Source organism: Archocentrus centrarchus, chromosome 4 (assembly GCF_007364275.1).
Source record: "Archocentrus centrarchus isolate MPI-CPG fArcCen1 chromosome 4, fArcCen1, whole genome shotgun sequence".
In the NCBI taxonomy this organism is placed as follows: Eukaryota; Metazoa; Chordata; class Actinopteri; order Cichliformes; family Cichlidae; genus Archocentrus; species Archocentrus centrarchus.
Genome location: NC_044349.1, coordinates 30,875,988 through 30,948,076, shown reverse-complemented (window position 1 = coordinate 30,948,076; position 72,089 = coordinate 30,875,988). Strand labels below are relative to the sequence as shown.

At 39.4% G+C, this 72,089-nt stretch overlaps 2 protein-coding genes across 4 annotated transcripts; one reads left to right on the top strand and one right to left on the bottom strand.

Moving 5' to 3' along the window:
• Window positions 1-14,858: 14,858 nt before the first annotated feature.
• On the bottom strand, window positions 14,859-41,593 carry tut4 (terminal uridylyl transferase 4). 3 transcript variants are annotated; one of them, XM_030728341.1, is made up of 31 exons: window positions 41,465-41,593; window positions 41,208-41,353; window positions 38,682-39,244; window positions 38,441-38,592; window positions 36,274-36,390; window positions 35,993-36,170; window positions 35,779-35,867; window positions 35,638-35,689; window positions 35,305-35,374; window positions 32,275-32,401; window positions 31,850-31,969; window positions 30,021-30,209; window positions 29,769-29,943; window positions 29,158-29,681; window positions 28,300-28,450; window positions 27,769-27,855; window positions 27,363-27,466; window positions 27,202-27,259; window positions 27,000-27,103; window positions 26,801-26,890; window positions 26,319-26,432; window positions 26,128-26,205; window positions 25,727-25,904; window positions 25,606-25,653; window positions 24,482-24,564; window positions 24,258-24,373; window positions 21,364-21,512; window positions 21,063-21,160; window positions 18,168-18,735; window positions 15,442-15,612; window positions 14,859-15,352 (listed from the first exon to the last, which is right to left on the bottom strand). In XM_030728341.1, the coding sequence occupies exons 3-31, from the start codon at window positions 39,163-39,165 to the stop codon at window positions 15,264-15,266; spliced, it is 4,563 nt and encodes a 1,520-aa protein (XP_030584201.1). In that variant the 5' UTR covers window positions 39,166-39,244; window positions 41,208-41,353; window positions 41,465-41,593; the 3' UTR covers window positions 14,859-15,263. The 3 variants fall into 3 exon arrangements, with proteins under 3 accessions (XP_030584201.1, XP_030584202.1, XP_030584203.1); XM_030728342.1 differs by having other exon boundaries at window positions 41,230-41,353; XM_030728343.1 differs by lacking the exon at window positions 41,208-41,353 and having other exon boundaries at window positions 41,465-41,571.
• Window positions 41,594-47,979: 6,386 nt separating this feature from the next.
• gpx7 (glutathione peroxidase 7) lies at window positions 47,980-57,568 on the top strand. The gene is made up of 3 exons (XM_030728360.1): window positions 47,980-48,140; window positions 55,862-56,123; window positions 57,146-57,568. Exons 1-3 carry the CDS (start codon window positions 48,009-48,011, stop codon window positions 57,307-57,309), a joined length of 558 nt encoding a protein of 185 aa, XP_030584220.1. The 5' UTR covers window positions 47,980-48,008; the 3' UTR covers window positions 57,310-57,568.
• Window positions 57,569-72,089: the final 14,521 nt, after the last annotated feature.

The following is a 72,089-nucleotide window of genomic DNA, read 5'->3' as shown; positions in this document are numbered from 1 at the left end:
TTATTTGTCTGTGCACAGAGTGACCTAGAGACAGGCCAGAATGTATAGTTTCAGACATTAAAAAAGTGATTAATTTAAACTTAAATTTGGCCAAATTAAATCATCTTATATTAAATATTTAATTGGACCTCTGGTGACATTCAGACGTACACCTCTCAGTTTCTTCTGTATCAGACTATTTGTACATGTCATGACTGAGATTTTAAATGGACAACAGCTACCACTGAACATAAAAGTTTCTCAGAATAATCTTACTGTAATAGGGCTCCTCAGTGCTGGGCAGTGAGTATAGGGCCCACTAGAGTATGTCGGGCTCACAGGCCACCCTCATGAAACCTGTTTCTTATTGTTTGGTCAGAGACATTCACACAGTGGTCTGCTGGAGGTCATTTTGTAGGGTTCTGGCAGTGCTCATCCTGTTCCTCCTTGCACAGAGGAACAGATATTGGTCCTACTGATGGGTTAAAGTCCTTCTACGGCCATGTCCAGCTCCCCATAGATGTCCAGTCTCTTGGAATCTCCTCCATACTCTTTTTTTTTTTTGGCAATATGCAAAATGTATATTGACAAGCCACAAAGTTTCTGGAGCTGGAGCTCTATGCTCACACATGCAAAAATGGAGAACAAAAAAAGAACACTGTACCTACTGTGAAACATGGAGGAGGCTCAGTAATTGGTGCTGCTTTGCTGCATCTGGCACAGGGTGCCTTGAATCTGTGCAGAGTACAATGAAATCTGAAGACTATCAAGGCATTCTGGAGTGAAATGTGCTGCCCAGTGTCAGAAAGCTTTGTCTCAGTCGCAGGTCATGGGTCCTCCAACAGGATAATGATTCAAAACACACAAGTAAAAACACCCAGGAATGGCTAAGAACAAAACATTGAGCGATTCTGAAGTTGCCTTCAAGGAGCCCTGATCTAAATCCATTGAAAATTTGTGGAAGGAGTCTGGAGAAGACACCCTTCAGAGGTGAGACAGCTGGAGCGGTTTGCTCACTGAGAGTCAGCCAAATTACCATTAGATTGTTTTTTAAATAATTCTGTTTAAACATAATTCGAAAGCAATGACTGATTTTGTTACATGTTTCACATTGTCCACAGCCCAAGATTTGTGCTCCTTGCACCATTGAAACCAACGTTTGGCATTGGCATGAGTGACCAAAGGTTTGGCTATAGCAGCCCGGCCGTGTATATTGACCCTGTGGAGCTCCCGACGGACAGTTTTGGTGGAAACAGGAGAGTTGAGATGTTCTGCTGTGATTTGGGCAGCCGTGGTTTTATGTTTTTTGGATACAATCCGGGTTAGCACCTGAACATCCCTTTCAGACAGCTTCCTCTTGCGTCCACAGTTAATCCTGTTGAATGTGGTTCGTCCTTCTTGGTGGTATGCTGACATTACCCTGGATACCGTGGCTCTTGATACATCACAAAGACTTGCTGTCTTGGTCACAGACAAGACGTGCACCAACAATTTGTCCTCTTTTGAACTCTGGTATGTCACCCATAATGTTGTGTGCATTACAATATTTTGAGCAAAACTGTGCTCTTACCCTGCTAATTGGACCTTCACACTCTGCTCTTACTGGTGCAATGTGCAATTAATGAAGATTGGCCACCAGGCTGGTCCAATTTAGCCATGAAACCTCCCACACTAAAATGACAGGTGTTTCAGTTTCATTGTCCAACGCCTGTATCTCTCCAAACTATGCCTGAAAATGTAGTTTATTGAATATTTCCAATGTATAAACTATGAACTATTTTGCCCCAAATCCTTGTTCATCAAAAAAAAAAAAAAACCTGCTCAGCACAGCCAAAATTGTCAGACCTGGACACTGAGTCAATGAAATTTGCCCTCAGTGATGCCGCTCGCCTGCAGTGATAAAGTCTGTGTGGATTGTGACTGATTGACCATTTTTTGTAAACTTAGTGGACTGTTTATCTGAAGCTTAATCATTTATGAATGTGCAACAAGTATTTATTTATTTGCATCATTATGAAACCACAATAATTCAAAGAATGGACAGTTTGACATCTTCAAGTTCAAAATATATTTAAAAAACACACACACATATAGATAAATCTGTTTTCTGTATGTTAATCTAGAAATTTTGAAATTTTAGTAAACCAAAAAGTAAAAACAGGAAAATCTTGGACTTTAGCCTAATTTTCGCATGCAGAGTCACAATTGATACACAGAGCTGGCTGCAAGGTCATTTACAGCTTAAACTGTCAAGCTAGCATAGTTGGAGCCAAATGTTAGAAAAGCATAAACTTCAACATGGCTACATGTTGAAATGTGGCTTTGTTGTTGGCTTCATTGTACAAAGTCAAAACCTATGTAGGTTGCTCCTAGCATAATTTAACTGCAATCAACATGCTAGTATCTGTGCACTAGCTGCCATTTGTAATTAAAAAAATCTAATTGTATAGACAGTATAAAAGATAGAAGCAGCTACCGTGACATCACCCGATGAGCTCTGAAGTCCTGTTCGGAAGCCTCGAGATGAGCGTTTTCTACCATCTTAGTTGCAAAAACTCGGATGTGACACGGAAAGGTGGATAACCACATGCTCATTGGCTAATGACTTAAAAGTGCGAAGTTATATGAAAATAAAAATAAAGACTGTCTAAATCTCAAAAAGCAACAAAAGAAGCATAGTAAAGTTTAGTATGTGTTTAGTATGTGTTTTATTAACACATAGTGTTATGTAAATAAATTACTTAAAATAAGTTTATTACCTATTATTAACTAAGCCTTATGACAATAACCTGACTATAAAGCATTACTTAGTTTTCATCTATCCAACTAATATGTTTTCTGTAACATTCTAACCTTACATGTTTGTGAGCATCGCTACACAATCCGTGTTTTTTTTGTCCTTTAGTGAGTTGTGACTCGTGAAGGACATCATAATGTAACATATTTCCTGAGCAGGTATGCCAAGCAGAAGGCATTTATAAAAATGTTAAATGACACTGCCATCTGAACTGAAGTAGGCAGTGGTGATGGATGACTCAGAGCACTGCAGGAGTGCTGGGGATCCTGTACGTGATGCTTTGATCAATGTGTCTCTCCACACAGCCGGTCAGGAGATGTAGTGCCTGCCATGTTCAGACCCCATTGTTTAGTCCAACACATCATTAGCATGCAGGCAAAGGTTAACGAGACAGAGATAACCCATTAAATAATCTATTTATCTAAAATTTACCACAAATTTCGTCCTTTTCTCACCAAAAAAAATTACATAATCCTACATGAAGAGAAACACAGATATCTGGAAGCACTTAAAAACTTCTGATAAAACCCTTCAGGTCGTGTTCTTCCTTGTTTATTTCTTGTATTTTCCTCCTTGTGCGACTTGTCCTCTTTATCTCAGCTCAGAAATTGAGCTCTCTTTTGGGTGCATTTTTAGTTAGCCTGGACATCCATTATCAGTCTGAGGCAAAACTGATTTAGAACCTCAGTAAAAGAATTATTCAGGGGAGAAGAGGACGTTGTGATTCTGTCACCTTCTCCTCTGCTCTCAGCCCCCATCACTGCTCTTTAACAAGGCTGTGAATCAATTAAGGCATGTGTGCAAAAAGATTGTCTCAGTCAAATATCAGCATGAGGCTGACAGATCAGTGAGACACTGCGGGGTTACCGAACAGAACACTTTTTACCCGTGTTTCACACCGTCCTGCTCAACATAAACTGTATGCTAAAATGCACCAGAAACGTGCATTTTTTTAAATCTTTGCAGAAAGTTTTTGTTTATCTTGAACTTATTTAAGGATCTCATGATCAGTTACAACTTCTTTTTTATGATCACTGCTAGTTTAAAATGCTCAAGGTAATGATTTATGTCAGCTTTTCAAGAGCACACACCTACAGCCAATTTAGAATCACTGGTTAACCTAATGTGCACTTCAGATTCATTTAAACACAACATAATAGCTGATGTGAGGCAGCTTCGCTCTCAGTGATCACACACTTTGCTCAGTTCTGAAAGAATGACTGACTGCCTGAGGTTCTCAAATTAAAGCGATGTCATCACTATGTTATTTAAAACTTTATCTGCCTAAAATCAGTTTCTGCATTAGAAACAGTATACTCAAACTCAAATATAAACTGAATAGTACATCAAGGAATTAAACATTTACATTAAACTAAACACAACCTATATGGCATGTAACGCCTGCTGTGAGGCATCTTCCAAAGTCAGCCTCTTATTTGTTCTTAACTTTGCCATCTACACCCAAAATATTTCCAGTGCTTCTTGGATTGTGTCTCTTCCATTTTGATGTACACATCACTTTTAGGTCAATAGGTCAAAGAGCCTCTGGACAAATGTCTGCAGGGCAGTAACATAACATAATGGATTATAACATAACTCTTGGTCGCCTCTAACAGGCTGTGCACTTACTTATGTATAAAGGTCTGCTGTTAATATTTGTGAGCAGTATGCAAGCTCAGAATCACAGGACACAATTTCATAGAACCACCAGATGGGCCTCTGAGGGTTCTTCAGTCAGTAAGCAGGCTCTCGGTTTGGTGTGGATGCCTCTCTAACTACGGCAGCAAGCCTTTTACAGCTGCTTTGTTGCTGCTTGCTTGATCATACAGATCCGGACTTTGTATTTGACTTTCACACTTCAGTTGCAGCAGGACATTTAAAAGGGTCTGTGATATGTAGTGGCTGACAATGCCATGGAGAATGAGCAGCCATTTCCACGCTTATTAAGACCGTTTAATAACTTAATTCCTGCAAATCAAACGAAGAGACGCAGATCTCTGGTGGCTGTACCTGGCAGTGCGCCTGACTCAGACTGAGTCTGTGCTGTGGTCCACCTACTGCTTTATTCTATGAAAAGATTAGAGGGCTGCAGAACTTATTGACTCAGATTTCTCCTCCAGGTATAGGAGTAATTAATGTAATTAGGTGCTCTATCTCTGTTCAGGCCTCTTATCAAAGCTGTTTCCTTATCACTACTGGAAATTTAATTAGAAAAATCTTTCTAATTAGAGATTTTGTAAAAAAATAAAGTTAACTTCAACGAGGTGATTCTCTTGTTAGTGTTGGCCAGAAGTATTTCAAAGAATAGTCGGGAGTTTTTATATTAACCACTTAAGCCTTGGGCTATTTTTTTCAAATTTCCATCTGAGAAAATATAATAATATTCAGGTGGCCAAAAGGAAAAGCGGGCTGCATGAATAAAAGACACTTAGAATTTCTTTTGAAATACAGAATTCCCCTCATTAACACACAAGGCCAATGTGAATATTTTTAATACTGCCTAATCAAAGCTGTAAATAGAAGAACAAATAACAGCTTTACAAAAAAAAAAAAAGTCATTTTCCCACATGCGCCACAGTTCAGAATTTTCTAAATGGGAGATGTACATTAGAACGCAAGATGGAATCAGCCTGATCAGGCATTAAACTGCCTTTTTCCTGCCAGTTCACTCATAGTTCGTCAGTGTAAGTGGAGTCCATGTGAGCACAGAGCACGTCACTGTGCGAGCTCACAGCTTGTGAGATGATCCCCTATGGTGACAGTGGAAACAAAGAACTCCCTTTCAACAGGAAGAGACCTTCAGCAGAACCACATTCAGGGAGGGGCAGCCATCTGCCATGGCTGGTTTTGTGTGTGTGTGTGGGGGGGGGGGGGGGGGGGGGGGGTCCGGAGAAATAAAAAAGTCAATTTAATGACTTGCAGTAGTGATGTATAAACACATGGGGTCACCCAATTCACCCCTGATTTTTAGCTTTATTGAAAAGGAAAGTTTGAAGCCTGATCTTAAAAGTGGAGTTTTTTTTTTTTTTTTCTGAATCCAACCTGAGAACTGGTTCCAGAGGAGAGGAGCTGAAGGTGCTCCTTCCCATTCTACTTTTAGAAACTCTACAAAACACAAGTAAGCCTGCAGTCTGAGAATGAAACACGCTGTTGGAATAATATGATACTAGGTCTTTGTGATGGATCTGGGTTAAAGACCTTGTGAGGAGAAGGATTTTAGATTTGATTCTGTATTTAACAGAGAAGCTAATATGGGTGAAATGTGCTTTCTCTTTCTAGTCCATCAGTACTCTCGCTGAAGTATTAATTAATTAACATTAATTGGAGGCTTTTCAGGGAGCTTTTAGAACAGCCTGATAATAAGGAATTTTCAGTAGTCTTCCATTAATCCAAATGTCTGTTTTGAAACCAGAGGAGTCGCTTCATGCCTGTCATTAGATGGAGTGTGTGTTTTATATGCAGTCTAGAAATTTTTTTTTTTTAAGTAATATTATAATAACAAGGCTGGATAAAGTTATTCTCTCTAAAATTTACTGAAGATATAGAACACATGAAATGATTCCAGTTTATAGTAGCCTACTTGATTTATAATTTTGATTTTGTGCTTTGTAATCCAGCATATGTTTTTATGATTATTAAATCTTATATACTAAAATGCTCATCTGCATTTTTGCTCTGTGACTTACTTGTTTTCAGAATGATCAACACAAAATAAAACAGGAGATGAAACTGAAGAATTAAGGGAGGAGGGTGCTACTAAAAGATGAAAAGCAGCAGAACCCTACCTGAGCTAATCCCATCCAAAGAAAAGAACAAAATCTGCTCTGTGCGGATTGAAGGTGTCCACTCTGATTATTCAAGGTTTCATTTGGTATCCCACACAGAGCAGACCACAGGGACATGATAATGTGTACATCACTTGAGTTTACTTACAGTTAACAAATCATCTGAAAGGATGTTTTTTTAGGAGAATGGGGAACAATGGGGACTGTTTTGTGTTGAATATTGCAGAACGCATAGGTACACTCCTCCACGAATTGCCTCCTCATCGTGGTGGAGGGGTTTGTGTGTCCCCGTGATCCCAGGAACTATGCTATCCGGGGACTTTCCCCCCTGGTAGGGTCTTCCATGGCAATTGGTCCTGGGTGAGGGGCTAGACCAGGGCTCTTCAACTCCAGGCCTCGAGAGACCCTGTCCTGCGGGTTTTTTGTGTCTCTGCTTCAACGCACCTAAGTCAAATATAGAAGTCATTAGCAGGACTCTGGAGAACTTGACTGCATCCTGAGGAGGTAATTCAGCCATTTGATTCAGGTGTGTTGGATCAGGGACACATCTAAAACCTGCAGGACAGGGGGCTCTCAAGGCCTGGAATTGGTTCAGCAAGATATACGCAGCAGTTTGGACAAACAGGTCTCATTGGTGTTGGAGACAGAGGTACCAGGACAGAAACTAGGACTTCCCCTGTTAGGGAGGTCCCACATGCCTGCATCTCCACTAAGTGTAGGGTCAAGAGGTCAAACACCATAAAGCATGAGACAGGAATTAGCTGAACCCTCGGACATAGCAAAACAATCCTCCACATAGGGGTCGGGTGCAGTGTTTGTTGAGCGGGGTGGAGGCCCTAGCAGACCAATCCCCGGCTATCGAGACTGGCTACTGGGACATGGAATGTCACCTCTCTGGTGGGGAAGGAGCCTGAGCTAGTGCATGAGGTTGAAAGATACCAGCTAGATATAGTGGGGCTCATCTCAACACACGGCCTGGGCTCTGGAACCAGTCTCCTGGAGAGGGGCTGGATTCTGTTCTAGTCTAGAGTTGCCCTCAGTGAGAGGCGGCGAGCTGGGGTGGGTATTCTTGTATCCCCTCGGCTTGCTGCCTGTACATTGGAGTTTTCACCAGTAGACAAGAGGGTTGCTTCCCTGCACCTTCGGGCCAAGCTGTGGCTGCAAAGTGGTTGGTGCCTGTCATGGTGGTAATCCCCAAACCAGATGGTGGTCACTGGAGGTGAAGGGAGCTATCAAGCTGAAGAAGGAGTCCTATCAGACTTGGTTAGCCTGTGGGGCTCCGGAGGCAGCTGACGGGTACTGTCAAGTGGAACGCGGCTTGGGCTATTGCCGAAGCAAAGACTCGGGTGTGGGAGGAGTTCAGTGAGGCCATGGAAAAAGACTTTCGGACAGCCTTGAAGCAATTCTGGAAATCGTCAGGCAACTCATAGGGGAAAGCGGTGCTCTACTCACACAGTCTATAGGCTGTGGAAGGAATACTTTGAAGACCTTCTTAATCTCACTGACACGCCTTCTGTAGCAGAAGCAGAGTCTGGGGATGAAGGGATGACTCACTCATTACTAGGGGTGAGGTCAATTAGGTCATTAACATGTTAAACAACTCCTTCGTGATAGGGCCCCTGGGGTGGATTAGATTCACCCTGAGTTCCTGAAGGCTCTGTATGTTGTTGGGCTGTCTTGGTTGACAAGCCTCTGCAACATCACATGGAGATCTGGGGGTGGTGGTCCCCATCTTTAAGAAGGGAGCCCAGAAGGTGTGCTCCAACTATCGGGGGGATCACCCTCCTCAGCCTCCCCAGCAAGGTCTATACCAGGGTGCTGGAAAGGAGGGTCCGTCTCTTAGTCCGACCTCAGATTAAAGAGGAACAATGTAGTTTTCTTCCTGGTCGCAGGAATGCAGGACCAGCTTTTCGTCCTGTCAAGGATATTCGAGTGTGCGTGGGTGTTTGCCCATCCATTCTACATGTGTTTTGTGGACTTGGAGAACGCATTCGATCGTGTCCCTCGGGGTATCCTGTGGGAGGTGCCGCAGGAGTATGGGGTGTCTGACCCGTTGTTGCAGGCCATTCTGTCCTTGTACAACCACAGTGAGAGCTTGGTCCATATTGCTGGCAATAAGTTGGACTCATTTCCTGTGGGTGTTGGACTTCACCAGGGCTGCCCTTTGTCACTGATTCTGTTCATAATTTTTATCGACAGAATAGGCGTAGCCAAGTGGCAGAAGGCTTCTGCCTTGGTGGCCTCAGATTCTCATCTCTACTCTTTGCCTGTTGGCTTCATCAGGTAGTGGACTCTAGCTCGCAGTGGAACGGTTTGCAGCCGAGAGTGAAGCGGCTGGCATGAGAATTAGCACCTCTAAGTCTGAGGCTATGATCCTCAGCCAGAAAAGGGTGGAGTGCCCACTCCGGCTCAAGCACGAGTTGCTGTCCCAGGTGGAGGAGTTACAAGTATCTCGGGGTCTGAAATGAGCTTCCTCCGAAGGGTGGCTGGCCTCTCCCTTAGAGATAGGGTGAGGAGCGCAGCCATTTGGGAGGGGCTCAAAGTAGAGCTGCTGCTCCTCCACATCGAAAGGAGCCAGTTGAGATTGTTTGGGCATCTGACTAGGATGCCTCCTGGATCAGGTGTTCTGGGCATGTCCTACCATGGGGAGGCCCCAGGGCAGACCCAGGACAAGCTGGAGAGATTATATCACTCGGCGGACCTGGGAATACCTTGGGGTCCCCGGATGATCTGGTGTTAGGTGGCTGGGAGAGGGAGGCCTGGGCTTCTCTCCCTAGGCTGCTGCCCTCGCGACCTGGCCCCAGATAAGTGGAAGAAGATGGATGGATGGATGGAAGGAAGGAATAGGTATCTATTGGCCCTGTTTCTGTAATCAGGGCCAAGTGTGTATACACACTTGGCCCTGATTACAGAAACACAATATTTCAAAAAGTGAAAGCAACACCAACAATGCTGTCCTAGCAGCCACATATTAAAAAGTCTCAACTTCACCAGATGGAATGCAACAGTTACAAAGCTCCATCCATTTTTGTTTTATATATATATATATATATATATATATATATATATATATATATATATATATATACATATATATATTTATATATTTATATATATACATATTTATATTTATATATTTATATATTTATATATATATATATATATATATATATATATATATATATATATATATATATATATAGAGAGAGAGAGAGAGAGAGAGAGAGAGAGAGAGAGAGAGAGAGAGAGAGAGAGAGAGAGGTGAGATCAAAATGAAGGTGAAGCACAAATACAGCGTAGTCACAGCTGGTGTGATTCCATTACAATTTACTCTTAAATGCTCAATTTTACTTTAGAACAAAAATTTAAGCCATTTATATTTAGGCGTTTCTCCAAATGTCTTTGATTGTCTTCTGATTACAACCCCTGGTCTGCAACTAAAATGAGCATTCTGCTTCTAAATTCAGATAAAACTGAAATTCTTGTTCTCGGCCCCACAAATCTTAGAAACATGGTGTCTAACCAGATACTTACTCTGGATGGCATTACTTTGGCCTCCAGTAACACTGTGAGAAATCTTGGAGTCATTTTTGACCAGGATATGTCCTTCAAAGCACATATTAAACAAATATGTAGGACCGCTTTTTTGCATTTGCGCAATATTTCTAAAATTAGAAACATCCTTTCTCAGAGTGATGCTGAAAAGCTCATTCATGCATTTATTACTTCTAGGCTGGACTATTGTAATTCATTATTATCAGGCTGTCCTAAAAGCTCCCTGAAAAGCCTTCAGCTGATTCAAAATGCTGCAGCTAGAGTACTGACAGGGACTAGAAAGAGAGAGCAGATTTCTCCCATATTGGCTTCTCTTCATTGGCTCCCTGTTAAATCTAGAATAGAATTTAAAATTCTTCTCCTCACATACAAGGTCTTGAATAATCAGGCACCATCTTATCTCAAAGACCTCATAGTACCATATCACCCCAACAGAGCACTTCGCTCTCAGACTGCTGGCTTACTTGTGGTTCCTAGGATACTTAAGAGTAGAATGGGAGGCAGAGCCTTCAGCTTTCAGGCGCCTCTTCTGTGGAACCAGCTCCCAGCTTGGATTCGGGAGACAGACACCCTCTCTATTTTTAAGATTAGGCTTAAAACTTTCCTTTATGATAAAGCTTATAGTTAGGGCTGGATCAGGTGACCCTGAACCCTCCCTTAGTTATGCTGCTATAGGCCTAGTCTGCTGGGGGGTTCACATAATGCACTGTTTCTCATTCACCTTATTTACTTTGTTTATACTCCACTCTGCATTTAATCATTAATTGATATTAATCTCTGGCTCTCTTCCACAGCATGTCTCTCTCTCCCCTCAGCCCAACCGGTCGCGGCAGATGACTGCCCCTCCCTGAGCCTGGTTCTGCTGGAGGTTTCTTCCTGTTAAAAGGGAGTTTTTCCTTTCCACTGTCACCAAGTGCTGCTCATAGGGGGTCGTTTTGACTGTTGGGTTTTCTCTGTATTATTGTAGGGTCTTTACCCACAATACAAAGCGCCTTGAGGCGACAGTTTGTTGTGATTTGGCGCTATATAAATAAATAAAATTGAAAATTGAATTGAATTGTTCAAGGTCACAGGGAATCATATTAATCTGTCACTTTTTCTTTTCATCCCACCCACCCCCTTCTTCTCCCTGAGAAAAGACAATTGTGTTTTACACATCTGACTCTGCAAACCATTACCTTTACTGGCACATAAAACTAAATGTGTAAAAAGTACAATATTTCTCTATGAATTGCAGAGGAACAAAAGCCGCCAACCAAGGTGGAAATAAGAAGACAAAACTTCTAAACTGAAACAGAAGTCCTGAATTTACTGACTCCCTTTCAGCTGTCCTGGTATTTTACAGTTACGCGTAGGAGCGCTCATAAAGCAGACACACTGGATGCACAAATGCTTGACTTCACTGACAGTGACTGTTTATCTTCAGGTTCCCAACAGACTGTGTGACAGCGCCCTCTGGTGATCAAGTCCTACAGTGCCCCAAAGGCTCCCCAAGTAACTGAACCCAGAACAGTTGAAGTGGAAACAACAGAGCAGGTTCTGCTGTAAAACACAGAATTTTTTAATTCAATTCAGTTCATTTTTATTTATATAGCGCCAAATCATAACAACAGTTGCCTCAAGGAGTTCTATATTGTAAAGACCCTACAATAACACTCATTGCACATAAAATCATTGGTGAAAATCTGTTACAAATGCTCATTTTGACCTTCAAAAGGACAACTGCAAGAATGAGCAGGAAAAAAATTAATTTTTTCATAGTAAACAAAGGCCATGACTGCCTTTGATCTCTAGATTGAACCCATCAAATAAACCTTACAAAGAAAACTCAATTAAAGAGTCTTCTATGAGATCAAAGATAGCATGACTTTGGTGCTTTAAAGAATTAATTAAGAAAGATTAAAAAGGGGCTTTATCCTCTGGTGAATATTGGATAAAGCCAAATTGCAAAAGTTTAATTTCATTGCTGCATTGTCCAGATCTGTGATCCACATCACAGATTCATAGAGTCAAACTGGACTGTTGCTACATGACTAGAGATAAACTCACCTATTTTTTTTTTCTTGTCTCTTTCCCAGAAAGGTGTGTCAGAGGACAGAGATAAGACCAAGCTCTCCTCAGCTGTCAGAGAGAAGCTGTTCAATAAGAAGCTCTGTGGTCAACAGAGTGACTGCTCTTGATCCCTCCTTCAGTGGGACACTGAATCAATCTGAGATCACTCACCTTTTTCTGAAAATGACATTCCACTGAAATTACCAACATTTTCCCAGCTTCTGCAAATGTTTGATGATAAAAATGTTCCAACCCAGGTGAGCTTAAAAGCAATATATGCAAATTTGCCAGAGTCAGAGCCAGAAGCATTGAGTTTTCAGGATTTCCTGTTTGTCCTTTCATGTCCCATTCTCATAATCTCTCTTTAATCTGACTGTCATGATCAAAACTCAAGGTAAATGAGACTTGGAAAAAATGCCTTTTCTCACAAACTCTTAAGACTAAATATAACAAGATCTGAGGCAAATGTCTAATATATTAAAATAATCATATTTTAGATATCTGGGCAGCACGGTGGTGTTGCGGTTAGCACTGCTGCCTCACAGCTAGAATGTCTGGGTTTGATTCCACCTTGGCCCGGGCCAGTCTGTGTGGAGTTTTCATGTCTCCCCGTGTGTGCATGGGATTCCTCCGGGTACTCTGGTTTCCTCCCACAGTCCAAAGACATGCAGTTACTGACCCTTCTGTAGGTGGTGTGTGTTCATGTAGCGCTTGTGGACTGCTGGACAGATAAAATTTGGGACCTAGATGAGCCACATGAAAAGATACCACTGAAAGGACCTTAAATCGTAGCAAGCCCAATTCTACCTGTTCTTTATGTTTAAACAGCCTTCAACAACTGTAGGCAAAATTTTAGATCTACAACCTTTGTTTTTTCTAATAAATCCATCGCAACAAATCATGTCATTTAATTTCATCACCGTGTGAAGGAATGCATTAGAAACAATAAAATTACAATAAATCTATGGACAATAGCTGCAATATTTAAAAGTGAAAACACTATCACTGTTTTCAAATTTTCTATAGCAGGGAGTCACAATAAAAAAAAAAATGCATAGAAAAAAAAATGTAAATATTTGAATTTTAAAAAGCAGCAGAGCCAATGACACAAAATTGTGGGATTTTAACATTTTCATTTTCTTATCTTTCTTATCTACTTGTGGTCTTGAAGTTGTGTTGTGTCTAATTAAAAAAATAATCTCAACAAGAAAATAAATGGAAATGAATCAGTGAACACACAAAGAAGGAATTACCTAAGATCAGAGTTTTTAAACCATCAAACGAGCCTCAAGTTTTGATGGGTTGCAAAAATATTTTCAGGTTTCAAAAAAGGCTTCGCTAGTCTTAAGTTTAGAAGTGGTTTCCCATAGATACTGTGATATCATTCATTTGTTCTCCCATTAAGCCAGTCAGTGTTTTACTACATTTAGTGTCTAACTTGAGAAAAAGGAAGAGATGAATTTAAGTGTAAAGTCTTGTTACAGATTCATTACAGAAACCTCCTACAGTCCACAAGAAGCTCTGCATTTGACACAGATCTCCACGGTGACAGTGGGATAAATCCAGTTTTCAGGTGAAAGATAAACTTGCAACATGCAACACAGCCTGTTCTTCAACCTACAGCTTTAAACATGCTGCCAGTCAACAAGGCAACACCACACTTCTCTCAATCTGTAAGGACTATTGACATGCTACACTTCTTTTGGCTGCTCCCTTTAGGGGGTTGCCAAGCAGATCATCTGCCTCCATCTCACCCTGTCCCTAGCATCCTCTTCTGTCACTCCTGACTTCCTCATGCAGTCCCAGTTCCTCTCTTAGTACCCCACCATATGCATTCTCTAGATCCATGAAGGGACAGTACAGCTCCTTCTGACCTTCTGATCTGATGCAAACCATTAATTAGTGAAGTGCTATTGTGAAATTGCCACCTTGGTGTTTTAGAATCAATGTGATGAGCAAGAGGTCTCTGACTGTGAAACTGAGGGACACTGCATTTCTTTCAACTCTAATGGGGGCCAGAATTAACAAAATGAACATGTATTCAATAAGCTTCAAAACAGAGGCCTTTAACTCACCAGGAAAGTGTTTGCTGAGGTCACTGAATGGAGGCGAGGACCTTTTCTCCATTGATGCCTATAAAGTATTCTTTAAATCAGAAGTCATTTTTTTCTTGCCATTAGAAAGAATGCAGGCTTAAGTCCCATCTGCACTGGCTTCACTTTTATAATCGCAGAATCTACAGCGAGCTCTTTAGTAGACATCTTTTATATAAATCTATGGCTCACTGCTTCCAGTCACTATAGAAATTTCCTACAAAACCTCAGTGCAGGAAAGCAGAAAGATTAGAGAACTCTCAATCTAACTTTACAATGTGGACTAGTCTGCAGACTTAGCATCTGGGGCAATGTAATTTTTTGGGGTGCTTTCAGTGTAGCCAGCAGGAAACAGCTGATGTTTTACATATTTAACTTCAGCAACTCTTTTGCTCTCCACAGATGCAGCCACTGCCTGCTTTAACATGATTGGTCAACAGAACTCAGACTACAAATAAACTACAAATGAAAACTAGAACATTTCTAGCAATAAAATCCTCTTCATTGGATACATGACATGCTGGAGTTTAGATAAGACAAACACACACGACACAATGAAGCTGTTTCTTTTTATTTTTTATTTTTTTTATAGTTTTTTTAATTTAAGACTTTTCCCCTTTTTTCTTGCTATCCCTGCTTTTGGCACTACATACTTGGGGTGACATGTTAGATTGTTTTTAAAACAAACATCTATTCAAAGCCTTCATCTTGTGGCAAGCAAAGTATGAATAAAGCTAATAAAAATAAAGGTTTACATTTGTCCTCCTTACTTTACACATAAAATAAAAACACTTTTTTGGACCCCCTCAAAAATGGGGGTATTAAAATATTTGACATTTGTATCACAAATCAATGTAATGAGACAAAAAATAAAACTTAAAAACTGTACAAAAATGATAAAATTCATTTTAAAAATTTCCTTGTGATCAAATGATGCAAAGAGTACATAATTTTGCTTTGTTATTTTACTGACCGTAAACCTAATTAAAAAGAGATGCAAGTTTACTTCTTCTGTTGGATAAAATTCAGATTTACTGGATGCCGGACATGAGGGACCAGAGGAAAGTTGGGATTCGGATGTATCACAGAACCTAAAACAGAGAGGAAAGAAAGACATTACAAAAGAAAAACTAGTGTCTTTTTCCATAAAGTATTAAAAACCATGATCATCATGTCTAACCTTGGGCCATGAAGGGTTTACCAGGCTGGTAGCCTCCGTTGCCCTGCTGGATGAAGTTCTGGGGCATCCTGTAGGGCCAGGATGGAGACAGAGTGTACTGGGGCGTTTTATTGTGCTCCCATATCCGAGAGCCTTGGCTCACACCTACAAACGAAGCCGGGTGGCCAGACTCTGTGGACACAGGAGGGGGAGAATTGCAGTAACTGTCACGAAGAGGCACCTGGTGATCTTAGATCATAGTCAGAATTTTATGTATCTGCTACTTCAAAAACATCTGGTTAATCTTATTCAGTCTGTAATCAAAATAATAAAAAAGCAACTTAAACAAACGTCTCAGTTCCAGGTTTTGTTGCTGCAAAGTCAAACTTGAGTATTTTATCTCTAATCCATCTGAATTCAAAACTGTGTGTAGGTGAAATATGCTGTGGCTTGTACTTGCACTGTCTGTTCACCAAAATACAAATACAACTACCTGTGGGACATTGCTCCACCACATTTAGGGAAATTTTGCAAGACGTGTGTTTATGTGCTTAATATGCAAGAAAGCAGCGGTGGCTGAGGCTCTAATATATATAATGCTCAACCTTAAGGTCAGTGTTCAACTTTTTTTTCTCCTCTAAATCTGTCAGAACAGCATTATTTGGGTTTTTTGTGCCCACAGCCATATCCAAAATCAGTAAAGTGAGCTTGCTCATGAAATTAGCTCAAAACTGTGTACAGTTATGACTGAAGCTTTTAGCAGTGGCACAAACTGTGTGCCACTGTTTTTATTTTATATATTTTTGTATGTTTCTATGATATGGTAAATGGTAAACTGAAGTGGAACCAACAACCGTCTGATTAGTGGATGACCTGCTCTAACTCCTGAGCTGCAGCTATGGTGAAGAAAACTACAGTCGTCCCTCGCTGTATCGCGGATTAAAAAAAAAAAAAAAAACTAATTCTGTATTTCAGAGTTTTTGCTATATTGCGGGATTTTGCGGTATATATGTATTTATATAACTCCCCATAACTATGTTCACCACTCGGACGAAGTTACGCCTATGCCTTTAGCAGAAATAGAAGTTACGGCCGAGGGCGAAGATACTGCACCACCTGATGAAGTGGTGCCTTCAGAAGAGCTGTAATACTACATAACTCATCTTCATCATGCAAGTTGCAGTAAGAGAGTGTGAAAGCTTTACAGGAGTGTGGGAAGGGTTTATAACGCCTTAAAATATAGATATATAAATAATAAAATAAATATAACGCGCAGGGGTCTCTGGAACATAACCCCCACGATAGGTGAGGGATCACTGTACAAGAAATTTAAGCAAAGACTTGGCATTTAAAGTACTGAATCTTCTTCACAACTTGTGTATTTCTTTGTGTTATTCTGGATATCAGCTTCTGGATCAAATCCTGATAAATGGCAATCAATTTTTGCCTTATCTGTGCACCAAGTTGAGTTTTAGGGCTTCTGCTTCTCCATCTGCTTTTCTAAGGATTGACTATAGATTCTCCATCTGATTAAGATCTTTGGAGTTTCTTGACCATGGAACCTAAATGTTCATTTGATGAGCACCTTAGTTATTGTTGCATGAAAATGCAGAGATTGTCACTAAATTGCTCCTGGGTCACTGGAAGAAGTCAGTCTTTGAGGATGCTTTTTAATATGGTGAATCCTTAAAAACAAACAAACAAAAAAAAAGTAGAAACCCAGAGACTGATCAACTCGGAGCACTGGCGAGGCAACAATTGATGACCAGTAATCCAGATTTGGAGCTGATATCCAGCATAACACAGAACGCAGAAGTTATGAAGAAGGGTAAACACTGAAAATACTCTCTGCACAAATTAAGATTTCCCAATAAAATCTTTGAAACTTGTAAAATGCTTATGATTGTTTTTTTACTATATCCTAAAACCATGTAACAACTAATCTAAACACAAACCAAAACAGCAAAATGTATGAAACACAAAATCTGTGCTGCCATCAAAAGTTTTGGCCATGACTGTAGGGAAAACTGAACGGGAGATAAAGTCTGACTTGATTTCACAGGACAGCAATATGTAAATGTTGGGAAGCTAAATCAGCTGCATAGGCAGCAACATGATACTGAATAAGTATTAGTAAAAAAAAAGTCTAATATCAGGTCAAATTGTATTGAAGCCCAATTTTTAGAAAAGCACAGCTCAGCTTAAATCAGCAGTTAAACTCAGGAGAAGCTTCTACCCACAGTTACTGACACTCAAACCCTCAGAGCTCTGACAGACCGTCGCCCCAGCGTACCCTTTTCAGTTGCTACAATGACTACAATTCATTCTCAGTTTTAAGTTGTTAGGTTCAATAAACAAGCCTCACTCACACACACCCTAACGACTGCAAATTTGTGAGGATTATCCTCTAGAATTTCACCGCTTTCTTTAGCCTCGCTGAACTGTGATGGAGTTTGTAGATTGCACAATTTGAGGTTTCCTAATTAATACAAGACTTAAAAACAAAATGTAAACTTGAACTTTAGAACAAACACTGCAGATTTCTTTATGAATTGATTTTTTCTGTAAAAGTACAGACTCTACAACAACTATGCATTAGCACTAAACTCATCTGATGGTGTAATAAAATAAGTGCACATACAATTTACAAACATAGAAAAGTAGAATAGGTGTGAAGCTCCAATTTAAAGACAGAGATAGAATCCCACACAGAGAGATGGTGCTCCCAGAGTTCACCCAGTGAATACCTGACTTGACTACAGTGCCATTGCCCATGAGTGACCCAGGCTGTGTCAAGTGGTTGTGCCAGTGTCCTTCCAGTCCTGGCCCGCTGATGCCCAGCTGTCTCCCCGCCGGCTGTGCGAAGATTATGCTGGGGTCATTCAGGTTCATGGGGTTGGGGTTGGCCACTGAGCCTGTGGGACTCCCATTCCCGGTCGCTGAACGCAGAGTGAATTTCATGCCAGGCGGGGAGGGGGCAGTGGGAGAGGACGAAGTAAGGACTGGTCCGTGGATGGGCCAGGAGGTGGAGGGGAGGTGGACTGGGTGATTAGGCTGCCCCTGGGACTGGTGTGACTGGTGCTGGTGGGTGGACAGAAGCCCCAGTGCAGTGAGTGCACTCGGATGATATTGACCTGGGTGGGAGGCAGGAAAGCTAAGGAGAGACAGCGGGACCTGGGGATGTGCAGGCTGCTTCTGGGGACCAGCAGAATTGGTCTTACTGTGGGAGGGCTGAGGAGAATTGGCGGAGTGGGCGGAACTTGGGGGGACAGCAGTGGGCTGTGGGGAGTAGGGTGGAGTCTGCCGACTATCAGACTATTGGGAAGAAAGAAAAAAAAAAATTTACAAGTTAGAAATCAGTAATCACAAAAAAGTTTGGACATCGACTGATGTCCAAACGAAATAGAATTTTACTTGCTCACATTCAAAGATATGATTGTGAGGATATTCTTGACTCTTGTGCTTTCTTAGATACATCAATAAATTACACTAATATATATTTTGTGACAGTAAATAAAGTAGCAAGTATTGTCTCTAAAATGAGTTAATCATCACTTGGACAAACTCCAACTCAATTGTCTTGAACTACAGTAGTCCTTGTTCTGCTCTGCAGCTTCGGTGAGTTCATGGTAGCACCACAGTTTTTCACCTGCTACAAGTTCTGGTAAGAGTGACCCTCAAGCTCTATGCGCAACTTCAGGGCAGAACCAGGACTACAATCACCATTTGCAGTCTGAGACGGAGGAGTTGGAGTCTGTCAAACCCCAGGAAAAGCCCTAAAATACACCAGCTGTTTGTCTGGGACATTGTATCTCAGTTTTGTTCCATCCTTTATACGTCTTCGAGTAACATTCAGAGTGTTTCAGAAGCAGAGTGTATAGTTTGCATGGTGTCTTCTTTATGCCAGTCCCATGCCTGACTTCCTGCCCTTAACTGCTCTGTTTTGCATTGGCTTGGCTTTCAATATTACAATTAATAAAAATTTTTTTTTTTAAAAAGACAGCCCTGGTGTCCTTTTAAACAATACAGACATATAGAGAGCTGCTCCTGAGACGTGCTGGAGCACATCTGGTGGAAATGCAGCAATTGCCTTTAAAGATTACAATCAACTCCAGCAGCCACATCAGGGCCGTAACACATTACAGTTGTGCTCAGAGTATTTCAGGAAAAGGAGCCTCAGAACAGTAACCCCCACCAGCAGCCAGCCTACCAGCAGGGAAATGTAAGTTGGGAAAGAAGGTTGATAACGGGTGATAGCTGACGTTTAATTTTTCACAGGTACAATCACATCAGTTTCTCTCTGAAATCATACTTGGGAGTCTGATAATATACCTGAGCAACCCACGCAAGTAAATTCTGTTGATGCAAGTGATGCAGGTCTGTACCGTGATGACATTAAAGTTTGACCTCAGGTAGCTGAGCTGTGACAGAAAATGATTCATATTCGTGAATATGATCATGGATTTGTTCATCAATTTTTATCTGTGATTATTAATAGTTTCTATATTGATGCAGTTATACATTTTATTATATAAGCATTTAAGTCTAGCAAATTTAAAAGTCATCATTTACTAACAAAGTTTGTGGTTTTCAGAAAAAGAATCCGGGCTTATTTTAAATCCGTGATGCCCACCAACCAGAACGGCAATGATTTCAGTAACTCCTCTGGCTCACAATCCATCACAATTCACAGCTTATTAATGACAAATATGACCCTGAACAAGAGCACAGTTTGGCTGAAAAGCCATTACATGACCAATGTATGCAAGCTTCTCTAAAATATAACCAATACTCTAGGAGGACGAGTGATTCTTGTGACAGATTTGTGTGGAAAGACAGATGCTTCGCAATGCCATGAGCATCAGTCCTTTGGTTGGATGAGCTAAAAATAAGAGTAAAGTGTCATGTTTCTATTGCTCTTAATCACAGGACATCTTCATGGCAATGTTGATCATCTATATGATAAAAAAAACTTTGTAAACGTCCAGTCGTTTCTCCTCTCATCAGTTATTTTTGACAGTGAAAAACAACAAACATGAGGAGTAAGAAAAGCCAAAGGACTGCACAGCAGACTCATACTTACTCATACTGCACACTGCTGTGTGCTGGTAAACATACTGGACAGACATGAGCCAAATCAATCAATAAAAATGATTGGCACTATCTGATTATGTCAACACTTCTTAAAACGCTCCTGATGCGGGCTGACAGGGGTCTGAAGTTTATTTGGGACAGATGGGAAGTTTATCATTGAGCTGGGATTTGACTGAACATGTAGAAGATTGGTTTCAAACATTTATAAAGATATTTTTTGAAGAAAGATGCACAACATTGGTCAGGTTCTTAGCTCTCTCCCAAAAGTCAAAATGGTGAATTTATAAATATACTGAAAATAAAATACATACTGGCATTTGTTTTATTATATAAATATGTTGCAGCTGCTTGTGTGTGGTAAGGCAAAAACATCAGGTAAAACTAATTTTCAGTTAATATTTGCACCTCTTTCCAGCAGCACTTTGTTTTCAGTTGTTTGACTGAGAGAACATCCTGTAACTTAGTGCAGTTTGGGGGGAAATTGCAATGTTTAATAATGTCCTTCATTATAAAAATATAATGTTGCACTGAAGAAAACTTGTACTTACACATTCTGAGGGCTGTCTGGTCCTTCCAGGACAGTCTGCAGCTGTCTGGGGAATAGCAATGGACTGAGAGCTCACAAGAGTTCGTACCATGTGAGAAGCTGTGAAAGAATAAAAATCCATATAAGCCTTTTTTTTGGACCTCCTAGATGTGTCCCGCATCTGATGGTTATAACTGACATTCAGCAATTTTTAAAGGCACTTACATGTGTTGATATTTCAGAGATTACAGAGACTCTCAAAACACCAGACTGGCAAATATTCCTTTTTCTACACAACTTATAAATAAGTCTTTTTTTCTGACCTGGTGCTCCGGCAGTTCTTTGTTTGAGGTGACGATACTCGGGGCAGTCTCTCCGTACATGGCCCATGTCCCCGCACTGGAAACATCGCCTATCCTTTGGCTCCTCCTCTTTGATGTCCTCATCCTTCTCGTTTTCCTTCTTCTTCATTCTGACAAAAAATAAATAAATAAAAAAGTCATGGTACCACAAGAAGGTATGAAAAACTGTCAGATTTGATACAGACATATAAGGGAGTATAATTACAAATTGCAAAAGCTTTCCCTTAAAATAATTCTGCTTCCTGCCAAACAAAAACACCTTCAACTGACAATATGTGCAATTTGGTAGCTAAACATTTTTTTCAAAAGTATAAACAGTAAATTATAAACAATGAACTACCTTAGTTACCAATCAACAAACTACAGATGTTAAACTACTAACATTTTTCTAACCAAGGTTAGGAGATATTATTTTCTGTAATGTACAGTACTGTGCAAAAGTCTTGAGCCACCTCTCATTTCTTTGCATTTTGTTTCCAAGGAGCCAGACTTTCTTGGAAAACTTACAGTGATCTTGAGCAGTGGCCTCCAGACTTCCTCAAAGTCTGTTTTGGACAATGGCTGCTGTTTGACTCAACTTTAGTCCAGTCTTTCTACCTGATTATTTTCAGTGGAATGTTTTTAGTGCATTATGCCACTTTTTTACACTGATCTATGACTCATTCAACCATAAAAAGGCACCTATCAAAAGGGATGAACCAATTTTAAATTGTATCTTTAGGCAGTCTGTTACTAGCAGCCTTTCCCTAAAACAGTTTGGTCCCATTTCTTTAGTTGAATTTATAGTTAAAAAAAAAAAAAAAAAAAAAAATGCCAAAGATGACAGTTTGATGGACATAAATAAAATAATTTTGCACCAACAAAGTGATTCCCAAAGCACTATTAGCCAAACACATAGCATACAATCAGTATGTTGTGCAGGACTGGTGAGATGCATCGAGATCAGTAAATAGATAAACTGATCAAGGAAATTTAATCAGAAATGGTCTCAATGGAAGGGTGGCAGCCAAGAAGCCATTTTTTAAGAAGGGAAAGAGGGAGAAAAGATTGAGGTTTAACAAATTACACAAGAACTGGACTTTAAAAAAAAAAAAAAAATCTGTGGCAATGGGTCTTATGGCATGATGAATCTAATTTTTTGATTAAACAGTCATCAATATGTATAGGAGAGGCCAGGAGAGATGTACAGGTTTTATGGATGTCTACAGCCACCCGTAAAACACGGTGGAGGTTCTGTCGTGGTCTGGGGCTACATTCAGCCAGTGGTAGTGGGAATATTGTTAAAACTGATGGAATTGTGCATACAGAAAAGTATTGTCAGATTTTGATCCATCGTGCAATACCATCTGGAAAGCATCTGATTGGCAACAGCTTCATTTTTCAGCATGACAATAATCCCAAACATACTGCCAATGTAGTAAAAGCATACCTGGACAGAAAAACAAACAATGGAACACTATCAGTCATGGGCTGGCCTCCCCAGACCTCAAACCTTCTTCATTATTGAAGCAGTGTGGGATCATCTTGACAGATAATGGAACAACAGGCAGAAAACATCCAAAGAAGAGCTTTGAATGTCCTTCAAGAAGCCTGGAGAACTATTCCTGAAGACTACATAAAGAAGCTACAAGAAAGGTTGCCTAAAAATCTTGTGTTTTCTCAAGACTTTTTCAACCACCCAAGACCCTGGAGTCACACCTATAAATCAACTCTAGAGACTCTGTAGAGACAGAAAAACACACTCTCACAAAAGGCAAAGTCTTTCAATAATCTAGAATTACAAGTAAAATCTCAGTCCTAGGTTGATAAAATAAACAGCGGCCCTTCACTTGTGCTTTTAAACAAAACAGTATTACTTCCAAGAGACTGATGGAACTTGCTTGTAATCAAGCTACTACTGAAAAATATACGGCCAACAACTTAAAAAGTAAACAAAAAACTGAACGCTAAAGTGGAGGTTATTTTAAATATATGCAAAAAAATATATATAACTGAAACTGGCCATTTCCAAAGCAACTCATTTTCTAATGACACTTGAACCTATATACTTTTAGGAAAGGAGATGACACCTAAACAGTGCATGCTTTCTGGAGTGTTATGGAAACTACATCAACAATGTATAGTTCCCAAATTACTTTTATGTACTATACTGGAGTACTTTGGCCTGTGAAGGTTAACGTACATGTTTAAATACAATTAAAGCTGAGCATGCATTTACCTAGTTTAAACATTTAAAGACTGTTTCCATGAGTTCAAGCACTGTCTAATCTCAGAGTAACACGGTCGAAGAGAAGGAGAAACCAAACAACGGAGGCCGTCCACAACACCAGGAAATAAGTGAAAATGTCCACTAAACAAACAAGTTCCTTGTCGTGCATCAAAATAAAAGTCTTGTTCAAAAATTCAAGGTTTGGGTGCTCTAACACATCCCTAAATGGAATAGCTAAGAAAAATAAAAAACCTAGCTGCAATATCACTAACAACATTCATCAGCAGCATCAGTCACAGATATTAAACAGGTTTTTAAGAAAATCCTAATGAGAATGACTGGCAGTGACTGGTTCATTAGAATTAAGAGTAGGGTCTTTACACAGCACACAGCGCATGACCCTATCTGCCAAACGTAAACACCAATTAAGTGCAAATACAGCAGATGCAAACAGGCTTCTTTGGAACATCAGACTGTATCTGAAATGGGTGTGACAGTTCCCTCCTTAGCTTTATTTGTAGTTTTGAAAATGTGAGAGATCACAAATTAGAAGTTCTATGTATTTTAGCACATTTATTTTTTCTGAGTAGTTTTTCTTGAAAATCTAGCCCTGTGAGAGATAAATTTCCTTGAATAAGGGGACCACCTGCGTCTCTTTGGACAGTCCTTCATGTAATGTCCAATCTTTCCACAGATCCTGCAGCACCGGTCATTAGGTGCCAGCTCACCATCTGTCAGCACCTTTGAATCAAAAAAGTAGTCCTGCAGCAGAAGAGCACATATTCAAAACATATGAGCAGACAGCATTCAAAGTCTGAACATTCAATTGTATTAACTGGAGGTACAGAACCTGACATATGAATGACATACCACTTCAGTACCGGGGACGGGATAAAAGGGAGTTCCAAACAACTTTCTCCCATTTATAAAAGCCTTCATGATGAAGTTTGTCACTGGTGGAAGAATCAGAGACAGTGTAAGGAACAGGCTATTTTCACAGTTTTAAATCAAGCATCTAAAGCAAAGAAAAGAAACCCTGAAAAAGTAACAGGTTTAGATGAATTCTAAACTGATTTACATAGAATCTTGATATATGTTTACATTCCCCCCCCCTTCAAAACAACTGTATGGGTTAATTTTAAATATCCATTTAGATGGAGTGTTGCCACTTTGAAAAGTGTCCTGAGACTGTAGCTGATCCTGTCTGCAGACAGTTGTACAGCTGTCTGCTAGGCCTCAGCTCCACTAAGCTTGAAGTAGAGTCACTCAATTGGATTTTAAAACTGTATTTGTGCTCTGTATACTTTTATGCTATCTAACAAATAACTTTCTACATGGTGCAGATGGTCTAAGAAGTTTGTGCATTGGTTTTGGTGAGTGAAATTGTAGTATTTTATTAATCTGTTATTATGTAGCAGTTGGCAAGTATGTGTGTCTGTGCTTTGTGCCTGTTTTCTTTATGGATGTAAATTGCTAACCATGCTAGCTAGCATTCACAGTTAACTAAGTCCCCCAGCAACCCTGAACTGGATAAGCGGGTGGGCAGACGGACGATGGGCAGACGGATGGATGGATTAATAATAACATACTAGCAACAGCTCTGATAATGACCTCATGTATTAATAGTTTTTGAAGTTCATGGTACACTATAAACATAATGTTTTAACCTTGATAATGATGGTAACAAATACCAAGATGAAATGATATTTCAATCATATTTGGAATATAATGGAGTCCGTGTAACTAGAAAACATGCTGCTAAAATCTGTATTGATGAGAGTGATGTAGAGGGTTAGCCTTTAGTGCTTATGTGCTCTATTATTTAAGAGTTGCCTTATACCAACAGAAAACTAAACTGACAGGGGAAAAAAAGGAATAAAACTCAAGACTGACTAGAAGCTGTAATGAACTGGATCATAACCAAAGATAAGTTTTGAAACTCAGTAGAACGCGTCAATAAGCTGTTTCTTGGATCGAGTGTGGCAGGCACTTACTTTTACGAGAAACTCCAGCGCCAAGGTTATGATTCAAATCAAAGGGATCTAAGAAGAATAACATATGAGTGAGATAAAGCAGCAAATCAAAGCAGAGGGACAAGCAGAGCCATGTGAGTACCTTCAATAGCGATGCATTTGCTGGTCCACTGTTTTTCAAACGTGGTGAGGCGTTTCCTTTGGCGAATGCTGATCACATGCTCTTTGAAGTCAAATTCTTCAGTGTAAAAGCGTAGAAGTCCCAGCCAAAGCTCTCCCACAGACTCTGTGTTCTGATGATGCGCTGAGTGACGCCGCCGCTGTGAGGACAGAGGAAACAAATTACCAGGTACTAACCACAATTTCTTTGGTTAATCAGATTTGACTGGTGATTCAATACATGCAGTTTTTACAGCCCAGGGACAACTAAGATTAAATTTCATTTAGATACTGCTTTTAAATAACATTACAAATAAGTTCCATGAGGTATTTCAAAAATGGTATTTCACTTTTTTTTTTTTTGTTTTGTTTTTTAAAACTCACCAGATCCTCAAGGTCATCAAAGAAAAAAGCATTCCAGCCATCTACCATCCGCTGGGGAACAGTATTCCCATCAAAGATCTACAAAGACATAAGAAAGATATTTAGTTTATTAAATTCAAAACTTAAAAAAAAAAAACACACTTAAGTTTCAGACATAGCACTTGACTGAGTCATTAATCAGTGGTAGATACCTCCTGCAGAACAGGAATGACAGGTGGCTGCCTCTGCTGCAGGAAGTAAAGCACCATCAGGATGTAAGCATAAGATGAGAGGCTCCCTCTGGAAGCATCACCAATGTCGCAGCGCTGTGAGGACAAAAGGTGGGTTAGTTACATGTGTATGTTTTCCTTGACAGGCCAAACTATATCATGTTGTAGAGCTTATACTTTCTGTTGTATTTGTGGCATTTTTTCCTTTATAAGAGAGGTGATCTCAATGGGACTTCCTGGTTAAATAAAGTTGAATATATATTAAATCTGGTATACCTATACGTACTGGTGCTGATGTATGGGACATTAAACAGAACTAAACAACAGCTTGATGGCACACCTTTACAAGTCAGAATACACTGATATGGGATCCAAATACTGTATTTATGCATCTCTACTTCTAACACACCCTAGCAAGATCCTGGATCACTGTGTACTCAGTTAAGGTTACAAAAACCACACACCTTTGCAAAGACCTTCATTGTGTATCCCAGGAACTGCACACGTGGATCCAGAGCTGCATATGTAGCTAGCATTCTGGTGTTGTGTTGAGCCTGCAAAGAAGATTGCACCAAATTAATTTATAATGCAACACATTTAACAACATAAAGTACGTCATAACATTTCATAATCACTGTGACAATGAGGGCATCTTCCACTCACCAGTGTGTTATAAAGGCTGATATCCCCCTCCAAACCACTTTGTTTGTGTTCAAACTTCACAATAGGCACTTTAGCTGTGGTGATAGGCAAGATGTTCCTCAAACCTGGGATAACAGACATTAGGAGATTAAAGTTGGATTTTCACACGGACAAGAGTCGCCTACCAAATTATGCAGACGGAAAGACTCAGAAAACCATTTACCTGCATGCTTCTTGAGCACTTTTGCAAGGCCTTCAATGATTTCTTTGCAGTTCAGCTTCTGTTCAGACAGATTGAAATTTAATTTAACCACAGATTATAAGAAGTAATGACCGTATGTTTAATCAGGTGGGTGTGTGTTGCTGAGTGTTTTGCCTGCTAACCTCTGCAGTCTCATGACCTTCCAAAGTCATGCAGATGTCAAGGTCACTGTCACGAAAGCCAAAACCATTTTTGGAAGATCCAAACAAGCAAAGCTGAGCTTTTTCTGTGGAAAAATGGAAATTTCCATCCATATGTTACTGTTCAGCTAAAAACAAGTCAGATCAGTCTTTTAAAGTGTTATCACAGTTGTCATACTCTCTAAACTCTTTCCCATCAATTCTACTAGATCTACTAATACTCATGAAGTAAATGGAACCCAATGGTAACTTCAGATGCTTCACAGTGAATGTATTCCAAAATAGATACGTCTCATCAACTACTCAACTTGAAACATACAAAACAAGCATTAACAGTAGACTGCAAAGTTACCACGGAAACAGGGAGGATGTTATGTTTCAGGCTCACCATTGTATTCCTTCCTTATAAACCTCTCCAAGCTAGCAAGGATCTGCTCCCTCTTCTGCTGTTCAACATGTGTAGGTGACAATTCATCTACAAAGAGCAGAATATAAATGTAAACGATGTGCAATGAGTGATTAGCTAATCAAAAAAAAACAAACAAAAAAACCAGCAAACTACTTATGATGCCTTAATTTTTCAAGTTGTTTTTTCAAGCTGTTTTATTAACAAACAAAACAATAGGCATATATAAGCATCGTTTTCCTGATCAAATTTCAGCTTCCTTTTAAAGGGCTTCAAAAATATTTTTTTATAAATAATTTGTGCAATGCACTCAAAGATGAAATCAGACTGAACCATCTAAATGTCAGTTATTCATTCCATATTAGAAGTGAATATGAGCTAATGCCAACTGTTGCCCACCATACACTGAAGGGATGATAGGTATTCATTTTACTCAAATTCTTCTTAATGACAATACAGTTCCACGCAAAATGAAAAGTAAAAGAAGCCAGAAGTGCACTGTTTGCTACATACAGTAACACAATCTGCAGAGGCCATCAAGGATCTCTCTGAAGCGCTCGTTCATAGGAGGCAGAGGCTTCAGCTCAATCTTCTTAAAGTCTTCAGGACACTCGTCCTTCAGGTGACCGTCTCGCTTGCAAATGCTGCAAACAACAGTTGGAGGCTAGAACAGGAAAACAAATGTCCAGGAACAATTAGACATGATGGTCTTTACCAACCCAGATAAGATAAATGCACAGAAATGTTCTAAACATAATGTGCAAAATGCTTTTAAATAGGTTTCAGCATTTCTTGAACCATTAATGCTGCAAAGATATTCAGCAACTAACTAAAACAAGTAACTAACACTAAAGGCAGAAAATCACCATGGCATAACATTTCTGTGGGGCAATATTACATAATACAAAGCTTGAAAAAATTTCCTAATGGTTGCTTTACGGTATCTAAATTCTACAGAAAGCCACAGTGTAGCAATCTGGCACTTAAAAACTGGACTCAGTGAACCTTTAAAACTATTTGCCCATCCACCCAGCTGTGCGGTACACCCTGGACACTGAGACAGAACCATTTAAGCTCACATTCACAGCTACAGCCAATTCAGAATCACCAATCAACATAACATGCATGTCTTTGAACTGTGGGAGGAAGCCAGAGTACCCGGAGAAAACTCATTCAGGCATAGGGTGAACAAACAGTTAAGTGGCATGAGCAGGTAAGATGATAAACCAGTAGCAAGTTAGTTTCTCTTTTGTTATCAGAACTCTATTGTTAACAGCTCAGGAGCTATAGTTTAAACAATGTTTCATACACAAAGCTGTGCCTTGCTACAAACACTTATCCAATGAGTGGATGGTATTCATTATATTTTACCTTGCCACACGTGAAAATCATCTTGTCAAATACATAGTGCAGATCATCTGATGCAACAGGCCCGTCGTCATCCTCTGAAACGCCGTTATCCTCCTCTTCCTCCTTGTCACTGTCCAGCAGGCCATTGGAGAAGGAAGGTTTGGTTCCCTCACTGAGAACCATATCCATGAGGCATGCATCTAAAGTGTTTTCATTCCTTTGTCTGGATGGATCTGAACCATCTTCATCATCACTGTCAGGCTCTTCATCATCCTTTGATCCCTGGTGCCCTCTTTGATCACTCTGACTTGTTTCTCCTTTCCTGTTGTTCTCATCCTTGTTCACAGATGAAGGCTCTTTCTTCACAGCATCTTCCAATTTTGCATCCTGCCCCCTTGCCTTCCTCCTTGTTTGCTGTCCTCGGGTGCCCCTTTTCTGAGGGCAAGCAAAGTATTTGTAAGCTGTACGAAAGCGCTCCTGGATGTACTCAAAGACCATCTGGCTGTTCAAGCTTCGAGCGACATTCCTCTTCAAGGCAAAGGGATCTAAAAAAAAAAAAAATACACAGACAATGAATTTCTAATATTTCTCTACACCTTTAACTCAAGGTTTCCAATTAAACGGTCTCTTACCTTCGATAGCAAGCCGGCGACGAGGCCAGTTCTTTACTTCCCTAGAGAGGAGGTCCTTTAAACGGATGCTGATGATATATTCTTCAAGTGCAAATTCCAGTGTGTAGAAACGTAAAAGCTCCAACCATAACTGGCCCAATGACACATCTTTACCCACGTCCAAGGTTAGACGGATCTTTAATGGAAAAGTAAAGTAAGATTATCGATGATGCCACTGAGAAATTACTCTTTTCCCGAAAAATTAAGACTTACCAAGCCCTCCGAGTTAGGAGTATCACTGGGCTGCTCTAGTTTGGACCTGCCTTCTCCCTTGGTGCCACCTCTGTTCTCTCCTCGTCCCTCTGTAGAGGTCGGGGGTTTGTGCTCCCACTGGACATACATATCTAGTGCAATTCCAGTCAAATGATATTCATCCACACGTTTGATGTCAAAGCCTTCAATCTGCAGGAGAAAAATCAATGCCACACATAGAGTAGAAGTAAAGTAAAACCGTAAGAGGCGACTGGTCTGTTTTTAAAAGCCAGTTTAACTTGAGTTTATAATTTTATAATTTAAGTTTATAATTTACAGCTCCCACATCTTGTGAAAGCTCCACTAAATGAACTGGACTCCTATTCTCTTCTGGTAAATGATGTGTGCAGTAATACTTTATACTTTAAATGTGGTGCCTGAAATGAAATGCAGTGCTAGTTAAATAGGTCAAGTGATTTATAGCAGCATCAGAACAATTTTCCTTATTATGCTAAAGTATGCAGCATAGTGCTAAAAATGTCTGATCAGACATGAAGGATTTGTTAGTGGGGTATTTTTTGAGTTTATGCATCTGTTAATGGACTGGAGCCACGTGGGAATATTTTTCACAAATCACGACAACAGAAAATGTGGGTCATCTTGTCCATTATATTGAGTATATCTTATATTTCAATCCATTTCTTCTCCTCTATATCTTCAAAAAATGTTTGATTATTTATAGAAAGATGATGCATTATAAAGAATTAGGAGTAAACAAGGAACAAAGAAAGTCAAACTGGTTCAACTGAAACCAGTTACTTCAACTGCTGCTACCACTTCTACAATAGGGCTGTGCCATAAATTGTCTGCAATAATACCGTTGTAAATTTTTGAAAAATGAAATAAAGTGTCATATCGTGATACTATTGCTATAGCAACACAGTCAAATACAACCAGGCTATAAAGGAAGGCATACTAGCAGCTAGTGATGTGTAACCCAAAAGTAAACAAACCCACTCAAGCATCGCTAGCTGTACTTGCCAACTACACTCCATATAATATGCTATATTGCCAAAAGTTTTCGCTTGTCTGCCGTCACACGCATATAAACGCGAGTGACATCCCATTCTTAAGCCATAGGTTTTGATATGTCAGCCCACCTCATCTAGTGGTGGCATGTTTTTACACCACTGCATGTGACACTCTGCGTTGCACTTGCTGATGTAAGGCTTGGATGCAGCTGCTCGGCCCAGGAAATGAAGTTTGGAGGTCTGTAGCAACTGAATCTGCATAAAGTTGGCAACCTCTGCACCTCAGCATTTGTTGACCCCAGTCTGTGATTTTTATGTTGTCTACCACCTTGTAGCCGAGTTGCTTCCACATTGTTATAATACCACTAACAGTTGAGTGTGGAATATTAAGGAAATTTCAGAACTGGACCTGTTGCAAAGGTGGCATCCTATCTCAGTACCATACTGGAGTTTACAGAGTTCCTGAGAGTGACCCAGTCTTTCACAAATGTTTGTAGAAGCAGTCTGCACACCTAGGTGCTTGGTTTATACACCTGTGGTTGGATTAAATTATTTGGATAGATGAGTGAATAGATTTGGGAATATAGTGTATAAATGCTGTCTGCAAGCATCAACAAAATGTTCAGTTTTGTTTTGCTTTCCTCTGTCAGAAATATCAAATTTTCTTGAAATATTATGATAAAATTTTGAGGCTACAAGACCCACCCCTATTCTACAACAGCTATCAAATAAAAAAAAAATTAAAAAAATAATTTTGTTTAAAGGTAGGTTATCTGCTTGGGAGAGCAGATACAAAGTGACCCTTTTTCAGCAACTTACCCAGGGGCCCAGATAGACAGGGAGGATAGGCTCTTTTCTCTGCTGCAGAAAGAAGATGACCATGAGGGCAAAGGAGTATGAAGGGATGCCACCTTCAGCCTGGCAGTCAATGTGACACAACTGTGCAGATAAATACATAAAGAGAAATAAATAAATAAATAAATAAATAAATCTGAGCTTTCAGCCAAACATTCCATTATAAAAACAAAAAAAAAATCACTTCCATTATAAGTTGTTTATTTCAGGTCTGCCAGTTTTAAAGTCCAAAACATTCAGTACATCATTTGTACATCCATTAAAAAAAAACCAAAAAAAAACCAAAGACTTTATTACAAGCTTGAAAACTGCAACATGTGAAGACCTGCGTTTGTACTAAAAAAATGACATATTATTGGGTATGTATTCTGTGTCAGAAACAGCCTTACCCTCGCCCAGTAGCGGAAGGCCAACACCAATGGAATCAGTCTTGGCTCCAGTTTTGCCAGGGCTGCCAAGTGATTGGTCGTAAGACAAGCAACATCATTACCTGCACTCACTTTACACATCAGGCCGCTGTGCAGGAACAGAGGTGGGGGAGATGATTAATAGCTGAATCAAATTGTCATTCTCATATTTGAGAGATACGTTAAAAATCTAAAAATACTAGACTACAGGCCTCAGTAATTCCCCACACACTTTATCTAGGCAGGCTACTCGGCTATATACTAACAATTTACAACTCACTTTAGAATTTAAACACACACACACACACACACACACACACACACACACACACACACACACACACACACACACACACACACACACACACACACACACACACACACACACACACACACACACACACACACACAATCCCTGGAGCCTCAGCCCTTCCCATCATGTCTTTCCCCACCAGATGCCTAACCAGGTCATTGCTGTTGCAGTTCTAACGCATCAATTTTGAGGGAAAACTGTTGATTTGCCCCAATATATCCCGCTCACTAACAGGTGCCATGATGTCATAATTATTATTATAAGTTATGCCTGATCGGTAAACAGTGGGAGAAAATATGCTGAATTTGTAAGTTTGCTTACAAAGAAATTAACTGTCTGATTTTTATGGTAGTTTTAATTTTAGTGGAGAGAGACAGAATATGAACTATCCAGAAAAAAAAAAAAAAAAAAGCCCATTACATGAACATTTCTTGTGTGATGTATTTGATTCTCCTAAACACAGCCAGAATTCTGGCTCTCACACATTATAATCTGTGTGCTACATGGGCACACAGCCAGTCAATCAGTTATAGATACTCCTGATCTCAACTCATTATGTGTATAAAGCACACCTGTCCACAGGATCGATTTCTTCCATTCCAACCTCTCCACCACTATGGGCGAGACCAAAGAGCTATTAAAAGGACATCAGGGATGTCCTTTTAATAGCTCTTAAAAGGACAAGATGGTGCCTTATAGTTTGAGGATGATTGTGAGAAAGGTGGTGGATCAATCCAAAACTACACCGGAGGAGCTTCTTAATGACACGAAGGCGGTTGAGACCACAGTCACCAAGAGCACAATTAGTGACAGACTACACCATAATGGACCGAACTCTTGCAGCACCCATAAGGTCCCCCTACTGAAGAAGGTTCATGTACAAGCCTGTCTGTATGCAAGTTTGCCACTGAACATCTAAATGATTCAGAGAACGCTTTGGGAGAAAGTGCTGTGGTCAGACGAAACCAAAACCGAGCTTTTTGGCATCAACTCGACATGTTTGGAGGAAGAGAAATGAGTATGACCCAAAGAACACCATCCCCACAGTCAAGCACACCAGTGGAAACATTATGCTTTTGGGCTCCTACAATATGTGCAAACCTGATGGCAAACTACAAGAAATGTCTACAAGGGTTTCTCCAAGTACTAAAGTCATGTTTTGCTTGGGGATCAAATACTTATTTCATTTAATGACATGCATGTGTTTTTTTCTTGGTTATGGTTGATATTCTGTCTCTCGCCATTAAAATGAAACTGCCATAAAAACTGGAGGTTATTCATTTCTCTGTAAGTGAGCAAACTTACAAATTACAAACCCTAATAATCATTTCCCTACTGTACAGACATTCACAGACATTATACAATGTCTTAACTTGACAAGGCCAAGGACTACTAACTTCTTTTAGTGATCATTATTGACTACAACTAGTAGTTTTTTCTCTTTGCCAGCACAAAAAGGATTTGTTTGACAGCACTCATTAGATTGGCCAATACGCAGAACAATCGGAAAGTCCAAGGAACGCAGTGAAGATCTAAAATGGAGAACAGGGTCATCTCAAATTAATATGGGTCTGCTGCTTTACCATTTCCAATTTGCCCTAAATTTTTTATATTCAGTGTTTGGACATATAATGATTAATGTGAAATGTTAACTTCATATATCAAATACTTTTCAAGATTTTTTTTTTTTTTTTTTTTTTAAATATAAACTGGTCCATCGACCCACTTCCAGCATGTTTTTTCACACTTTGAAATCTGAGGCCACGTTTGAACATGAATCTCTCAAAAGCTAATCAATATAAAAGCCTGATCTTTCTTACCATAAAATTGAACATGGATCTGCTAGAATACAGTACCAGTCAAAAGTTTGGACAGACTTATCCATATGCAAAAAAATGTTTCCTGCTGATGGTGGGAACAACATATTTCCCCACAAAAAAAAAAAAAAAAAAAAAAAAAAAAAAAAAAAACACTCAGTGGAGTACAACCAGGCCAGTTACGATACCAGCAGCTGGTGATATGCAACCTCAACTTATTGCACCGAGCCTTGCTGGGGCACTTGTTACTCCCTGTGACAGGAAGAGCAAACTATGGATGGAAATCTATGTGGACTATGGACTGCTAAACACTGCGTTTAGCAGTTATTTTATACTTCTAATTTCCAGGCTACTCTTGTGCTTACACTTGACTTAGCTGTGTCACTACTATTGCACTATAATGCTGCTGCCGGAAGCACCCTGTAGCTATAAATGTACACTTGACTTTAGGTAGCGTGTCATCAATGACAGTAGCTCACTGGAATAGAAGAATAGAAAATGCACTTGATTTACTTACACATATAAATGCTGCAACAAACTGTTTTTTTTTTTCTACATTGTCAGAAGTATTGTTTTTATATGATACACTGATACATTTTTAATTTAAAGACATTTTCTTGTAGCACAACAAAACACTGCTGCCAATGTAAAATGGTGTGAGCTATAAAGGCCAAGCATGTAGGAGTCACTAAGTACAGCAACAATGCGCAACCACACAGAATGGAATGAGATCATATGACACAGCTGACTCTATGATGGTATTGTCAAAATGCCAAGGGACCCAATCAGAAAAATATTTAATTAGAGGGAAAAAAAACAACATAACAGTAAAATAGAGAGATACAATACAAAAAGACAAAAAGGGATGCTGTCAATGCTCACCTGCTAGCATCACGACAGAACACAACAGGTACTTTGGCATGAAAGTCTGACTCAACCTCAGAAAATTCAGCTAGAGTGAGAAGGAGAAAACAGTTAATTACTTCAAACAAAAGTTGCACAAATCTTCATAAAAGCCAAAATGCACAAAATAGCAATAAAAATTCAAGTTTTTTTATTTTTTATTGTTTTTATTAAGGAGGGGTTTCATCCAAATTAAAAACAAAACAGAGGAGGAAAGCAAGGAAACAGAGTTCAACTAATTTGGAGGTATAAACAGATTAATAACAGTCATCTTAACTTTATTTAAAATGTAACTGCACTAAGAAAACTTACAGCTGTTTTTGAGGATTTCCAGCACCTGAATTAGGACTTCGGGTTGTGTCATCTGAACAGAGATAAGAAACGTGTCACTGTTGTCACTGTGCTTTCAAGGTCTAGAGTAAAGGGATTGTAAACTAGCAATAGCAGCCTTACTGAGGAAGGATAGGTGACATCAATGTTGATATCACTTGTCTTGAAGGCAAAACGGGTAAGACATGAACCATAGAGACGGAGAGAACAAGCTGAAAACCAAAGAAAAGACATTGGAAGATATATAAACTTTACGCAGAATTATTCATAGACAGAAACACCGCAAACTGCTCTAAAGGTAAAAACAATAAATTCACTGGATGATATATCATACAACCTGAGAGGTGCCTCTGTATGATCTCCTCCATCCTGTTTACCACTGCCTTTCGAATCTCAAAGTCTTCATCTGAGATCCCTTGCTGCCTTGCAGTTTCTAAGACAGTGGCATTGACAGCCCTCAGCTGAGCAGCAGTGGGAGGTGGCAGGGCACGCAACTCATTCTCCTCTTGTTTCTCCTAACATGCCACAAGCAGAATGTGTAAAATATTGTAAATTCTTACTACCAGTCCACTCAGATAAGCACTAACACATCACAAGTTCTTGAAACCTTTCTCATACCATTATGTTCTTTTTGTGTCTCTTCTCCTTGATGTGTTTGTGAGCTCCTTGAATGTTCTCAATGTGCACAGAGCAGAGCTTGCATAAGTACTGGTAGTTTGGGTACTCAGGTGACTGCTGTAAAAACAGAGAGCGGCAGAAACAATCAATTTATGTTCTCTCCATGTGGAGGATTTGTCGTTTTGATCCTCCAGCTGATGATAAATACTACAACAGACTTGTAAAATGCCCAGTGCAAGAGACAGACTGGCAATGACTCAATGGTATAAAAGGGGTGAATTAAAGAAAATTAGGAAGAGCAGAGTATATCCTCAGTTATACATCCTGTTCAACCTTTTATAGGGCACTCACTGAAATACACTGCAACCTTAGGACAATATTGGAGGCTGTAACAAGACAATTACTTTTGTGACATTTTTCAAAATGCTTCATTTTCATGTTGAAACACAACAACAACAAAGTCACCATATTTAGTTCCTTGCCCGTAAGTGCTAAAAAAAAAATTCCAAGAAGTGAACAAAAAAACCCACCAAAAACACATTTTAGAACATTACAACACATTCATTACAACATCACATTTTAGAGCATTACAACATACACATTACAACTTTATACATTAGGCCATTTCTTCATGACCACATTCTTCAAGAACACATTTCTTAACCTCACTGAAGCACAAGATGACATCATCTATATATACAGTGTGGAAATGATCAAAGACAGTCACTTGCCCTATGAAGGTGTTAAATACTGAATGCTCATTTTAAACACAGTGATGGCTTCAGCTTATGTACAAGTAAGCTTCAGACTGCTCTATGGACTGTTTCATACTGTTTTTTTTTCCCAGTCTTGGTTAGATGTGACATCACTGACAGTGAATATCAATATGGGCATCTCAGTCACACTGCTGACCTTGAGCTGCTCAAATCTCTTTTTTTGAGAGGGGCAGCCAATCAGGTAAACTGAGAGCCTTCACCAAGGTCCAGTATAAGAAAACTAGTAGAATCCAGGAATAAAAGTACAGTATTGCAAAATAGCATTATAGGTCCATGTTAAACTGAGCTCAATTTTTACTGCTCTTAGAATAAGAACATTGGTCTGATTTCTCCCCTGTTTAAAAGAGCCAGAAATATAATTCATCCTTATTTAGCAAAGAAATACTTGTGTGCAACTTGTGTTTTCCATGTTACATTTAATTTATTAGGCAATTACTTATAATGATATAGTAATAATCTGTTTCATAGCCAATTGATGGTTAAGCTTCCAAATGGAAAGGAAGATACTGCCGTAGTGCCCTCAAGCTCCAGTCTTATCTTCAGTTGGAAGATCCCTGCTAATATAGTTCACAATGTAAAAAATATTTGAATTTATATTAATTAAATTAAAAATGATTAAATTACACCCAGTCTCTTTGAAGACTCTCAGTTTCCTACTTGAATTCTATCCACTCTACTGAGGAGTCAGATCTCATTTGTAATAAGCAGCATACTAAAGCATCAGGGGTAAAGCAATCAGGACTGCAAAGCACAAACATCCAAGTAAAGAAACAAAAGGGGAATTTTAAAGCTTTAAAGCCTTCATCGTTTCTAACATGTCTGTCAGATTTCAACATAATGTGTTTATCTGTTAGTCTATCAAATTATACTATTATTATTGTAATTATTATACTACAGCAGATGGGCTCTGGCTTAACCTCCTGAGACCCTGCGTCCACATATGGGGACATTACATTTTGGCTTTGCTGCACCTTATACTTCACTGTGCTCAATAGTATTTTATACTTTGTTAAGTCATGTTGTTTTTGTTGTGTTATGCTATAAAATAATCCCAGTGTCCACATCTGAGGACATCTGTTTTCTGACAAAAGTATGTAACGACCATGTAACAAAATACAACTTCCTGTTCAAAGAGGAAGCTTAGTATATATACACATTTCAAGTCCATCTAATCACAAATATCTAGGAGAAATTGAAAATGGATTGCAAACAGGAGCTCGGGTCTCAGGAGGATAAAGCAGCAGCTGAAATGAGCTCTTCCAATAAACTACAGCAGTGTTCCTTCAGACAGGTCACATTCAGAAAATCTAAAATCATCGGAGAAAGATTCAGCTGAAAAAAAAAAAAAAAAAAAATCACGTCATACAAGTTATGTGACATGGTTTGCTCACTTTCAACAGTCGGTGGATGTAGTCTCTGTAGAGACGCTCCTCTGCCTGTCGGAGGCCCAGCTGTTGCTCTGTAAGGGGTCCTTCCTCCACAGTGGGCCTCACCTCTGAGCCCTCTTGCACAGACTGATGCATCAGTGTTGCAGCTTTCACCACTACAAAACAACAAACACAATGCACTTTACTGGAGCTCCATTTGGTGAAGACGACTTAATCATCTCAGGAAAAATATCTTATAACCCACCATGGGATTTTTCTTTTGCTGGGGCTCCAGCAGAGCTCTTGGCCTGCTCTGTAAGCCTGTTCTCAGGGGTACCAGGCACTACAGAAGAGCTGCTCTCTTTGTTTGCCGAGGGGCTGCTGTCTGCAGAAAGAGACCCCCTTGACCCAGAAGCCTGAGGCACCAGGTGCTGCTGTGAGATTCCCACTCTTCCTTTGCCTCTCTCCCCAGAACCTGTTCTTCCAGTCAGCCTACTCAATCTGGATGACCGACCTCTTCTCTTGTCCTGGGGGGTATCTGCAGAAGTCTTGCCTGGCCCACGACTTACCTGGCTGCTTAGATTATGTTCATCCTTGGCAGTGGAACTGTTTTCTTTGCTGCGCCCTGCAGACTTAGGACCGTCTCTCTGCACAGGAGTCTCTTTACTTGACTTCTCAATGGACAAAGCTTTAGCTCCTCTGGGCTGAGATTGTCTGACAGACTTTACTGGACTTATGGACTCATCCATCCCTTGTTTTCTGCTGCTCTTATTCCTGGTGGAGTCAACACCAAACTGAAGATGACCAGGGAGGCAGACCACGCAAAGTCTAGGAAAAGAAGAAGAAAGAAATGATATCTAACTGGAAGGACTAAACAAGAAAAAACATTGCAATGTGTTGTGCCTTGTTTTACGCGTTCAGGTGAGGCTGGCTAACCAATTACATATGTAAACTGCATAGGCAACTTAGGGAAAAAGAGGAATCTTTAGTTAATAATTGCTGTCTTGTTCATTTTAAAAACTACTCCGGCACAATGACAGAATTTATTTGACATGTTTTAAGAAGTGGACTTTGTTTACAAAGGTGAATTAGGTGAATATAAAAGGTAAATATAAGAAAGTGTTTGGTTACTTTTGGCTCAGCTGGTTTGGCTCATTTGTATATAGGATTTTTCATTGTTGTTTTAAACAAATAAGGATATTGTTGTTAAAAAAAAGTGGAATGTTGTTTACATGTTAAAAATAATACAAATTTAACTGTTTTTGGTGTTTGGACAGATCATTCTTATGTGCATCATGAAGTTCAAGTCAACTCGAATAACACTTCAGAATAAATGCCTGGAGGTGTTTCAAGATGGCTTTCAGGTACTCAAGACTCATTTAGAAGGACTTTGTCACCCATGTTTTCTGTATATTTTTTTAAAAAATTGGCTGATCTCAGTTAAGAGATTATTCAGGAAAATGTATTTATTTTATTTATTTATTTTCTTTTGGGGGGGGGGTCCATTGTCTGACAATAAACAATACTAACAAAGAAGAAAGTAGCATGAACAAATTAACAGTGGCAAAGCAGAGAAAGGCGGGTGGAGGCATTTCACAGAAAACAAAACTGAAGTTGAATGCAGGTCCACTTAACTGCATTCTACAGAGAGTATTATGATCTACAGCTGCAACTCCTGTTTTGGCACCTGTAAGAACTATGAGAAACATCAGCTTAAAAGGATCATATGAAGGATCATATTTGACATATTTGAACTATTAGATGGAGGATGTTTTTAGCTGCCTATTTATTTTCAATGTCTCATGGGTCTTGTTGGAACTTTGGGACTTCCAGACCCTGCAGAGAATATTTTTAGTTACTTATTTGCACATTATTTTAAATTAAAAAAAATAAATATTTGCTTGCACTTAAATTTGTTTATTAGATTTTTATTGTGATGTCACATTGTTAATAAAAAAAAATATATCTGACACGGTTCAAATTCATTTGTTTCATGGATTACTATTTCAATTTGCTGTGCGACCAAATAGAGAGAGAGTCTGGTACAGGAAGTGTGCCCACAAGAAACAGATGGAAGGAGTTATTGAAATAATCGTTGACTAATCAAAAGAATTATTGACAGGCTAGTTGACTACCAAAACAACCTTTAGTTGCAACCCTGGTTATAACGCCACAGACCATTTTGTGCATTAACCTTTGATTTATAAAATGTCAAAATAAATACAAATTTGCATCATGTGTCCAATGAAATTAAACGCAGCTCGATTTTTGTGATTAAACACAAATGCCAAATATTAGGCAGTTTAACACCCAACTCCTTTTTCTCTTTCACTCACTGTTAAGATTAAGATCTGGGGGTTTTGGACTGTTGGAAATCTTCATATAGGGCTCTCTGTGTGCCACTGGTTGATTTCTTATTTCTCGCGGTTCATATTAATCTAGTGAAACAGCTGAAACAGTACAAACGGCGATGAAAAACCCCAAGCACGAAACCATCTCGTATTTGCAAAAGAAGAGAAACGATGGTGCGCCGAAGTCTGTTTCTGGAAATCCACCCCCGCTGTCGCAGTTGAGGATTAATTTCGCTTTACAGTCAACCACAGGTTAGGAGTTGCAGACGTGACTAGCTATTAGGGCTTCCTTCTGGGTCACGTTAGAGAGTAACAAACTTGAACACAATACCGACCCATGCATACAGTTAGCTAAACTTCCGAAACAGCAACAAATTTGGGAGGGGGTGCCATCACACACAGAAATATTGTACATTAAATTAAAAAAAGAAAAAGCTCACCATTAAAGCAAAAATGTACCACCTTACGTTATGGGAGGGCTTCACGCTGACTTCCTGGGGATTCTTAGCTCCGCACAGTACGCTGTTAGCCCTCTCCGTAATGTAACCGAGGTTAGCTGCGGTGCCCGGTCGTCCGCCTGAGCTAGCTACGGGAAATAAATAATACTGGCACTCACTTACTACATAGCAGCAAGTCATTAAAAACACAAAGGAGCCACTTCGACCGTCACAACACACCAAAGAACGCGCTGACTTACTTTCGAGTTTTAAAGTTGATTCGAAATTATTGTGTAGCTATCTCCATGGTTCTGGTCTACATAATGTTTTTCTAATCCCACGGCCCTGGTCAAAACAGCAACCATTGACGCCATGTTAATACATTACCCCGCTGCATTGTGGGAGTGCCAGTGATGATGAAGAGGGGCGTGTTTCGTGCCGCGTTCAAGAACTACTGGGAAAGTAATCGATTTGCGTTCCATACCCCCCCCCCCCCATGCAATTCACTTCAAAGCTGCTTTATTGATATGACAGTTTCTAACATCAATATTGTCAGATAATCAAAATACAATTCCCTGAAGTATGAGAGTAATAAAAAAAGAACAATGAAATGATGCAAAGATCAGTACATTAATTCAGTTCAGTTCATTTCACCATAATTCAGTATGCTTAGAAAGTAATTCTCTATTATATGCAGGTATGTGTGCATGCTGCTGATTGACTGATTGCTCTTGATGTAAATATCTCAGTCAATCGCGTGGCAGCAACTCATTGAGGCATGTAGACATGGTCAAGACAGCCTGCTGAAGTCCAAATCGACCCTCAGGATGGGGAAGGAAGGAGATGTAAGAGATTTTGAACATAGCTAGTTGTTGGTACCAGACAGACTAGTCTGAGTATCTGAGAAACTGCAGATCTATGGACATTTTCCCCATATAGCCATCTCTAGGGTGTACAGTGAAAGGTCAGAAAAAGAGAAAATTTTCTGTGAGCAGCAGATCTCTGTGCAAAAATACCTTGTTGATGTCAGAGGAGAATGCCCAGACTGCTTGGACCTGATAGGAAGGCAACGGTAACTCAAAAAACAAACAAACAAACAAACAAAAAAAAAACACTAATTACAACCGAGGTATGTAGAAGAGCATCTCTAAATGCACAGCTTGTCAAATACTGAACCAGATGGGTTACAGCAGCAGAAACCCACACGGGGTGCACTCCTGTTAGCTAAGAACAGGAAACTGAAGCTCCAGTTTGCACACGCTCTGCAAAATTAGACAATAGAAGATTGGAACAATTGGTCTGATGGGTCTCAATTTCCTATGTGACATTTGGACATTAGGGTTCACTGTACTCAGATGGCCTCCACGGTCACCAGATCTCAGTCATATAGAGCCTCTTTAGGATCTAGTGGAACAAGAAGTTCTCATTATAGATGTGCAACTGGAAAATCTGCGAAAACTGTTTGCTACTGTCATGTCAATATGGACCAAAATCTCTGAGGAATGTTTCCAGCAGCTTTTTGATTCTGTGCCACAAAGAAATAATGCAATTTGGAAAACAAAAAGGCATCCAGTCTGGTACTGGCAAGGTGTACCTAAAATCACCAGTGAGTGTATACTGGGCAGCGAGATATGCCCCATCTCTTTCTTTAATATATGCTTATTCTGAATTTGATGCCAGAAACGCATTTCAGTGAAACTGGGACAGGGCAACAAAAGACTGTTAAAGTTGTGTTACATTTAATATCTCAGTCTAATTAGCCTGGCAAAACAACTGACTATTTAAAAGAGGCAGATTCTTTCACATTTAATGCCTGTAACTGTACCTTCCATCTACAAAACCTGTTTTTTTTTTCTTTCTTATTTCTTTTTTTCTAGTAGGGGACAGCTCCTCTGGCTCTATAAACACTTCCAGTTGTATAGAATTCTACGAGGTCACTCTGTGACTTTAATAAACACTCTATTACAGGATAAACTGCTAGTTTCAGGTCATATTAAACAAAACAGTCAGACAGAGGAAGAACAGCTCATTGGCTAACAAACTGTCAGTCACAAGTTGTTAGCTAATGAATATTCAGTGTTGTTGTTGTTTTTTTTTTAAATCAGATCCACCCCTCGTTCATTGTGTGCAGTTCAAATTAGCAAGATGACAACAGCTATAATCTGTGATTAACTAAGTATGTAAATGGTTTGGGATATTGTTTCTCAAAATAAAATTTGGTACATAATATTGATATGTGATTCAGAGAATCTGGAAGAGCCACATACAAGGACAAAAACCAGCTTTGACAGACTTCATCTCATCCAAAAGAGACCATTAGTGTATCCATCCATCCATCCATCCATCCATCCATCCATCCATCCATCCATCCATCCACTTTCTTCCACTCCTCTGCTCTTCCACTGCCATAGGGCAAGGGGCATGGTACACGCTGGACAGGTTGTCAGTCTGTCACAGGGCAAACCCAGTTTCACAATTTATGAAACTTCTTTGAATGGAACAAGCCTGTTAACATTATGTAACAAGTTAAACTTTTGTTGTGTGTTTTTGCCTTGTGCTCATTTGTTGTTGTCCTGAAAAAGTAGGCCAATCTGTGCATGCTTTCATTTGCCTAAATTCTGCTCCAGGAAGAGATCTTTTGCATCCACTATGCTTTCAAAATTAAGCTTGATACTTTGGTTCTGATTATTGGTTGATTTCACAATTGAAACATGAATATTAATGGAAACAACTTTCACATTATTATAGAGGCTTTATTTTTTATTTATTTATTTATTTATTTATTTTTGGGGGGGGGGGGGTATTTGTAATGCGCATGTAATGCCAAACAGAATGCAGTGATTTCTCATAACCCATATTTTATTCCCAACAGAACACAGGAAAAGTATTTAATGTTTAAAACTGTGAAAATGTTCTATTTTGAATTTGATAGCAGCAACTTGTCTCCAAAAACAGTTTAACACTGTTTAGCTGTTTAACTGTTTCTTTTAACAACAGACTATAAATGTCTAAAGCAGAGAAGACCAGTTGCTGGAAGTATTTTCCATTTTATGATGCACCAAATGTTTTCAGTTGGTGAAAGGTCTGGATTGCACAGGCCGGTTTGGTAGGGGAACTCTACAAATCCATTCTATTGTAATAGATGCATTTTGCAGTTTAGTGTTGTCTTGCTGAAATATCCAAGGCCTTCCCTAAAATAGATACCTGATGTTGTTCTAAAACCTGTATATAACTTTCAGCATTGATGGTGCCCTTCCAGATATGCAAGCAAGCAATTCCACAGGCACTAATGCACCTCAACAGCATCAGAGATGCAAACATTTGAACTGAGTGCTGATAACAAGTGAGAGGGCCCCTCTCTTTTAGTCTGGAAGATGCAGTGTCCATGTTTTCTAAAGAGAATTTCAAATTTCAATTGGTCTGACCATAGAACAATTTTCCACTTTGCCTCAGTCCATTTAAAATGAGCTTTGGTCCAGAAAAGTTGGTGGCTTTTCTGGATCATGTTCACATCTGGCTTCTTCTTTGCAGTCATGTTACTGAGCTGTTGCCAATAAACATAATCTGCTGCAAAATGTTCTTCCAGCTGTTTTTTTAGTACCACTTACTTTTCAGTCCTCTTGTTGGCCCTGTCTCACATTCTCTGTCTCGTGTAATAGTAAAGTTTCTCATTTTAATGGTTTCTATGTTCTATTGTGTATAAAATATGGGTTTATGAGATTTGCAGATGATTGCATTCTATTTTTATTTTGCACAGCATTTACTACATTTTGGAAAGTGAGTTGTATAAAAATCTTGTAATTATTACACTGAAAGGCATTGTGACTGACTAAACAAAAGTTACTTATTTGCTTTATGACACAAAGAATAAAGGTAGATTATCAACCTGGCAAAGAATTCCCAGACTCACAGGGGCTCTAAAGAAGACCCAGCCCCCCACCCCCATTTTTTTTTTTTTTGTCATGGAGTGATTCATTGCAAAATAATCAGAAATTCACGTCACTTAAGCAGAAAAATCTGCTATATGGGTGCTCCACTGTAAGGAGTTGTTGTGGTCCTCTTGAAAAGAGTGTTAATTATTTCAGTTTATATTGTGGTTATTTTAATAAAACTGCAACTACCATAGCAGCCATAGTAGTAGTACAAGTAGTAGTAGTATTAGAAGAATTAGTAGGAGAAGACGAAGTAGTATTAGAAAAAGTAGGAGCCATTTTTTCATGCCATATAAGCTGTTGCCAGTGGGGTTGAATGTAGGGTGGAAGGAGTGCATATGTAAAATTGTGCTTACAGTTGTTAAAACATTAACAGATAATCATGGAATGAACACTGTCTGCATCATAACTTCCTCACTGTGGTGGTGTAGTGTTTAGGAATGTCCTGGGTTTGACCTGGTGGGACATGCCTGAAACACCTCACCTAGGAGGTGCTCAGGATACATCCTAGTCAGATACTGGAACCACCTCAACTGGCTCCTTTCAGTGGAAGTTTAGCTACTCTGCTGTGAGTTGCTCCCAAATGAACAAGCTCCTCACCTTATCTCCACGGCTGAGCCCAGACACCCTGCAGAGGAAGCGCATTCTTGCCACTTGTACCATGGATCTTATTATTTCAGGCAGTATCCAGAGTTTAGGTGAGGGTCAGGAAAGTAGATCGACATTCCTTTTGTGCTCAGCTTTGTCTTCACCACAACAGACCTGTACAGCATCTGCCTCACTGTTAGGAAAGGATTTTACAACTCCAGCTATCCATTTTCTTCTGCGTATCCAATTTAGGATTGCAGGGGGACTGGAGCCTATCAATTTTTTTACATTCTTCTACGGGTAATTAAACACCTTTCTGTAAATATTAGATACACCCCACCACAATGAGCCATTTTCTGGCATCGGCCATTTTGATTTGAGGCAAGAAGCGCACAGCAGCAGAGAATCTAACAGAAAGGCACCTTCAGTCACTGTTAACTAAAGAGTCAGACATTTCTGTCTGCAAATCTGAGAAAAGCACCAATACCAAGAAAGCACTAGGCAACCTGCCATCAGCTATCAACAAATTACGGCCCATTCACCCTGATGGGAGTTTTATTGTAACAGGAGACCAATCGAGCAAATCTGAAAACTTTCCTAATTTCTGTCAACACGTGACAAGTCCCACCAGAGGGTGAAACACACTGGACCATATTTACAGCAACATCAAAGCTGGATGCAGAGCCTCCACCCTCCCCCACCTGCGCCAGTCTCACTACCTGGCGCTATTTCCCACACCAGCATGCAGGACCCCTGAAGACTGAGAGGGACCTCAAGCGTATATGGGGCTGCAGAGACTGATGGTGCGAAGGAGGCAGAGACCAGCACAGCACCATATTCAAGCTCTAACAGTATGGCATTTACTATTAGTACAAATGGTCTCAGAAGACCAAATCCCAGGGTACTCAGAGACTGTGCAAATCAGCTGGTGGAGGTGTTCAGCAAAATCTGTAACCTCTCACTGCCACAGTGCACTTTCCCCAAATACCTCAAGTCTTCCACCAAAAAAACTGCCTGTCCCTCAAAAACTGGCAGCTATCAGCTTTCACTTCAGCTATGTAGCTCTCATCCCCACTGTGATGAAGTGCCTTGAAAGGTTAATCTTTAGACACATTAAATCTTCACTTCCAGCCACCCTGGACCAACACCAGTTTGCATACAGGGCCAACAGTTCAACAGAGGATGCCATAAACACCAACATATTTTTCCACCAAATTTCCTGTATTGTGACTGAAGGGATTACACTTGTTATACTGGGGATTCATCAGTCCCCCATTCTGACACTTAGCACAGCTGTTCCTTGGGGCTGCGTGCTACTAAGCCCAGTTCTCTATACCCTTTACACCATGACTGTATACCAAACCACAACACCAACGTAGTCATCAAGCTTTCAGATCACACCACTGTACTTGGATTAATACACAATGGCAATGAGTCTGCCAACAGGGATGAAATCTGCAATTGTAACTGGCAATATTATGTCCAACTTTAAATTCCTTGGCACACACATCTCCCAAAATCTCATGTGGGCCCTAAACACAACCTCTCTGGTGAAGAAGACACAGAAGTGGCTCTGCTTCGTAAGCACTGTGGATAGCCAGCCAGTCCAAACAGCTGCTGGTGTCCTTCTACCATATCTCAGTGGAGGGTATACATAGCCATGGCATATTGGTGTGGTATGCTAGCTGCACTGAGGCTGACAAAAAAGCTCTTCACAGAGTCATCAGATCAGCAAAGAGGACCACCAACACTCAGCTACCTTCACATGAGCAAGTCCACTTAACCTGGTGCTCACATCGAGTCGCAAGTATCATCAAGGACTCTTTTCATCCCGGCCATCACTCTGCTAGAGATCACCTTTTGGTCTGTGTGTGTGTGTGTGTGTGTGCATGTGCGTGTGAGTGAGAGAGAGGGAGAGGGAGAGCACCCATGGCTGCCACCTGCAGCTGAATTGCAGGCAATTCTGTGCATTAATAGGAAGTGCACTGGCTCGCACAGGCTGACTGATCTGTCAAAAACGAAGAGGTGAAGTAATAGCGCTACGACCATCTCCTATATACAGTCTATGGGAATACCACTCAGGACCAGTGAAGCTAGTGTCTGTGGCTGCAACGAAAAGTCGGAGACTTTTACTTTGTAAGTATCGCCGGCCCAGGAAACACTGTCGTCCGCGTGTGCAACTTGACTATAGAGGAGGTCTGTGGCTGCCTGCGACTGCGGGGCGGACGGAGAAAGACTGCCGGAGTTTTACTTGGTTTCCCTGGTTTTGGGTTTGACTGTAAAGATGTTTCCTGCAGCGCTCACCGTGTTACTGACTTTCTTGAGCCTCGCCGAGAGCAAACAGAAAGACTTTTATACTTTCAAAGTAGTGAACAGCAGGGGGAAGTTGGTGTCTCTGGAAAAATATCGGGGTTCGGTAAGTGCGACTCACAACAGCTCAAACTACAGATGATGTTAGTGTGCAATTCCCCGGCATGCCAGCCCTTTGTTTGAATGGATGTTGCATGGGAATGCTTCCTTCTTTCTTTCTTTTACTTCTCCCCATAAAATGTTGTTTGTAGATGTAACTAACAGAGAAGTGATGAGAATCAGTTTGACTGTGGGCTGCTGGGGATGTCTCGTCATGTAGCCCGGGTAGCCTACGTGGCAGGAGGCCTGCAGAGCCCCTGAAGCTGCAGAAAGTGCCGAGATTTCATTCAAACAAGGTACGGATCACCAGACCGCATTAAACTAATCTCTCTACCAAAGACTGATACAGAACATACCCGGGACCGCTAAAGTCTTCATGGTCTCATTTAAATTAACTGAACATACATGATTTTGGTATTTAATTATGGCAGTAAAGTTGAAAAATTAAGAAAAGCAATAATGTAAGAAGTTTCTGGCAGCAGAGGTTCCATATGACTTTTTTTGAATGATTCACTATAAAAAAGGGTTTTATATAATATGACAATTTTAAGATTAAGATAGTGTTTATTTGTCACATGCACAGTTATACACAGTACAATGCACAGTGAAATGTATTTTGTACCTGCAACCATGTATACACACACATATAAATAAGAAGAATAAAAATAAAAATAAGTAATTGACAATATACACAATACTCTATATACTATACACTATACACACTTTTACATGGAATTATAGATTATAATATTTACATTGTGCAATAATAGTCCAGTTAGGGTTCAGAGTTGAGCAGACGGATGGCTTGTGGGTACAATGATACATTTATATAGTATTTTACATCTTCTTTTGTAGTTAAATTATCCTTTTCATTTCCTTCCAAATTCTAAACGACGGGACTTTAAATGATTACTGTATTCAGTATAATGCACTTTTTTAAAATATAACTTTTATCTAATTAGGTGAAAGTCTCACTGAGATTTTTAAGTGTAATTTGGAAAAGAGTGCACCATACATTGCTATAATCATAAACACAGAAAAATTACACTGTTGCAAATGAGTAAAGATTGTTTATACTCAATTACAGATCAGATAAAATAGGAATAGTTACACTGCAAATTTAAGAGCTGACACAAACTTAGAGAACTCTTTTCACAATTTAAAATTAATGTAAAGTCTCCAATAGTGACTGTCTTTGAGAATTTCAGGCCATACTGTGGATCATTCCAGGAGAGAGTGGCAGCATAAAGGTTTTTTTTTTTTGTTTTGTTTTTTTTTTAAGGAAGGTGATGTTGTAGTTGTGAATTTACAGATGTTCCCTTATAGCCGAACATGCAAGCAATCATTAAAAATTATCAGCACTTCACTGGATCTGCAGCAACACACCTGTGGCAGTACAGGTGCTGGTCATAAAATTAGAATATCATGAAAAGTTGATTTATTTCAGTAATTCCATTCAAAAAGTGAAACTTGTATATTATATTCATTCATTACACACAGGCTGATGAATTTCAAATGTTTATTTCTTTTAATTTTGATGATTATAATTGACAACTAATGAAAACCCCAAATTCAGTATCTGAGAAAATTAGAATATTGTGAAAAGGTTCAATATTGAAGACACCTGGTGCCACAGTCTAATCAGCTAATTAACTCAAAACACCTGCAAAGGCCTTTAAACGGTCTCTCAGTCTAGTTCTGTAGGCTACACAATCATGGGGAAGACTGCTGACTTGACAGTTGTCCAAAAGACGACCTTTGACACGTTGCACAAGGAGGGAAAGACACAAAAGGTCATTGCTAAAGAGGCTGGCTGTTCACAGAGCTCTGTGTCCAAGCACATTAATAGAGAGGAGAAGGGAAGGAAAAGATAGGGTAGAAAAAAGTGTCCAAGCAATAGGGATAACTGCACCCTGGAGAAGACTGTGAAACAAAACCCATTAAAAAATGTGGGGGAGATTCACAAAGAGTGGACTGCAGCTGGAGTCAGTGCTTCAAGAACCACCAGTACAAATCAAGCTCCCAGAGTCTGGAGGAAGAGAGGAGAGGCACAGAATCCACGTTGCTTGAGGTCCAGTGTAAAGTTTCCACAGTCAGTGATGGTTTGGGTGCCATGTCATCTGCTGGTGTTGGTCCACTGTGTTTTCTGAGGTCCAAGGTCAACGCAGCCGTCTACCAGGAAGCTTTAGAGCACTTCATGCTTCCTGCTGCTGACCAACTTTATGGAGATGCAGATTTCATTTTCCAACAGAACTTGGCACCTGCACACAGTGCCAAAGCTACCAGTACCTGCTTTAAGGACCATGTTATCCCTGTTCTTAATTGTCCAGCAAACTCGCCTGACCTTAACCCCATAGTAAATCTATGGGCTATTGTGAAGAGGAAGATGCGATACACCAGAGCTGAAGGCCACTATCAGAGCAACCTGGGCTCTCATAACACCTGAGCAGTGTCACAGACTGATCGACTCCATGCCATGCCTCACTGCTGCAGTAATCCAGGCAAAAGGAGCCCCAACTAGGTATTGAGTGCTGTACATGCTCATACTTTTCATGTTCATACTTTTCAGTTGGCCAACATTTCTAAAAATCCTTTTTTGTATTGGTCTTAAATAATATTGTAATTTTCTGAGATACTGAATTTGGTTTTTCATTAGTTGTCAGTTATAATCATCAAAATTAAAAGAAACAAACATTTGAAATATGTCAGTCTGTGTGTAATGAATGAATATAATATACAAGTTTCACTTTTTGAATGAAATTACTGAAATAAATCCACTTTTTCATGATATTCTAATTTATTACCAGCACCTGTAGCTGTACTGCTGTGTCGATTGAACAAATGGCCACTGAGATAAGACACAGGTTCACACACAGACATACAACAATTATATCTGATCAGAACATGGCTATTAGAATTATATACTGTATATAAAAGACAGGCAAAGCTTCCTAGTCTGAAAAGAGAAACCAATGGGAAACCCCTATCCTTTTTAATGTTCAGAACGCTGCGACTCCTGGGGCTGCAAAAGAAGTCAGGCTTTATCTAAGTTTGCTGAGTTTATGGTCTCAGTCATTAATTCAATTCAATTTTATTTAAATAGTGCCAAATCACAACAAACAGTCGCCTCAAGGCGCTTTGCATTGTGAGTAAAGACCCTTTGTCACGACTGCTGTGGCAAACTAGGCAGGAGGGACCTCAGAGCAGGACACAGGAGAGTGCAGGATTGATACTTGAGATTTTATTTAAAATGTCTTTAACTGAAATGGCTGAACAGAAGGCAGCCAAACAAAGAAAACCCGAAACTAGAAATCCAAAACTGGAAAACTCAAAACTTGAAATCGCAAACTAGAAAAACTCAAACACGAAAGACACAGCAGGAATGTCACACAGACATAAAAATGACAAGGACTCGAACACAGAACTAAACAACACTGAGACTTAAATACACAGAGGAAACAAGGGGTGAGGGGAAACAGCTGGGAACAGGTGAAATGAATGAGACTAATAACAGGAAGTAAAACACCACACAACACATGGAGCACAAGACTACCAAAATAAAAACAAAGTGAACAAAACACACGCAGGCCTAACACAGAGCTTGACAAAGGGGGTCAGACATTCATAAAAAAACACAACCCAAGAAAAACAGAACAGAGCTATACAAAAGAAACACAAAACACTGGGCCACTGGCCCAGGTAAATGAAAAGAAACAATGCATTATGGGAACCCCCCAGCAGATGATACTTCAAGCAATATCAAGGATACAAGGAGAACAGTCCTTGTTTCCTTGATTGCTTTCCTTCTAATGTCACACACATACACACACACACACAAAGGTACTTTTTGTATTCCCATCCCCCTTTGGGACAGGGTGACTAGTGCAGTCATTCAGGAGTGGCTTAGAGTGGAGCCGCTACTCCTCCACATCAAAAGGAGCCAGTTGAGGTGCTGCGCACATCTGACTAAGATGCTTCGTGGGTTAGATGTTCCAGGCTTGTCCTACCAGGAGGAGGCCCCGGGGAAGACCCAGGACATGCTAGAGAGGTTATATCTCTTGGCTGGCCTGGGAACGCCTGTGTCCCTCTGAATGAGCTGGGGGAGGTGGCTAGGGAGAGATAGGCTTGGGCTTCTCTGCTTAGGCTGCTGCCCCCATGACCCGGCCCTTGATAAGTGAAAGAAGATGGATAGACTATACATATTTGGAGAATGGAGGGTATACAGGGACATGGAGTGTGCTGAAAAGTATATGATCTTTGAACCAACTGATGACCACAGCAACACAACACAAGCACAGCACTGACAGTTACTGTATACCACTTCAAAATAGCTATGTGATATCTGCAACAATATAATGTCAGGGAATTGATTGAACATTTCCCCTTGATTTCCTTATGCACATCCAATATTTGACAAGACCAACCAGAGTCACTCTGATTTAGTCAGTCATTATGCTTCTGGCTGCCCTAACTCCTCCCATCCTGCTTCACCTCCACCTTCTCACATTCTCTTTTCATTCTCAACTCTCATTTTCTGTGTCCAATTTTAACCTATTTATAGTGCTCTCAGCTCTATAAATAGAACCTTTTAATGAACTCATAAATAAACAGTTAAAAGGCACCAAGAACTGCCAAAGTGGCAGCCTTTCCAGTGAGAACATGCCAGTAAAGAAAACACAAGGGAATGGCATGGATTGTCCACTAGTGAATTGAGTATCAATGGTATTGGTCTCTCAGATGGATAGAAAAATTGCAATGGTAAAACAAGTTGCCAGATATACTGGGGCTGTTGTTGATAATAGTTACGTAAGCCAGGAAATAAAGGTTTGCATGTGTGAAACAGTGATTCAGATGAAACCATGATGTCATTGAATTTTCTCAGATAGACACGTGTGTGTGTGTGTGTGTGTGTGCCCCTCCACCCACAATCACAGCAAAGCAAATCACCGGCAACAGAAAATAACTTAAATCAGAGTATTAGAACCACTCACCCAAATGACCCCCTTACTTGGTGCTGCATGCACTTACCTCCTCAGCACTACATCCACCAAGTTTGAAGTGGATCAGATGAACTGTTGCTGAGAAATGACACAGGTGATAACAGACACATACACACCTTTATTTATTAGAGATGTTGGTATCTTCTTAAGTCCATGTCATACATATCACCTGCAATTGCTTTATCTTGACACCAGATGTCACTAGATGACAGGCTTAAGGAAGGAAAATTCAATGAAGGAATGCATGTGCACACTTTGACAGTGAAGTTCTTCTCTGCTTTGACTGTGAGCTGAAGCATGAAGCTGTAACATGTATTAACCTGCAATAACATACTCTGTAGTTTCTGAATGGCATCAGTAACATGTAATGGCCTGCATCGCTGTTACCTGTAATCCAGGGTTTAAATAATTTGGCAATCAGTGGGACAGCCACAAATAAGTGGAAAAAATTATAACAGTTGATTGTTTTATTGACTTTTCAAGCAAGCATACTAATTATTCTTTAGAAGGAACTCTTCATTTTTGCTCTTTTTTTGTGTTGCATTGCTGTGCAAAAGTTTTAAACCACCTGTGATTTTTTTTTAAATTTTGCTTTAAAGGAGTCGGACTTACTTATACCTTTTTAAAGTGGTCTTGAGCAATAGTTTCCAGGATTTCTGAAGGCCTTACAAAGTTTTTCTGTGGACGTTGGCTGTTTTTTTTCATACATTTTCAATCAAACTCTGACCATTTTGAAAGGAATTTTTCTTTTTTCAAGTCACTTAACACTGACCCATGAATCATTCACATATAAAAAAGACAGACAATCCAATTGATGAACTAGTGCTATGTTATACATAACAGAAAACTTAGCAAATAACCAATTTTAAATTGTATCTTTAGGCACTTATTAAAAGCAGCCTGTCACAAAAACACATCACAAGAAATGGTAGGATTCCTGAAGACTACTTAAAGAAATTACAAAACAAATTATCTGCAAGAGATGAACAGTATCTCATAGTCAAAGAAAATGAAAAAGCCAGCAAAGACCTGGCACAGGACCTAACTGATGCATCTGGTCCTTCACTTGATCCATCTGCTGTTCACCAAAGCCTCTTTGGAAATGGTCTCAGTAGAAGGGTGGCTGTCAAGAAGCCATTCTTAAGTAGGGAAACAGGGAGAAAAGGTAAAAGTGTGCCTGATGAATGCAGAAGAGTACCATCAGATTTTGGTCCACCATGCAGTACCATATGGAAAGTCTGATTGGTAACAACTTACTTGTCAGCATGACTATGATCCCAAACATGGAAATAAAAAAAAAAAAACACAGTGGAACACTATCAGTCATGGACTGGCATTCACATCTCTAAGGCCAAAGAGGACAACCTCAGGTTCCATGGGTAAGAGACACCTGGAAGGGTTTGGAAATACAGAGAGGGAGCTCTGAAAAGGCTGGGAAACATGACATGTTTTCTTTCACTTGATCAAAATTCTAAATTAAAGAGGACCTTACAACAGCCGGTCACTGGACTCTGTTCTGTTAAAGCTGCCTCTAAACTAGCAACTGCTGTTGTGCTATCTTTAATTTAACAGAAATAATGAAAACAATGGCACATCTACTGATGAGTGTGAAACCAAAGCTTCGATACGTGCTTTGAACCCTGGGCTTACAACCCCAGAGAACCACTGCTTCGAAGCTTGCTTCAGGACGAAAAAAATCACGTGACATATGAGGTTTGAAGCAGCAACTGCTTTGTTCTCGGAATGAATCACTTGACTGGTTCAGATGATTTGCTGGACAGTCAGTCAGGTTCATACTCGCACAGTTTTAGCATTGTTACAGGCAACAGTTATTACTGAGTTATGAATTAAAGGCAACCTTTGCTGGCTCGTCCTTTCAACGTGATGACGGCGACCTGTACAGCTAGGATAGGCTCCAGCCCCCCTGCAACCCTGAACAGGATAAGCAGAAGTGAATGGATGGGATGGTGTGTGCCTCAAACAATGCAAAGATGCAGATCATTGAGATATGTGAGCATGTGCATGCAGGTGTGTAATTGAAAACACTGCACTCTTCTAGGAGAGGGCGCTATAATTGAAGCTTTGAGTAATGAACCTATTTTTGAAACAACTGGTTCAAGTGGTTTAGTGCTTCACAAAAGCTTCATTTTCTCATCACTAGGCACATCTGTTTCCGTCAGAACAGGCAAGGAAGTATACAGCAGGCATGGCAGACAAGGGCCACAATGACCAGGACTTAAATACATAGAGAGACAATCAGGAAACAAGTAACAGGTGGGGATCACAACTGGACATGATTATTGAGAGACAACAACCAGGGACAGGAAGACTGTCAAAATAAAACAGGAAGTCAGACAAAGAAACAAAGACCTAGACTCTGCACACCGGGGACACAAAACAAAACCAATAACATAACAAAAGAAGCACAGAAACACAATTCAAAACTAAGCACAACCAAAAAACACTGGGTCATAAGAACCCAGGACCATGACAGCAGCCTTCTAAAATTGGTGGACCTTTTAATAACAGATATAGCTTTATAGATCTAACTTCTATACAGTGAGGTAATTCCGTTGGTTTTTTTTTCCAGCCTATGAGCTGGGCCATACACATACAAAACCACAGATAGTTCATTTCCACCTCTGTGTTTAAGCAAAATGTCTTCCTGACTCATGTTACACTAGGATAGTTTTTATAGTGTGTTTACTGTGTTTTCTGGTGGCTGTAGGTGTCCCTGGCAGTGAACGTCGCCAGCGAATGTGGCTACACTGAGGAACACTACAAAGACCTGCAGCAGCTCCAGCGGGACTTTGGCCCATATCACTTCAACGTGCTGGCTTTCCCCTGCAACCAGTTTGGACAGCAGGAGCCAGGCAGTGACAAGGAGATTGACAGCTTTGTCCGCAGAGTCTATGGAGTCTCCTTTCCTTTGTTCAGCAAAATTGCCGTGGTTGGAACAGGAGCCAACAATGTCTACAAGTACCTTGTTGGTGAGTTCGAGTTCAGGACTGAGCGAATGATTAGTTTGCCAGTTATTTTTACCTCACCCACCAATAGGTGAAGGGAGGCCACCTGGCTGTCTGTCAGTAAGCAATATAACTTTAAAAGTTTTGAATCAAAACTGATTAAACTTTGTGGAAATATCCTTTAGGGGCTCAAGAACATACAATTTCATTTCAAGGTCATAGGTCAATTAAAAAAAAAAAAAAAATATAAAGAGACAATCAGCAGTAATTGTTTATACTAAATTGCATCGCAAAAGATGAAAAATTCACTGAGATATGAATTTTAAAATTTCAGCACTGATTTTTTTTTCATAAATTTTGGTTACTTTGACCTTTGTCTTTGAAATGCTCTTAGGCTACTAAGGAATATTTCTACAAGGTTTCATGAGGTTTGATTCCAAAACTTTTCAAGGTGGGAAAAATATTCAGATATTTTAGCTGTCTCACAATGAAGAAGAATCTTTTTATGGATCCAGATGTTGATCAGGATCAACAATAATAATTTTACACATTTAGAATTGTATGAAATCCCTATTTGACTCAAAAATTAATAAATGAATGAAAAAATGCAGAGTTAGTCTGGAATTAAGGGAGTTAAATCATCAGTTATTGATTTATTTTTTGTCCATAACGCCCCAAGGAACGTCTCAATCTATTTACTTTATTTTTGTTATTGTTAGTGTGATAGGAGTATCACATAACTTACTACTGGCATTTCAATTTTATGTATATATTTCTTTATTTCTCTTATTTATTTCTAGTTATACCTTTCAGGTGTATTTTTACTGTTGGAAAAAAAGATGGTGGCCAAGAGAGCTATGTGCACAGAAAATTGTTAAATTCATGATGATATTTTCCTGATCTGATTACATTCACAATGGCTTGAAAATAAAATTTAAAATAAAAGAACAGTGGAAAAAATAGAAATATTTAAAACATTTTTATTAAAGATTACAGACTTAAACTTACCTGTTGTTCAGACATGTATATCTTTTAATCTATTACAGAGGCATCTGGAAAGGAGCCTGACTGGAATTTCTGGAAGTATCTAATTGATGTTAACGGCCAAGTGGTGGATGCATGGGGACCAAAAGTTTCTGTCAAAGATATCCGGCCCAAAATCGCTGAAATGGTGCGGCAAATAATCTTAAAGAAGAAAGAAGAGCTTTAACACTTTGCTTCAAGACCATTCGCTACTTAGTGTTCTGCAGTTGCAGCACATGAACCAAAGGGGAGAAAACTGTACACATTTATTGCATTTAGAATCTGTTGTTATTCAAATTTGTTGCTTTCTGAAAGCACTGATTAAACACTACTATGCAATTTCTATGTAAATTGTTGGGTGTATAACATTTATAACATGTATAACACCCAAAAGCACCCATTTCCAAATGTGGTTTTTGCATTTGCTTTCATTCATTCTAATTTTTGGAATAAACTTACTGTGATCAGAATAATACCTGACTGCTGAGTTTATGTTAGAGGTGTTTTCAGAACACTGCATTGTTATCTCTCAGTACCACAGCAGAACAGTGACTGGTTTGGGCAGAAAATGAATCACACACTTGGTATCACTAAAGCAGTGGATCATTCACTTGTGTTAAGGGATTAAGATTTTCCCATAACATTGTGGAAGGTCTTGTTTGCAGGTGAAAAAAAAAAAGGTGGTCCTACAGTAAGATCAGAGGATCAAAAACAATTACAGGTCCTGGGGATTAAGGTATGTGATGTATGACATGGCATATCTGTGGCAACCCTCTGGGCTGAGAAATGTGCCAAATGTTCCTGAAATAGCCACATGAAACTGGGTCAAAATGTGAGGTGTTGATCCAGGATTAGTTAGAACTGTGTAGCTGTAACTGATCCACAATTGAAACCTCGCAATTTGCAGACACCTGGGAAGTTCTCGATCTTGAGAGCATGACATTTTTATAGAAAGGGATTTTTTTTACACAATCTACATAAAAGGTTCTCTTCATACTACAATTACCTCTTCTGGAAGACAATTATGATTATCATTAGTATCAATTCTTGGCTGAGAGATTAAACGTCTTCATGAACCAAAAAGAAGTTAATTTGTAGGTGCTAGTATGGAAAGAGAGCACTGTGTACAGAGAGATGAGATGATTGTAAAGAAAAAATGTTATCAGAGTGGTAGATTTTGATGATATACCTCATCCAAAGAGGTACCAATAATCGAGGATTTGTCAAGTTCTTTTGATTTCTATTCTCCGCGGAGTGTTGTATATGGCTTGTGTATCAGAGTGCTGTGATTAGTTAAACCAAGCTAGCAATGCTATGATGACTTGTGTCTCCATACCACAAGTTTTAATGTAATTGTATTTGTTTGCATCATATTGTGAAATGATTACTTAAAACCAATCGAAGAAACTGTGAAACTATGTTTAGGACAGAACTTAATGAAAAAAAAATTATTCTAAACAGGCAGTTACACTACCACATAATATCCCAGTGATATGTGATATAGTAATATAGCATTGTGTAATGACCTGTATGCTGCTGCATAGGTTATTGCAGTTGTAAATGAGTTTTACCAGATCTGGTGTTATTTTGTTTTGATGAAAAGAGTGACATTAATATTAATGTTCCCCTGCTTGTGCAGGTTGGTTTTTTTGTTTACCTGATTCAAGTTGGACTGGTTAAAAGTGGAGCTACGACTGTGTCAGTGAGCTGCCGACGCAATGGATACCATAAACTTCTCCACCGTGGACCCATTCCTATTCCAGTCCTCATTATGAACAGATAAGCTTGAAGCATTGTGCACAAAACCATACTACCCGGGTAGCTTGTATTTTTGGAGCTCTGAGCTATTTTTTAAAAATTATTTTATGGACATTTTATAATCCATTTTTGGATCCTCTTTTTTTCTTGAGTAAAAGACTGAAACAAATGTAAAGCGGGATTGGAAGGACAATACATAGTGAATATATAAAGTGTAAGGACTGAACTACTGAAGCTGAACTGAACAAAGGGTTACAGGAAAAGAAAGAAATGATTCATTTTTGTACTTTATTTAAACAACTTGGTTGTTTGAATAAATGCCAGTTTTGGTGACTTACAAGTAATTGATCTCACCTTTACTCCTCCTTTAGGATCTAATTTAGTGGATGCATGTATTACTCCTTTATACACGTTACAATTATAAATTTGAATGTACAAAAAAAGGCAATTTGAAAATCAAGAATAAACAATTAAAAACAATTTTACAAATGGACAAAGTACAAAAAGAGCAACAGTCGTTCAAAATCAATAGAAGCAATCTCTGAGAAAGTGATCAATAAACAGAAAAAGATGTTCACCAGTTTATTGTAGTTTAAGATGGCTGTTTGGCTGAGAATTGTACAGAAAGTATCAATGTTTTGCATACATTTTTTTCTTTTTCTTTTTTAGCAGTTTCAGTTCAACTTGTGTATAGACAATAGATTTTAAGCAGTATGGGAGGATAAAATGGGAAACTGATGCAAGATGGGAGGAGGTGGACAGTTCCATTTCACACACGAAGAGGGAGATCTGCACAGTCCTTTTGGGCAGCTTTGAAAATACATTGGCCTTCAATTCATTGTACATTCACTACTCTACATTAAGGTGTAGATATATATGTGTATATATATATATATATATATATATATATATATATATATATATATATATATATATATATACAGTACTTGTATCCTGCACCATCATAAAGTGGGACACTGAACAGGCATCACTGAAAGACTGGCTTTAGAAAAAAAAAGTATTTCAGATCTAATAGATTTTTGATCAGAGGGATAGAGGGGCAGCATATAAATCAAACTAAACTGAACTGAATTGAATATCCAAGTCTCAAACATATTAACCAGTGCTTCCCACTGCTTTCATGTTCCTGCAAACTGACTAAGCAGCCATCGGATTGCTGTTGGAATGTTTTCTGTGGGGTTGTCTTGGGATGCATCGCTCTGCTTCTGTAGCTTCTATTTCTGGAAATGAAGGTTGGGCATGCTCCTTTACCTCCTCAAGGTAATCTAGATTAGCCCTCTTTTCAAATTAATTTTAAAGTTCATGGGACTTTTTTCCTTTGGAAAGGTTCCACATATTTTATCTCTTTTCACTGCAGGACCCTCGCCATCTCAACAGGCATGTTCAAAGTAATTCCAAACTGGACTAAGGTGCTTTCTCTGAACTTTTGCTGCCGTGATGCTAAGTGTGGATGGATTGGCAATGCAGATGACGTGACTGACGTGCTTACAATCTACTCCGTAAACTGGGATGGCAAAAAAAAAAAAGAAGGTGGAAAGTAGAATAATTTATGAGAAAAGAAAAACAAAAGCACATTTTCTCTATTAATTCAGTTGGTTTTAGTTAGTTTTGTGAACACCCAATACAGTTTCATTTGGTTTTTCGTTTGCTGCAGAGCATCATTATTTTTAAAACAAAAAAAAAAGTTTTTTTATTCCTAGTTTTCATTATTTCATTAGTTTTCCTTAATGATAATAACCTTGCTACTTACAGCATGTTTTAAGCACAACATAGATTTTTCTGCTGGGTGAATACATTTTATATGTGCAGCTTGTTAAGCTGTACCTTACTAAAACCATGGAATGTAGCACAAAGAGTGTGCCCCATGTACGTGTATTATACAGAAAATGTATAGACATTTTTATATTATAAGTAATTAACTTGAATTAAAATGTTTTAATTTTATAGCTCTGTGATGACATTAAAGTCAGCCAAAACATCTGCTGGGGGCAGTGTTTGGTTTATCTGGCACCACTTGTTTCACTTTGATTTTCAGGTGGTCTTTGAATTCAGCCCTCTTTAGGTTGACAGTTTTCATTTTTTTCGTTTTCATTTTCGTTTTGATCGAACAATTCGGCATCATTTGGTTCCCAACACATTTTCCAGTCCATATACCAAATAACCTGCAGCTAAGTAATAATACTAGAATTTCATTCATCAAACTATAAGCTCAAACTCCTTGAATGATCTGTAAAATACCAAAAGAAGAAGGCATATATATATATATATATATATATATATATATATATATATATATATATATATATATAAAACTCGTATTTTGTACCCCAGCATGATTTAAGAGTCTACCTATAAATTTGAAGGAAGCTTAAAAGTGTCCTGGGTGTTGTCACTCAATTACAAAAGATTTCTCCCTTTTCTTTGGGCCCAGGTGTGGCACCATTGAAGGCTGCCTGGTTCACCAATGACTAATAGCAGCATTGTGAAAAAGGCAACCCATATTCTTTGACACAAACACTCCCTCATTGTTTTGACAGGGAGGAAACTACTTGGCATACTGTGAAAATGAATTGCCTTCATTGTAATTAATTATTTCACAGCTTGCTCAGCTGGTGCTTCTTGTTTGTGGAATGTTGTTGAACTTGCAATAATCTTTGCACTCCAGTCATATATGGTATTGAGTGAATACATAATATTCTATTACTGTACTTAGCTAATACCTTATAATTATAGTTTCACCTTGTCCCACTGCTACTTAAAATGACACATACAATACCTTAAAATGATGTGTTTGTGCAGAGCTCCAGTGCAGTTCACAGCACAGGAATTTTACTCTAAGGTGAGGGATGAAATGAAAGTCTCTGTTTAAGTCATGTCCCCATGACTTTCCTGATCCTGACTGGCTTACTTTTGTTTTGTTTTACTTCCCTGTATTGTTTTTTTTCTACGCTGTGTGTTTGGTGTGGGCCTGTCAAGGGATTGTTCACCCTTGTGCAGAGGGAAAGAAGAGAGAGAGCGCTAACGTCAACTCTGAGTCATTTACCGGGGTAACAGACACTGTGAACCTAACCTGCTCGCTGGCAGGTTTTATTCAACAAACCCTAAGTGTCTCACTGACTCCTCACCTCCTGCTGCACCTAAACCGCCTGCCTGACACCCTGATTCATTTCCTCATTCATAAAGTCACTGTCATAGAGTCATCTGCAGATTTTTATGTTTTTACAAGCACTGAAATCCCATTTAGAGGTTAGTATGTTATTTTTGTATGTAACATAAAGCTTTTACAGTTGTTCCTCATAAACATGGTGTAAGGACAGACAGCAATGATGTCACACATTTATAATCAGCACAGCTGCAGCTGTCAGACTGTCTGTCAGTTCCTCTGAAACATTTACTGTAGTTACTGTAGCATCACTGTTACATCACACTGATCTGTATGAAGCTTTAGACACAGAACACACTGGTCAGTGATCAATGATTGATCATTGGTTGTGTTGTAAAAGGTCACTGATGAAAAATGTCCTAATCTTGGAGATGATGGGAATGTTTGTGTGAAGATTAGGCTAAAATTATTTTAAGACTTTAAAACTGAACTAAATGTATTTAAAGTAATGTTGTCAACATTTTGAAAGTTATGGTGTCTGAAATTTAGAGTATCAATCTTGATGTATTTTGCACAGACAATGATAGATCAGATGGGAAACACAGTGAAAGCATGATAACTAATTGAGGGACAGAATACAACAACCTATGAGCAACAACAGAACCCAGATTACTAAAAGGGCATAAGAATATAAGAAATAAACAGAGTGAAACCTAAACAAGATATCAGTCTGAGGCTAATGAGGTTGTCCCTGTAAGAGCACTGGCTGACCATCTTAGAATAGTTGCCAGGAGCTGCAGCATCCTAGTGTGCCACAACTCTGGGAGCAGTATACCAATGATCACTTTCAGATCTCGGCACTTATGCCTTTCTGGTAAACTTCATTTATTCAGTGAATACAGTTTGTGGTGTCTAATCTTCTACAGTTTAAACTCTATGTATGTTTTTTCCTTCAGGATGGAGGTCCTTGTCCAAAGAGCCTGAGTTCTTTGGACAAAAAAGGATAACTCAGAATGACCATATGGTTTCCAGCAACATAAAAGGTATTGGACATCATGGCCTGTTGGTCTATCTCCAAATAAGGGAAAGACTATACATACTGGTAAACAAGCTGAAGACCAGTTGAAGCTGGTTCTCCATAAGAAATCACATATGGTAGAGATCAAGAATGTGGGAGTTGGCTATGAAGGAACAGTATAAAACTCTTGTAATTCCTTTTCCCGGAGAGCAGGAGGATTGGCGTTCCTCTCCCAGACATTGTTTGAGAAGCGTTTGTTGAAATTGTCTGTTCTGCAATAATCTATATTGTGCACTGAGACTTTGTTGTAAGGGATTTTCTTCTGAACACACACCCAACATAAAGACACAGCACGTTCTTTTCGTGTTTTGTCCTGGAATCCAGTATTTTTGTGTTAATGATCTTTAATAAAATTAACTACAGAAGGTTACTGAGTTTTAGACTACTGTTAAAATCCTATTTTTAAAATTATGCAATGAAAAAAAATCAGTATGAAAGTTGTCAAAATAGTCTGAAACTATATCAAAGTTTTCATGAAGAAAATGCCACCTCTTGGTGACACTGCAATTGAAAGGGGCATGTTCATAGTTGAAAGTAGATTTTAAGAGGCTGTATTTGTGTCGAAGGCAAGCAGTCTCTCTTTCTGGTAGACACTTTTTCAAGTTTCACTACAGCTTAGAGACTAGTTTTAGAAAGGTATTACAAACTTTTAAAAGGGCATTCATAGATAGTGGTTATCCTTGTGTTGTTAATACCCCACATTTCAGGCTGGGGTCCACAAAGGACTGCTGCAGTGTGGACAATAAAATCCAAACCAAAACAAAACATGATAAAACCAAAAAAGGACAAGAAAACAACCCTATCACTTTACAAGGGGTCAACATATAGCTGATTTAGCAGATTTACAGCAGATATCCTTCCTAATACAACCCACAAGGGATTCATATTTCCTTCCAAGCTCAAACCAGGGTTATTTTACAGCAGTTTCTGTGGAGGCAGTTGTCACTGAGGAAGCATCACATGCATACCTTGCCCAAATAGAGCTGAACCACATTTTGCTTGACCCTACCTAGGCACAGCACACACCAATCACTACACCCTTAGCTGCTTCCCTGCTTAGAGTTTGTTTGAGAATTTTTCTAAGTCACTCTAAAGCTGGAAGTTCCAGGCCCAGGTGATTAAATACTGTAACAAGCATGTTTTCTTTGTTATTTCTGTATGATTGATGCTCTGCCACACCTGCTTTTGTTGTACTGGTGTCAGTAATACTATTTTCAACTCAATAACAGGCATTACCTTCCTTGATAAATAAGCCTACTAAAGTACACACACACACCCACACCCAGCTTGTGTGATTTTTTTTTAATTGCATTCACTAGTTCTGTTGTGTTCACTAATAGTTTTATCAACAAACAGTGACTCTTCTGCATGTGTGCAAGAGGATGATTGTTTTTTCCTTCGTTTTATGTTCCCTAGCCTGAAACCTGTTAGTATTGTGTGTTGTTACATCAAGAAAATACTATTTACATAACAACAAGCCAAGCCATGGTGTGTGCAAGCTGAATATAGACTGTGTGTCATACCAGCAAACTGCACTCTGAACTGTCACTGTGACAAATGTCTATGTTTCATGGTCCCTGGATGTTGGAGCCACAGTTTGGAGCTTTTGGGAATTTCAGTTTTCTCTAGTTTTGTATTTTTGATTATCTTTGTGATATGGGTTTGTACTCTATATTGTTCGTGTGTAGCTTTATGTTATTTCTTAGTGTTTACATCTCTTGTTTACTTCCCTGATACAAGTTTATCTTTATATTATTTCCTGCCTTTTGTTATGTGCCTTTGGTTCACTGCTTGCTTCAATTGGTGACAGGTTTGTTAATTCCATTTTGTATTCCCATTCAGTTCCCACTATCATGTCTTCATTTTTTTTTCCACCACACAGAGACGCCTGGACTGAGGTGGATTCAAACCCAGACCTTCTAGCTGTGAGGCAACAGTGCTAACCACCATACCACCGTGCTGCTCTACTATTTTGTCTCTGTTCTTTTTTTCCTTTCTTTTCCTTTTTATCCCCCTGTCTTCTGTCTCTGTGTTAAGTTCGTATGTAAGAGTCTGTTAGTCTTATTTTGATAGTCTTTTGTCACTTGTACTTGTATCTAGTTCTACTTCCCCTGTCTCATCAGCTGTGATTAGTTTCAGCTGTCCTCCCACCTGTTCCCTCTTCTCTTGTTTTCTGGTGTGTATTTATTGTCTCAGTCTCCTCTTGTCCTTTGTTTTGTGCTCCTTCATGACTGTGTCGCTCTCCATTGTGTGTTTTTCTGGAAGAGTTATAACTTTGGCTTCTTTGTTCCTGGCCTGTGTTATTTTGTAAGAGCCCAGCATTAAAGCTGCTTTGTAAGTTTATGTCTTGTCTTCCAAATCCTGAATTTTGGACCCATCTCTTGCCTGCCACAATATGGTACTGTGTGTGGATTGTGAACCACACTGGTTCAGAAAATTTTGAATGAATGCTCTTCTTCCACATGTTTTTCTCTTCATCTCCTTGTATAAAAAATAAATAAATAAAAAAAATACAATGGCTAAAAAAACCTTTTTATTCATAAAGAATGTATGTTAGATGGGCACTAGAAGCCCAAAGCCATCTACCCCACTCCCATCTACGCACTGACCAAAAACACTAAAACATTATCATTTCAAGGTGTGCTGTCTGTGCTGAAAGTCTCTCTTTTTGCATCTTGTTGCATTCTGCCTGGACAGCTTCATCTTTCTGTGCTAATTCCCGGCTGAAAATGTATGAGACTTCTCTTTGAACAGATGCAGTTGATGAAGAAATGCAAAATATGAAAAACATATATACATCTATTACTGTTTTTAAATTTGGGGATTATGGCAATCATTGGACAGGAACTGGATGACAACTGCATTCCATAAAGTGGCTAAATTCTCAAACAAATGTTAAAAGGTGAATTGAAAAGATTGCAGTATTTACCTCTGGGATGTAGTGGAGTAGGATTGTGTTTCTCTTTCAGAATCCACAGGGGAGCTAAATCCAAAATGAATGCAATCAAGATATTTTTTAAAATGACCCAATGAATTTGCAGTGTTTCAGCTTTTTAGTCAAAGTGCACCCATAACAGCCCTGCAGCACCACAAATCCCTTTTATGTAATTTGTTTCTCTTCTTCTTAGACCTGTACTATACAATATTGAGGTGTCTGTCAAAATGTTACAGTTAATGAGACTCAGAAAGATTTGGCGTGTCTTAGATTAATGTCTGAATCCTACAATGTATAATACTGACATTAGTAACACCTAGCATTGCATGGCCTGGAATAAAATAATGCTCTGTGTTTTTCTGCACATCACACAGGTCACAGTGCTGCAGTTTATCATGCTAACATACAGCGTGCGTGCACACACACACACACACACACACCCCAACATACAGCGTGCAAACACACACACACATACTCATAAACACACAACATCATACAGTCTACAAACACAACATACAGCATACGCTAGTGTTGTAGTACTCAAGATCGGTCTCGGGCTCGAGACCGCTTTTTGATGGTCTCGGTCTTGTCATGGACTCAACCGCATTTGGTCTCGGTCTTGTCATGGACTCGGACATTGCGGACTCGGGATTTTATTTCAAGACCAGTCAAGACCACAGCTCTGGAAATATCACTAAATTGCCAGAATACTGTCCAATTTATTTGTTAACATCCTTGCATTTATTGGATGCAAAATGTACTGATTCAAATCCAACAAAGATTGCGCTCCTCGGCCCTCTCAAAGGAGCGCACCTCGCAGACTCCGCCCCGGCTAGGTCTCTGCTATTATCGCTGCTTGCGCCTGTATCATTTCACCGCAGTTTGCAATCTACCACAGAGCACAGGCAGTTTCATTCACAATGTGCACTGATCTCACTATGGTCATGTGTGCGCTTGATTTCGTGGGCTACAGAAATTAAAATGACAACCCGTACGAACGCAAGAAGTAAGAGGGAAAATGAAGATCAAAGGAAAATTTCAGGCTTCCTGTTCAACAAAAAAATCCCAGCATGAAAGGTAAATACCAACCTTTATGTATTTTGATACACAAATTGAAAATTTAATCCAAATTTTAGAGCTGCAACAATTCTTAGAGTAACTCAATTCGATTATTAAAATTCCTCGACACAAATTTGTTGAGCAAAGTGCGTACTTGTCGTCTTGCGCATAATCTGTCTGTGTTTACCTCTGTGCTGCACACAGATGCTGCAGTAGTTTGGTTTGCACCGTAAAGTGTGTTCGCAGGACAAGAAAGGGGAGCGTGCTCTCCCACACTCATATGTAAAGGAGCAGTTCACAAAGCCGTTCTTAAGTGTTTCACCGGTTCATTTAAACCAGCACCAGTACTGGCACGAGCACGGCACCTCGGCGGTGGAAAAGTAGCAACTGTGAGCTCAGGTGGAGCGAAAGGAGCTCTTGCTCCTGTAACCACCTTAAAACATTTACTGGGAAACAGCTGGAGGTCCTTCATCAACCACCTGATCAGCAACATGAAGAAAAGAGAACTTTGTAGCTGCTCCATCCACCGCTATTTGCTTCACACAGAGAAACATCTGAAGTACAGAAGTTAAAATATGCTGATGAATTGTTAAAATGAAAAATTATTTCATTTTCTTTCATTCATATAATATGTGATTACTAAAACAATTGATAGTTGCAGCCCTACTTGTATTCAGAAAGCCATAATCAAATATTAGTTTTCAGCACCAGTGGAGCTACGAAAGGCCTTCAAGAATAAGAACTACAGTTCCCAGCAAGATGTCACTTCCTGTTGTTGCATGCTCACAACATGGTGGCTGATATTCAAATGTAGGAAGTGCTTTTAGCAGCTGATCGTTAAAAAAATCTGGATTATATTTTTGTGTATGCTTTTTATGTGATTTCTGCAAACACATTAGTGGAAGGAAACGGCACTCTGGGACACATTAAATGCATGATATTTAAATGTTACTTTTCTGGATTATATGCAAAAAATATCACTCTATCGATCTAATAAGACCTGATTTAGAGTTCTGCATTTGTCCTTCCTACATAACGGAAAATCCTCTCTGAACCTAACCTGACATGTACCTCGAGAAATGTAACTACACGTCCACACAGACTGTGATTGCTGCCTAGGCTTCAGAGGTGGTTTCCAGTAACATCGTAGGCCCCGTCACTCAGTTAACAAGCAGGAGCAGCATTTAGTGGTTAGCATTAACTTACTAATTAGTATTAGCATTAGCGCTGGGCTGAAAAATATTTCTTGCTAGAACCCTGCAGTTACCATGGCTACCAATGACAGCAGATATCAGTATTGGCGATACTGGCCCTGTATTTACTTGGCAGCGAATCGATACCAAATCTTGAAGTATCGTACACCACTACATTGAGCAGCACATACACGAGGAGTGATTGACAGTGATTGACCCTCATTCTGGCTCTGATTGGTTGTTTTTTGACTAGGAGTGGTTCAGGGAGGAGCTGGAGGAGCTTGATTTTTTTTTCACAGATTATCTGTCTCATACTGTCCTGACGGGACAGTTTTAAAAAATATGTAAAAAACAGATTTATAAAGTTACATACTGCAACTTTAATCTGTGTAAGAGAGAAACTTGTGGCTTTAGTTCTTACTGTCGATGATTGTTTTGCCATTTTTACACATTTAGCTATGTGGTTTTGAAATAGCACACATTTTTAGAAAGATTGTTGTCGGTTTAAAAACAACATAACTTTATGTATTGTTTATGAAAGGCAGAGAACAGTTAAGACTATTGTGATGAACTATGAAAAATTGTTTTACATTCTGTGATAAATGATGGAAGTCACCCAGGAGTATTAAATAAAGATGGTTACATTTATTTGAGCTCTGAGTGTTTAATATCTAGGTGATTTTATGGGAGTGTGGATCTTTCAGATCAATTTCAGGTGATTTTGATCATGTTTCATATTTTATTGTGTCATATAGCGTCAGGAACTGGTCTTGGTCTTGTCTCGGTCTTGCCCTCCCTCGGTCTTGGTCTTGACTCGGTCTTGGACCCTAAAAGTCTTGGTGTTGTCTCGGTCTTGATACACTCTGGTCTTGGTCTTGTCTCGAGTTAGGTGGTCTTGACTACAACACTGGCATACGCACACCTTTACTGAGCACACGACACTTCACCAGTTAGTTTATACATTAGTGAGGGGTCGGTCGTGAACCAGCCGGCTCTAAGAGCTGGCTTTTTGAAGTGAACGATGGGAGCTGACTCCTGATAGTAAGCCGTTTCTTTATTTCTTTTCATTCATTTCTTTTTTTTTTGTGGAAGCCGCACGTGATTGGTTAAGATGAATGGTAGTATATGATCGTCTACACCAGAGGTGCCCAAACTGGGCTGCTTCCGGCCACGCCCCCTTCTGGTCTGCGAATTGATGTCAAAAATAACATATAATTTGGCCCTTTAAGTTACTTTTTTGCCATTTCGCTTAACCCTCTTTATTGGAGGGGAAGGTCTTTTTCTGGTTTAAGAAGCAATGGTTGGCACTCAGGCAACAATACACCCAGACTAATAAATGTAATAGATTATTGTTCCATAAACAAATTTAAATCTGCAATTGTCTCTTTAGATGCAGAGAAGCCATCAGAGTGTGTTAACTGGAAATTGTTATTAGCAGTTCTGCACAAATTTGGATTTGGCTCATCCTTCATAAACTGGATCAGAACATTATACAGCTTCCCAAATGCACGTGTTAGGACAGATGATCTTATTTCACAAAGCTTCAATCTGCAGACAGGGCTGCCCGCTTTCTCCCTCACTTTTTGTCATTTTCATTGAACCAAACTGGGATTCAAAGGGAAAATATACAGGGGTTGGACAATGAAACTGAAACACCTGGTTTTAGACCACAATAATTTATTAGTATGGTGTAGGGCCTCCTTTTGCGGCCAATACAGCTTAAATTCGTCTTGGGAATGACATATACAAGTCCTGCACAGTGGTCAGAGGGATTTTAAGCCATTCTTCTTGCAGGATGGTGGCCAGGTCACGACGTGATGCTGGTGGAGGAAAACGTTTCCTGACTCGCTCCTCCAAAACACCCCAAAGTGGCTCAATAATATTTAGATCTGGTGACTGTGCAGGCCATGGGAGATGTTCAACTTCACTTTCATGTTCATCAAACCAATCTTTCACCAGTCTTGCTGTGTGTATTGGTGCATTGTCATCCTGATACATGGCACCGCCTTCAGGATACAATGTTTGAACCATTGGATGCACATGGTCCTCCAGAATGGTTCGGTAGTCCTTGGCAGTGATGCGCCCATCTAGCACAAGTATTGGGCCAAGGGAATGCCATGATATGGCAGCCCAAACCATCACTGATCCACCCCCGTGCTTCACTCTGGGCATGCAACAGTCTGGGTGGTACGCTTCTTTGGGGCTTCTCCACACCGTAACTCTCCCGGATGTGGGGAAAAACAGTAAAGGTGGACTCATCAGAGAACAATACATGTTTCACATTGTCCACAGCCCATGATTTGCGCTCCTTGCACCATTGAAACCGACGTTTGGCATTGGCACGAGTGACCAAAGGTTTGGCTATAGCAGCCCAGCCGTGTATATTGACCCTGTGGAGCTCCCGACGGACAGTTTTGGTGGAAACAGGAGAGTTGAGGTGCACATTTAATTCTGCTGTGATTTGGGTATGTTTTTTGGATACAATCCGGGTTAGCACCCGAACATCCCTTTCAGACAGCTTCCTCTTGCGTCCACAGTTAATCCTGTTGGATGTGGTTCGTCCTTCTTGGTGGTATGCTGACATTACCCTGGATACCGTGGCTCTTGATACATCACAAAGACTTGCTGTCTTGGTCACAGACAAGACCTGCACCAACAATTTGTCCTCTTTTGAACTCTGGTATGTCACCCATAATGTTGTGTGCATTACAATATTTTGAGCAAAACTGTGCTCTTACCCTGCTAATTGGACCTTCACACTCTGCTCTTACTGGTGCAATGTGCAATTAATGAAGATTGGCCACCAGGCTGGTCCAATTTAGCCATGAAACCTCCTACACTAAAATGACAGGTGTTTCAGTTTCACTGTCCAACCCCTGTAGACCATATAAGATATATGATAAGCCTTTATGCTGATAATGTATTACTTTTCCTTGGGAACTCACAAGCTTCTCTTCCAAAGATGATCACACTTATAGATAAATTCTCATCTATATCAGATTACTCTATGAACTAGAGTAAATCAACAGTTTTGACTCTGAATTGTAATTTTCAGAACACCTCCAGGGCTCCATTGAAATCAGGGAATATTAGATATTGAGGGATAAATTTTTCTCAGACTTGGTACGGTAAAACCATATCCCCCCACTAAAAACAATAGAGGATGATCTCACATGTTGGAATAGTTTATCTATATCACTTATAGGGAGAGTTGCCACCATTAAAATTATGGTTTTACCAAAAATTAATTATCTGTTCTCACCGATTCCTAATAAACCCCCTATTGCTTGGTTTGAGTCACTAGATCGTCAGATCTCAAATTTTTTTCTCAAAAAATCTCAAAATTTTTATGGTGAAACAAACCATCACAAGTAAGTGTAAAAAATTTACACATACCAAAACACAACTGTGGTCTAGAACTACCAAACCTTTATTACTATTTATACTATTACTATATACATCTCAAGGTGAATCAAATCAAACTCATTAGACAGCCCATGGCTGGATCTAGAATAACTTGAACTCATGAATATCAGCAACTGAAGTCTATTCATAGGTAAAATTTAATCTCAATCAATTTAATTTAGAAATACCTACATGGGTAACAGAATTTTAAAATCTCTGTACCCCTAAATTGTTGTCAAAATTATATAAATTATTATTAAAAACTCATGATTCAGGTTTCTCTCCCAATTGCAAAGTGGGAGCATGATCTTTCTGTCAACCTAGATCAAAAATTCTGGACAGAAATATGTTTAAATATCTTCAAAATAACTAGAAGTCCCAACTTACAATTTATACAATATAAAATTCTCCACAG

Coding starts and splice junctions, on each gene's coding strand:
- gpx7 (XM_030728360.1), top strand. CDS start 48,009: ATGTTTCCTGCAGCGCTCACCGTGTTACTGACTTTCTTGAGCCTCGCC. Junction 48,141..55,861: donor TGGAAAAATATCGGGGTTCG/GTAAGTGCGACT, acceptor TGGTGGCTGTAG/GTGTCCCTGGCAGTGAACGT. Junction 56,124..57,145: donor TGTCTACAAGTACCTTGTTG/GTGAGTTCGAGT, acceptor AATCTATTACAG/AGGCATCTGGAAAGGAGCCT.
- tut4 (XM_030728341.1), bottom strand. CDS start 39,165: ATGGATGAGTCCATAAGTCCAGTAAAGTCTGTCAGACAATCTCAGCCC. Junction 29,944..30,020: donor CTCCTAACTCGGAGGGCTTG/GTAAGTCTTAAT, acceptor TTTCCATTAAAG/ATCCGTCTAACCTTGGACGT. Junction 21,161..21,363: donor AAGAACTGCCGGAGCACCAG/GTCAGAAAAAAA, acceptor ATTCTTTCACAG/CTTCTCACATGGTACGAACT.